The 72,089-nt window shown below is 33.3% G+C and overlaps 4 protein-coding genes and 1 long non-coding RNA gene across 20 annotated transcripts in view; 4 read left to right on the top strand and 1 right to left on the bottom strand.

Annotated features, from left to right (window-relative positions):
* The window catches only part of LOC115717146 (uncharacterized), a 6,730-nt gene extending 1,172 nt beyond the window's left edge, over positions 1 to 5,558 (top strand). For 2 of the 13 annotated variants that reach the window (XM_061115414.1, XM_061115417.1), the window contains 7 exons: positions 1,004 to 1,073; positions 2,641 to 2,804; positions 3,509 to 4,050; positions 4,152 to 4,344; positions 4,504 to 4,568; positions 4,745 to 4,958; positions 5,040 to 5,558. In XM_061115414.1, the coding sequence (XP_060971397.1) occupies positions 2,652 to 2,804; positions 3,509 to 4,050; positions 4,152 to 4,344; positions 4,504 to 4,568; positions 4,745 to 4,958; positions 5,040 to 5,405 (1,533 nt within the window). In that variant the 5' untranslated portion in view covers positions 1,004 to 1,073; positions 2,641 to 2,651 and the 3' untranslated portion in view covers positions 5,406 to 5,558. Of the gene's footprint in view, positions 1 to 614; positions 1,079 to 2,640; positions 2,805 to 3,508; positions 4,051 to 4,151; positions 4,345 to 4,503; positions 4,569 to 4,744; positions 4,959 to 5,039 lie in introns of those variants that run through there. The other 11 variants (XM_061115416.1, XM_061115412.1, XM_061115411.1 and 8 more) reach the window with 9 other exon arrangements.
* A 10,722-nt stretch (positions 5,559 to 16,280) lies between these two features.
* On the top strand, positions 16,281 to 20,997 carry LOC115716636 (uncharacterized). Of its 2 annotated transcripts, none has more exons than XM_030645480.2 (7): positions 16,281 to 16,759; positions 17,337 to 17,486; positions 18,890 to 19,443; positions 19,559 to 19,751; positions 19,869 to 19,933; positions 20,233 to 20,443; positions 20,562 to 20,997. In XM_030645480.2, the coding sequence occupies exons 1-7, from the start codon at positions 16,751 to 16,753 to the stop codon at positions 20,922 to 20,924; spliced, it is 1,545 nt and encodes a 514-aa protein (XP_030501340.1). In that variant the 5' UTR covers positions 16,281 to 16,750; the 3' UTR covers positions 20,925 to 20,997. The 2 variants fall into 2 exon arrangements, with proteins under 2 accessions (XP_030501340.1, XP_060971391.1); XM_061115408.1 differs by having other exon boundaries at positions 16,409 to 16,722.
* A 19,311-nt stretch (positions 20,998 to 40,308) lies between these two features.
* LOC115715850 (uncharacterized) lies at positions 40,309 to 41,997 on the top strand. The gene is made up of 2 exons (XR_004011465.2): positions 40,309 to 40,632; positions 41,940 to 41,997. It is a non-coding gene; the product is annotated as an uncharacterized LOC115715850 (long non-coding RNA).
* A 3,560-nt stretch (positions 41,998 to 45,557) lies between these two features.
* LOC133037808 (uncharacterized) lies at positions 45,558 to 49,361 on the bottom strand. 3 transcript variants are annotated; one of them, XM_061115405.1, is made up of 6 exons: positions 48,818 to 49,361; positions 48,177 to 48,734; positions 47,649 to 48,063; positions 47,411 to 47,561; positions 46,765 to 47,321; positions 45,558 to 45,990 (listed from the first exon to the last, which is right to left on the bottom strand). In XM_061115405.1, coding segments are annotated over exons 3-6 (774 nt in total). In that variant the 5' UTR covers positions 47,714 to 48,063; positions 48,177 to 48,734; positions 48,818 to 49,361; the 3' UTR covers positions 45,558 to 45,989. The 3 variants fall into 3 exon arrangements, with proteins under 3 accessions (XP_060971388.1, XP_060971389.1, XP_060971390.1); XM_061115406.1 differs by having other exon boundaries at positions 47,649 to 48,734; XM_061115407.1 differs by lacking the exon at positions 48,818 to 49,361 and having other exon boundaries at positions 48,177 to 48,787.
* Positions 49,362 to 68,712: 19,351 nt separating this feature from the next.
* LOC115717102 (uncharacterized) lies at positions 68,713 to 72,057 on the top strand. The gene is made up of 5 exons (XM_061115404.1): positions 68,713 to 69,340; positions 69,435 to 69,627; positions 70,401 to 70,465; positions 70,561 to 70,771; positions 71,598 to 72,057. The coding sequence occupies exons 1-5, from the start codon at positions 68,991 to 68,993 to the stop codon at positions 71,937 to 71,939; spliced, it is 1,161 nt and encodes a 386-aa protein (XP_060971387.1). The 5' UTR covers positions 68,713 to 68,990; the 3' UTR covers positions 71,940 to 72,057.
* Positions 72,058 to 72,089: the final 32 nt, after the last annotated feature.

The following is a 72,089-nucleotide window of genomic DNA, read 5'->3' as shown; positions in this document are numbered from 1 at the left end:
ATTTTGATTCAATAAATTATATTCAAAATCTCTAAAAATCATCAAATAGGAGATTAGTATATTGTTGGGTGCCAAATTATAATGGTAGCTATATAATTGTTGTTTGAAATAATTATATGTGTGGAACATGGAAAAAATTGCACTCACTTTGTAGGTTTCATTATTTATTTATTTATTTTCTTTTCAGTCACATTCCGCGCTGTTAACACGCAACTACTAGTCTTGGTCTTCTCTTATATCTTTTCTTTGACGACATTTAAGACACTCACATTGACTCTTCATATTTACATTATTTTATTTTCTATTGCATTTATTGTTATTTAGCTTCCTATTTTCCAAGCTCATTCTTTATAACCAAATAAATAATTTAGTATAATTATCAAAAAAAAAAAATAATTTAGTACTATAAACACTACATCAAAGTCAATATAATATATTGATTTAGAGTATTATTATTGGCCACGGTAGTATATAATACTTTCAAACAGCGAGATTTTTTAAAAATTATTACATTAAATTATATAACATCTGATATTTAATTAGATATATAATAATATTAACATATAAGAGAGTACTTAACACCGCTACCGCTGTGCTTTTATAGCATTTATAGAAACATAAATAATATATAATAAAATGTCCTCCTCAGCCCAAAAAAAAAGTAATAATTAAGAAATATTAATAAAACCAGACGTCCCTAGGTTTCTCATCCTTGTGGTGTTGTTCTACTTTCTAGTTTCTCCCTTATCACCCCCTCTTGTCTGTAGAAGCGTACATAGTTTCGTATCTCAAACGTTATTGGGGTTTTCATAATTTTTCTATATTCTAAAAGATTTTCATCCATATTAAATTGTTTGATAAGGTTTATTAGGTTGACTAGCTGCTTTTTCTCTACAGCTGATCGTAACCATATATATTTTAATTTATACATGCACATGACCAGCCTATATATAGATATTTGAACAGAAATCTAAGCTTTTTTCTGGTTTGGGAGCTGCTACAGCTATTAGCCGGAGGAGAAAGAACCGGTTGTCCAAGCTTAATAAGCAAGAGCGTACCGGCTGAAGAAAAAAGTAAGGTAGCTATCTATATAATTACTTCTATGATAAATCAGAATAAAATTCAGTTCTTTCGCTTTCTGTTCTAGATTTTACTAACGGATCAAATATTAATTATGATAGAAGTAATCCAAATAGATTGGTAATTAATCTTGATTTAATTTTTTTAGGTCATTCTTTCTAATGGTATTTTTAAGGATTAGGTTTGGTATCCGGGTGATGTTGAAATGCAAAGTTACACAAGTATAATATATAACACACATTTACACAATAAAAGTCAACAAATGTATTCCACGCTTATATTGGCTTAATTATCGTAGATTTGTATCGTTGTGGCTGTATGTTAAAAAGTTAGTACACTCAGTTTGTTAAAATTTTTTTTTTTTTTTTTTTGGTTAGAAGTATAAAATAAATATAAAATTTGACTTATTTTTATTATTTAAATAAATATTATATAAAATTTTTTTAATGACAATTACTTTTTGAATATCAGTAAAAAATGATCTTTTTAAGTAATCTAAGAATTATATAAATTATTTTAAGGTTTAAAATAAAGGCTTAAAGTCTTTTTGAAAAAAACTACAAGCTTCTTCCAAAAACAATTTTTAAAATAATAATAAAAAACTTTAATTTTTTTATCTAAACACATTTAGAAGAATATTTTAATTCTAAAAGGTAAAAACAAACATATAAAATTAAGCCACACCAGGGCATATATAGTTTTAAAAACTTTCTAAGGTGGATGGTGCAATCTATAAATATATATATACACAAGACGGGATTTATTTATTTATTTTCATAAATGTAAATTCTTTCGAATATATTATTACTTAACGGTCTTATATTTTTTTTTTAAAAAAAAAATATAACTTGTTTTTTATTTCTAAGATACTTTTTTTTTATTATTTTGAAAAAATCTAGTTATTTTTTCTTTCTGAATGTACATTTTACTGTGAAATTGATGTATAGAACAAAGAATGGTTGATGTTCAACTTTTAAAAGTTGGTATGCATAATTATTATTATTAGTTATATATGTATATATTTAGAAAAAGTAACTTAAAGTAATAAAAATTTGCCTGAATTCACACATTATATATTTCAGGCAAAACAAAACAGAAAGAAAAATGCAAAGACAAGCGTTAAAATAAAATGCTTTCCAAACAAACGAGCATATTAATTTGAATACGTGTCACATAACTGGTACACATACGCAAGCTGGATATATTGGAATATATTTTGTTATTAAAAGTAAAGATATTTTTAATGAATAAATTGTTCATATATAAAAATATCATTTGTTAATTTTTTTTATTAATTGCTCATAAGATAGTATACGACATGTTTACTAAGTTAATAATTAACAATTACAATATATATTTTTTCATTAAGATCATCATGATGCCACTTATATATACTTGTGTGTGATCACAAATAAATACTTAAATATGAACAATATTGCTGACACAATCTCTTTGAATATTTTCGTTATGAATATTAAATCACTCTGAATATTTTCGTTATTAAATTATATATAATATAATATAATATCTGAAACACCGAACGCATAATTTACTGAACAGAACAGAAAAAAATGAGAGAATACACAGAGGGACTTTGGGCTAAATTCAAAGAAACTGTTTGGCAGCCAATTACAAAATATACAACTAAAACCTCTGCTCTTTTCATTTCTATGTTCACCCTTTTCATTGGGGCCATTCTCTCCATGCACTTCTTCAACACCAATGTAAGTTTTTACATATATAAAATATGTACACATCATTTTATTAATTTTTACTGCACTAATTTTATTGTCGTGTGAGGTTAATAATTTTCTGATGTCATATGTGTATGTTGAAAATAAAGAAAGAAAGAAAGAAATGTACAAATATTATTTTTTATTTTAATTTTTTCTAACTACTCGTCATATTTAATAATTTTCTTGAATTTTGTAAGCCTATTTTTTCTAGAAAATGAAAGGAAAAGAAAATAAAATTATATATCTATATATTGATATTCAAAGGCCTATGATGACACCGTTTAAGAAAAAAAAAAAATAAGGCCTAATGATGACAAAGAGGAAGCTATTATTGTAATTTCCTTTTTATTTATTTATTTTTGTGTTTGGTTGAAATTATCCGATTATTTTTTCCCTTATCTTATTATTGAGAACACTATTATTGGTCTTCCTTATTGGGTTATTTTCAAAAGAAAATATACTATAAAAAATTATTAAAAAAAAATGTGTATTTTGAATTTTTTTTGTTCACAAATTGTCTTTTCAGTTTCTATATCTTTCTATTAACTTATTCAATTGGTGTGCCAAACTGCAATGCTAATAATGTTGACTTTGTAGTTTGTACTACCTATTTCTAGGAGAGTGTAGTTGTATTAATCACTTTGATTGACTTTTCTTTCTTCTTTGATATTATTGTACGTATTTCGTATCAGAATATTCTAAGCAGCATATCATTCCACAACTCTCAAAAGTACCCCAAACATCTTATGAACTGCACTGCTTACGGACCCACAAGAGCTTGCCCATCAAATTACTCGTATACTCCCTTCAATCCCAAATTAGATCGGGACCATTCATTATCTCCCACGTGTCCTGAATACTTTCGTTGGATCTACGAAGACTTGAAGCCATGGGCATATACAGGTATCTCTAGAGAAATGGTTGAACGGGCTGAAACAATGGGCCTGGCAAACTTTAGACTTGTTATACTGAACGGTAAGGCATACGTGGAGACCTATAGACATTCATTCCAATCTAGAGATATTTTTACTCTGTGGGGAATCCTACAGTTGTTACGGAGATACCCAGGTAGAGTCCCTGATTTGGACTTGATGTTCAATTGTGGTGATCCACCTGTTGTTCTGTCAAAAAAATTTAGTGGGCCCAACGCCACGTCACCCCCTCCAGTGTTTAATTATTGTAAAGATGAGACTACACTTGATATTGTGTTTCCAGATTGGTCGTTTTGGGGTTGGTATGATATCCACACTTATTTATTTATTTATTACATATTTTATAATGTTATGTATGTTTCATTTTCAAAATTAAAGCTCACTGTTAAGTATGTTCTCATAGGCCTGAGATCAACATAAAACCATGGGTGGGTTTATTAAAGGACCTAAAAGAAGGTAACAAGAGAAAAAGATGGATTAAAAGAGAACCATATGCTTATTGGAAAGGGAACCCATCGGTTTCTCCTAATAGACAAGACCTTTTCAAATGTAGGGCTTCAAAAACACAAGATTGGAATGCTCGTCTTTATGCTCAGGTAATAATCATTCATATTATATATAAATATATGATCTCTCTTTTTCTATATAATTCTTTACATTCAATTAATTTTTGTGCTATATAGTGATTGGACTTTCATTTTCTATTATTAACTACTTAAAAAAAAATTAAATGTATTATTATTGTCATTATATAGGACTGGGATCATGAGGTAAAGAATGGGTATAAGCAATCAAATTTGGCCCATCAATGCACTAATAGGTAAATATTTCTATTATTTCAAATCAACCAATGTAGCTCATTTTTTCATCAATGTGGTGTAATTATCTGGCAAATTAATAGATATTTTATTAGTGGCCCAATAATCACTTTTAAATGTAGATTCTTGTATACATTATTATTGTTTTTTAATAACAAATTATTGTATCTTAAATCAGCAGGTTTAAAATTTATATCGAAGGAGCTGCTTGGTCTGTTAGTCATAAGTATATTCTTTCATGTGATTCAATGACTTTGCTAGTAAAGCCACGATACTATGATTTCTTTGCTCGAGGTTTGATACCAAGGCATCATTATTGGCCCATAAGAAATGATGATAAGTGTCGATCCATAAAATCTGCTGTTGATTGGGGGAACTCTCACGAGAAAGATGTAATAATACCTTCTTTTACAATCTCAAATTCATTGTTTTATCCTTACTCTAGTTTGTTTATTGGTGTTTGATGTGTGTAGGCACAAGAAATTGGAAAAAGAGGGAGTAAATTCATTCAAGAGGAGTTGAAAATGGAGTATGTGTATGATTTCATGCTTCACATTCTAAATGAGTATGCCAAGCTCTTACAATATAAGCCCACTATACCTCCAAAAGCTACTGAACTATGTTTAGAGGCTATGAGTTGCCCAGCAAATGGGTTAGCAAAGAAATTTATGTTGCAATCAATGGTGGTGAGTCCTGCAACCACTAGCCCATGTACCATATCTCCTCCTTATAGTCCTTCGTCTTTATATTCACTCTTTCAAAGAAAGGCTAACATAACTAATGAAGTAGAGTTACTAGAGAAGATGTACTGGCAGAGTCAAGATAAACAAAAGCCATAATATGTTAATAATATTATTGTAACTAGATTGGGCTATTTAGGGTATTAATATTTAGTTGATGTTATAAATTTTATTTATTTGGAATCGAGATGTTGGATGAAAGGGAGTTCACATGCTCCAAATCGGAAAATGCAAAAGAAATATTTATCTTAATTACTATTCCTGTTTTTCCATTTCATTTGAAATACATGGAAAATCTAAATAGAGGTTCTTGTAGTAGTAAGCGAAAACAATACAATTAAAAGATGCTAGCTCACTTGAATAACGAAAACTGCTTATATAAGATAATAAATTAGAGTAAAACTAAGGTGGCGTTTGGTAACACTTTTTTAATTAGTTTTCTGTTTTTAAAAGTAGAAAAGTGAAAATATTTTTCAAAAACATGTTCTATAAAACTGTTTTTACTTTTCAATTTTATAATTAGAAATCAAAATTTTAAAAACAAAAAAAAAATCACTTTCAATATTTTTTTAAACAGTTTTTTTTCTTAATCAATCTTTTAGATTACGACCAGACCCAGACCCAAATCCCCTCTCCACGGCCCTGGCGCTGAACCCGACTTCTAACTTGAACCCGAATCCGACCCCGGACTTAGACCCGACTTAAATAAAATTAAAAAATAAAAATAAAAATGAACTTTACAGAACACACTTTCATTTTCTGTTTTTAAAATTTAAAAACAAAAGTAGTTATAGAACGCATTTTTGTTTTTCAAAAATAAATTTTTTAAAAACAAAAATTTTACTTTCATTTTGTGATTAAAAAATTAAAAAACAAAAATATTACCAAACGGCACCTAAGTTGCTAAAATTAGTATAGGAGAACAGAGGTCCAGGGCTAGTGCACTGCATTAGCCTTCCCCCGCTGTCACGAAACTTGACTCCAAGCTTATCATATGTAGTTGAGGGGTTTTAATTAGGAGAGTGATAAGTGAACAAATCAGCAACATTTAATGTGTTGGAAATTTGCAATTTAGAGGGCATCTCAAGTACATAAAGCATTATCACTGACTTTATACAATATGGCACAAAGGACAATATTTTAAGGCATACTCACTTGTTATGTTTGGCAACAAGCCTTCCAGATACAAGACTTCAGTTCGGAATGAACCTTTAAGACTGATAGTAAATTATCTAGGAGTGTACTTCCCGATTAAAACAAGTTATTTGGAAGATATATTCCATACACAGACTGTTAAACTGAAATTTAAAAACAATGAAATTGGAACGAATTATCGATAGAATAATCTGGCTGAGTCGCGGACAATGTCGCTCTCTTTAAGATGTTTCGCGGCTCTGCCCGAAGTGTGCATAGCAGTCTAACAACCACGGCGTCCCCAGGATAAAACAGCCTCTGTATACTTACGATATGTTCTACACCGAACTATATCGCTCTGTTATACCCTAAAATTTGCTAAAAAAATCGTAAGGAAGATGAAAAGATTTTTTTTTTTAATGTTGGAAAAGATGTATTCTTTCGTTATTCTGATACAACTTATATAGAGGTCGATCCAAAAAAAAATGGTAAGAAAACGGTAATGTTATCGTTCGTGGAGGAGTTGGATCATGGGAGTAAAAAGCGGATCATTGACTGATCGCGTTTTATTACTACTTCTGATCACGTGTTAAAATTAATTAATAAATAAATAAAAAAATAAACCTTTATTTAATTAAATAATTTTTCTTTAAAAAATTAAGCGCGGCCAGACCCGGTCGGACGGACGGCGGCGGTGCGCGTGTGTGTGGTGGTCCAGTGTGTGAGTCCTCACCCATGCACACAAAACTGGGAACCCCTTGGTGCATGATTGTCATATGATGGTCTCTTCTTTAAACAATGTCTTAATTTCTTATGTTAAGCGATCTGCAAATAGGGCTGCCCATTGGGTTGCTAGACAATCCTATTTTATGTCAGATTGTACTTTTAATGAGCTTAATGCTCCTTCTGAATTGATTTCTATTGTAATGGATGAAAGTTTAAGTTGAATAAAATAACCTTTCCATTTCAAAAAAAAAAATGAAGTGTTTCTATCCCATGTGGGACTCTTACTCACACACTTCACTTTTCTATTTTTACATAATTTCATAAAAAGTTCCAACAATCCCCCACTTGAAATTTTTTAAAAATATTTTCTCGAGCAACATCAAACAACTATAAGACAATGCTTCAGCAAAGATATCTTTCGATTTGAATCTTGCGTAGTGAATACGATTTAGATTTTACTAGAGTGACTCGAAGTCTTGAACTCTATCTCTAACGTCGTACCACGCACCAATCTTTCAAGGGTGTATTCAAATAAGCTCGTGCATTAATGGTCATGCACGTCTATCCCAGTATAGTGAATACTCTCGAAATTTTGCCCCAAATTCCATAGGAAGCGGCCCCACTCCCACATTCACATAGGTATGTCTATCAAGAGTACTCCTGTAGCTCGGTACTCCACTCCACATAGAGTATAGATCTCATTAAGAGTTTCTATTAACTCACCCTCTTATCGCTTCAGGACTTCATGCTTCTTATATAACAATAGCATGATCAACACATATCACCTCATAACTTGTTATTAGCCGTTGAACCTAATTCTTGGGATCTCCAGTCATTAGGTTGGGTTACCATTATGAGTGACTCATCTTTCTAAGGGCAATAGTCCCATTCCTTTTGAAGTTTTATAGACTTTCTCTCTAGCTAGTCCTTTCGTCAAAGGATGCTAAATTGTCATCAGTACGTACATGATCCACTCTTACAGTTCCTGTTGAGAGGAACTCTCTAACAGTGTTGTGCTTACGACAGATTTGTCGTTTCTTATCGTTGTAATAACGATTCTGGACTTTTGCAATAGCCGCGGTACTATCGCAATGGATCAACACAGCTGGTATCGGATTTTCCCATAAAGGGATCTCAGCTAGCAGGCTTCTAAGCTAACCTGCTTCTTCACTAGCAGAGGCTAGTGCTATCATTTCAGACTCCATGGTGGACTACGCTAAAATAGTCTGTTTCTTTGACTTCCAAGAAACAGCGCCACCAGCTATGCTAAAAGTATAGCCACTTGTAGCTTTGGAGTCATCTAACAAAGTGTTCCAGTCTGCATCACTGTATCCTTCAAAGAGAGCTGGATACCTTTGATAGTGTAATCCAAGGTTCATGGTTCTATCAAGGTATCTCCTTACCCTCTCAATAGCATGTCAATGCTCTATACTAGGCCTACTAGTAAACCTGCATATCCCACGACATAGGCAATGTCGAGTCTCGTACAATCAGTGGCATATCGATGACTGCCAATAATGCTCGCATAGTTAGATTGTCTCACACTATCACTAGTGTTATTGAATAGCTTTACACTTGGATCATATCGTGTGCAAGCAGGTTTACAGTCAAAGTAATTATATTTCTTGAGAATCTTCTCAATGTAATGAGATTGATCCAAAGAAATTCCCTTTTCAGACCTAGTAATCTTAATACCAAGGATTACATCAGCTTCTCCGAGGTCCTTCATATCAAAGTTAGCACATAATAGTGATTTCACAACATTCACAGCATGGATATTTGAACCAAATATAAGCAGATCATCCACATATAAGCATATAATAGTGCAAATGTTGTAACGTCCCCGCTTCAAGCCTCCATTGGGCCCTCACACCCACGAACTAATGGCTCTTATACACGAGTCCGCCACTCTGGCTGCTTCCTGGATTGATGACTGACCCTACAGACCAACACAAGTGTTTTTAGCGTGCTTTGTACTCACTCACACGCATCCTGGGAAAACTTCCCAGGAGGTCACCCATCCTAAAATTGCTCCAGGTCAAGCACGCTTAACTGTGGAGCTCTTTCGTGATGGGCTACCGAAAAACAAGATCCACCTTGTTGATATAGGTAGTACCAATCAATCCATTTAAGCCCTCTTTAATTGTGTAGTCCCATACCTACACAGTCTCAGAATCATCCCACTTGACCTTCCCCAAGCGATGTGTGATTGCACAGCTTACCTGGTGTTTCCCCTTACGGATCACGGGACTACTAACTGTCACAATATGGTATCAGAGCCTTGACCCAGCCGGAAGTGTGGTCGACGAGGACGTCGAACCCCGTAAGGGGGGTGATTGTGACAGTCAGTAGTCCGGTGATCTGTAAGGGGAAATACTTGGTAAGCTGCGCAATCCCACATCGCCTGGGGAAGGTTAAGTGAAATGATTCTAAGACTGTGTAGGTATGGGACTACACAGTTAAAGAGAGCTTAAATGGATTGATTGGTACTACCTATGTCAACAAGGTGCATCTTATTTTTCAGTAGCCCATCACGAAAGAACTTCACAGTTAAGCGTGCTTGACCTGGAGCAATTTTAGGATGGGTGACCTCCTGGAAAGTTTTCCTAGGAATTGTGCGAGTGAGGACAAAGCACGCTGAAAGCACTCGTGTTGGTCTGTAGGGTCAGTCATCAGTCCATGAAGCAGCCAGAGTGGGGTACTCATGTATAAGAGCCATGAGTCCGTGGGTGGAAGGACCCAATGGAGGCTTGAAGCGGCGACGTTACAAATGTCATTATTAGATTTATAGTAAATATATTTGTCACTTTCATTCACTTTGAAGCCATCTGAGATAACTAAATTGTCAAATTTCTCATGCCATTGCTTAGGTGTCTGCTTAAGACCATACAAAGATTTATCTAACTTGCAAACCTTATGTTCCTGGCCTGGGATCACGAACCCTTCAGGTTGATCCATGTATATTTCTTCTTCTAATTCACCATTAAGGAACGTTGTCCTAACATCCATTTGGTGCACAACTAAATTGTGTATAGCAGCTAGTGAGATTCAAACTCTAATGGATGTTATTCTAGTGACAGGTGAAAAAGTGTCAAAGAAATCTACATTCTCTCTTTGTCTAAAACCATTTGCTACTAAACGAGCTTTGTATTTGTCAACAGTTCCATCAGGTTTCAATTTCTTTTTCAAAATCCACTTACAACCTATAGTTTTGCACCCGGGTGGTAAGTTTGTATAATGCCAGGTTTTGTTCTTAATAAGTGAGTCTCATTTCATCATCAACGGCCTCTTTCCACAGGTCAGCATCTATGGAAGACAAGGCTCATAGGAGGTTGGCAAGATCCTCCTTTAAGGTGTGAGCACAAAAATCTGAACCAAGTTTTTTTTCTACTCTAGCTCTCTTGCTTCTTCTAGGTTGTATTTCACTACTTTCAGTGTGCTCATTATCCCTAATAGTAGGAACATTTCTAGTAGATGTACCCCTACTATTTCTTAATTTAAAGGGAAATCTATGTTCATAAAAATCAGCATCATTAGATTCCACTATAACATGTGCATTCAGATCATAGAATCTATATGCTTTGCTATTCACCGCATATCCAATAAATACACATTCATAGGCTCTACTAGCTAGTTTTATTCTCTTAGGATCAGGAATCCTAAAATAAGCTAAACATCCCCAGGTTCTAAAATAAGACACATTTGATTGCCTATTTTTCAAGATCTCATAAGATGAAATTTTACTCTTAGATTTAGGAACTCTATTAAGAACATAACAAACAGTTAATAAAATTTCACCCCACCAATGAGATGCAGCACCAGAATTCAACAAAATAGCCACAACTAATTCAGTAAATGTTCTATTTTTCTTTCAGCTTTACCGTTCATTTCAGGTGAATATGGTGCAGTCCTTTCGTGTATCATACCATGTGAATTATAAAATTCAATAAATGAATTTGATTCATATTCAGTTCCTCTATCACTAGGAAGCATTTTTATTTTCTTATTAAATTGATTCTCAATTTCAGCTACAAATAATTTGAACATGTCAAGTGCATCATTTTTATTTTTCATCAAGTACACATAAGTAAAGTCAGAACAATCATCTATGAAAGTAATAAAATAACGTTTACCATTTTTGGTTAGCGTTCCATCAAGTTCACATGTATCAGAATGTATCAAATCTAAAGGTTCTATTTCTTTAGTAACTGATTTATGTGGTGTCTTAGTTATTTTTGCTTGACTACAAAAAATACATTTTTCAAAATCCTTTTCTGACATTTTCAGGATTAAGTCATTATTACTCATGTTCTTAATGATACGTTTATTAACATGACAAAGTCTAGAATGCCAAACATTAAAATCACACATCATGTAAGCAGAAAACAATTAATTTAAACATTCCATCAGTAGCATAACCCTTCCCCACAAAAGTACCATTCTTAGTGATGGTGTACAAATCAGCCCAATTGTTTGAGTAAACCCAATATTATTAAGCAGAAAATCAGAAACCAAATTCTTTCTCATCTCAGGAGTGTGCATTACATCTTTCAGCAATAAGGTCCTTCCCTATATAAACTTTAGCTCCACATTTCCAGTTCCAGCAACAATAGTGGTGTGGAAATCTCCCAACAACACTTTCTTATCATCAGCAACAGTGTATGTCTTAAACATAGCACTATCATAGCACACATGGCGAGAGGCGCCAGTGTCTACCCACCACTCTTCTGATCCACCAATCATGTTGATCTAAGAGATCATAGCTGTAAAAGCTTCTTCAGTCAAGTTAGCCTGCGGAGCAGTGCTAGGCTTGTTCCGAAACTTTCGTGCCATATGACCCGACTTGTTACAGTTGTAATACAGAAATTGTGCGGGGTCATTTTGTTTATGTGGAGGCGGCTTCCTTCCATGTTGGTTCCCATTATGGTTCCAACTTTGATTATTGTTACGAGGAGGGTTGTTGCGGTTAGAATTGGAATTTAAGTTGCGGTTCTGATTCTTAAAAATTTTTCCATTAGGCTTCAGAACCGCTGGTGTGGACTTCTTAGTTTTGTTGTTAGAAACAACAAGCACTTCATCTTTCTGGTCTTGTTTTCTCGCTTCCTCCTCTATACGAAGGCGGGTGATCAAACTTTCTAAGGAAAGTTCCTTAGTCTTATGCCTGAGAGTACTTTTAAAATCCTTCCAGGAAGGGGGTAACTTATCAATTAGTACAGCAACTTGAAACTGTTCATCTAAAGTCATACTGTAGCGTCCCCGCTTCAAGCCTCCATTGGGTCCTTACACCCACGGACTAATGGCTCTTATACACGAGTTCGTCACTCTGGCTGCTTCATGGACTGATGACTGACCCTACAGACCAACACGAGTGTTTCCAGCGTGCTTTGTCCTCACTCACACGCTTCCTAGGAAAACTTCCCAGGAGGTCACCCATCCTAAAATTGCTCCAGGTCAAGCACGCTTAACTGTGGAGTTCTTTCGTGATGGGCTACCGAAAAACAAGATGCACCTTGTTGATATAGGTAGTACCAATCAATCCATTTAAGCTCTCTTCAACTGTGTAGTCCCATACCTACACAGTCTCAGAATCATCCCACTTGACCTTCCCCAGGCGATGTGGGATTGCACAGCTTACCCGGTATTTCCCCTTACAGATCACGGGATTACTGACTGTCACAATCACCCCACCTTACGGGGTCCGACGTCCTCGTCGACCACACTTTCGGCTGGGTCAAGGCTCTGATACCATTTGTAGCGTCCCCGCTTCAAGCCTCCATTGGGTCCTTACACCCACGGACTAATGGCTCTTATACACGAGTTCGTCACTCTGGCTGCTTCATGGACTGATGACTGACCCTACAGGCCAAGTGGGTTATGGGTCTAGCAGTGTTAACTTTTGTATTCTGTTTTGCCCCTTAGGTCGGCTAGTAAGAAAGAACTTGTAATAATTTTGTAAATATTTTTTTTTTGGATCCCAACGATGTTTGAAAAGTTTAAATATATATTACAAGTTTATTTTCAGTCTGTTTAATATAAAAGTTTAAATTCTGCGCTATTTTTAATTAGTAATCCCGGTTAGGGGATTAGGGTTTCATAATCATTTTTGGGTAGCGTGCCTAATTATTTAGGGCGTTACAATGTCCCCGCTTCAAGCCTCCATTGGGTCCTTACACCCACGGACTAATGGCTCTTATACACGAGTTCGTCACTTTAGCTGCTTCATGGACTGATGACTGACCCTACAGACCAACACGAGTGTTTCCAGCGTGCTTTGTCCTCACTCACAGGCTTCCTAGGAAAACTTCCCAGGAGGTCACCCATCCTAAAATTGCTCCAGTCAAGCACGCTTAACTGTGGAGTTCTTTCGTGATGGGCTACCAAAAAACAAGATGCACCTTGTTGATATAGGTAGTACCAATCAATCCATTTAAGCTCTCTTCAACTGTGTAGTCCCATATCTACACAGTCTCAGAATCATCCCACTTGACCTTCCCCAGGCGATGTGGGATTGCACAGCTTACCCGGTATTTCCCCTTACGGATCACGAGATTACTGACTGTCACACATACCTTCTCAGATGATCTCATGTGCAATTTTTTGAAGCTCGTGAGATTGGGCTTCCACAGGTTTGTCGTCAACCATTTGATACTTGAGGCATGACAACATACTTTTTAGTTCCAACTTCTTCAGTATAGTATTTATTTTTCAGAGCATCCCATATTTCGTTTGCCAATTTATCTGAATTATAATAGTCATACAGATCGTCAGATAAACCGTTAAGAATAAAATTATTACACAGTTAGTAGTTTTTGACCTAGGAGTCCAAATCTTTTTGTTGCTTCTCGCGTTCAGCCTCTTTGTCCTTGTCGGTAGAAGCTTCAGAGACGACCGACTTCAGAGCAGTGAGAACAAAAGCGACTTTCTTCATCGTCAGGTAGAACATCATCTTCTGTTTCCATCGCTTAAAATGAAATCCCTCAAAACGGAAAGGCTTGTTAACATCGTTAGAAGCAGAACCAGAAAATTCATCTGTAGCAGCCATAGCAAAACCATTCGTCTTAAAATTGTTAAACCGAAATTAAAAAATAATGAAACTAAAACGAATTACCGATAGAATAATCTGGCTGAGTCGCGGATAATGTCGCTCTCTTTAAGACGTTTCGTGGCTCTGCCCGAAGTGTGCACGACAGTCTAGCAACCACGGCGTCCCCATGATAAAACAGTCTCTGTATACTTACGATATGTTCTGCACCGAACTATATCGCTCTGTTACACCCTAAACTTTGCTCTGAGAAGGAAGAAAGAAACGATTTTTTTAATGTTGGAAAAGATGTATTCTTACATTGTTTATCGTTCGTGGAGGAGTTGGATTGTGGGAGTAAAAAGCGGATTATTGACTGATCGCGTTTTACTACTTCTGACCCAACCCAATCCTGCTCGGATTGGTCGGTCAGCAGCGGCGGCGGCGGTGCGCGCACGTGTGGTGGTCCAGTGTGTGAGTCCTCACCCATGCGCACAAAACTGGGTACCCCTTGGGGCCCAAACCCATATCTTAAACTTGCGCTAGTTATACACTTCAAATAAATTATTTCTATCCCATGTGGGACTCCTACTCACACACTTCACTTTTCTATTTTTACATAATTTCATAAAAAGTTCCAACACAAACGGTACAAGATTATCTACCTTCTGGATTCTACAAGGCCTTCCTCACAAGGCTTTTAGGATTTACACTAAACTTTTGGTATCTTCTTTCCGCATTAACAATTTCTATCCCGAATGACAAAACTTGTAACCATAAATAACTATAGCAAAAAACTTTTATGAGTATGTTTATTGAAAAGAAAATCTATTTTTCTTTAATATATAAAATTAAAAACTTTTTTTCAGATAGATAAAATTAGTAATTCAATCATTGGTAATCACAATATTTTGCACCCCACATAGGTATGGTCTGGTTTGCGGTTAGAAAATATAAAATTAATTACACGGTTAAAAGTTTTACTTATCAGGTTGAATTATTTATCAATTCACTACATAAACGTTTATATATTATATTATTAAATAATATAGGGGTATTATCTCATATACTATTTTTTAACTTTTTTTTTTTTTTCAAATTTACGGTTTGGGTTTCTAAAGTGGTTGCAGCGCTAGTTGTAATAGGGGTTTCTATACGATTTTTTTGTTGCAATTTAGGTTGCAGTGCTAGTTGTAATAGGGGTTTCTATGTAGAATTTCGTAAAAATGTAAAAAAAAACTGATTTAAAGTGTAAAAATAAAAAAATCCCAATAATATAATTCACTAGTTGTAGCCAAAAAAAAGAATAATATAATAAACTATGAAACCGGTAAGCAAACATTGTGGTGATGGGCATAGGCATAGTCATAGACGATCATGACAATATGAATATAAATGTAGACTAACGAATCACATTCGCAATTGATGTCTTGGAGAAAATTATATGAATTCTACAATCTAAGCAATAATGATACACAAAGTTGAGTTTAATAAATTGAATCAAGTCTACTACGAATCAACTTTACCCTACAATAATTAAATGAGCAAAAATTTAGATATTAAAATACTCCAAGTTGAACAGGCAACTAGCTAGCCTCAACTGCTATAAAAAATTATAAATTTAATTAATTATTTTTCTAAATAGTCACAAGGCTCAAGATCCACATATGTTTAAAGTAAACAATTTCATTTTATCAGTATTTAATCTTTTGATTTTGTTTTTTTTTTTTTTTTTTGATAAATATCATTATTTTATATATTTTTTTTTTGACAAAGTGATTAAAATTACTCATGAATTTACGACGCCCACGTCCGTCACCGGCGCTAGAATCTCCTCGAACCAGGATAGCTCATCGTCTAACCGCGGAGCATGCTTTGCCAACCATAAGCCGCTAAAATCTTAGAGCGAGCCCCATGGGATACTGCCACCAGAAATTTAGACAATAAAGCTACAACATCTTCAAACAACGCTCCTAACTCAATAAAATATTGAAGTTCCAACTGAAAAAAAAAACATCAAAAAATAGCATAAATCTTAAATTAGAAAACTATTCAAGCTGAAGAGAATCAACCAACCACTAAGACTAGGCAACTAGATCTCCCTATAAAATACTAGAACTAGCCAAAGGGATTACCCTTTGGCTAGTAACAACTAAATTATAGCATTCTACTTCATAATCTTCAAAGGATCCCTATTCCTTACTTTTACCCTTTTAAAATCAAACCTCCCAACCCTCCCCTCTCACCAACCATCATCATAAAATCTAGTAAAAAGAGTCAAACCCACACCACGCTCAGATCTGAGCTCAGGACCTCGCCGACGTCGTCCTGCAAGCCCATCGCCGATGAGCCAATCAGCTCTCACCAGCAACACTCCGTCCTTCAAACCCTCCTAGCTCGTTCTCTCTCGATCGATACCATTAATGGAGCATCTCGACCAACCGGTCGCAGGCTAGTCACCAACGGTTAATTAGCCGAACGAGACCATGGAAGGCCATATCCTCTTTCGTCTCTTTTTGTCCGATCTGAGTTTGGGTATGGTTTGATTTTGATATTGATTCCAATGTGCGAGGTAAGATTTGAATTTGGGTTTTATTGTGTATCTTTTTATATGAATTTGTAAATGGTTGATGAGATCTGATTTAATTTTGGGTATGTTAGTGTACGAGAGCATTACCGGATGAAAATGCTCTCGTACATATGTAATTAATTTTAATTTATCTTTATTTTTTTTTAAGAAAAAAATTATGAAAATAGTTTTTTAAAAAAAATTATTAGTTTGACCAATAGAACATTGACATGTGGCATTTAACCGAGTTATTAGATTGGGTATTAATGGATCTGTTAATTTTGAAGATTTAGGTATTTATGCTGTTATTTTTTGAATTTAAAAACTTATTAGCAACAAATACAATGATATTTATGTCAAATTTTTCTCGTAATGCTTAGTAAATTCGTTCTCAATAAATTTATGTCATAAATTTTCAGCTTCAAAAATTCGTTATTTCCTATGACTTAAACTACTTTCACCAATAATTGATGGGACCTACCTGACGATTTTTTTTATCTTTCTAATAAAAAAATGGTACTATTAGTTGAATAAATGGTAAGGTACTAATGTTCTGATTATTTTGGTCAAATTTCGTCAGAAAAAAAGAAAGGACAGCAAAACGGAAATGATTGAGGGGATGAGAAAGTTATGGCAGCCATGTACGACTAGATCATCACCTCTTTTCCTTTTCATCTTCTTCCTTTTCACTGCCGCTTTAATATTCTCCACGCGCTTCTTCGACACCACCGTAAGTAATAATTAACTAATATATATATATATGTTCTTACTGTTTTCCAAATTGCTGCCATATATTGTTTGACAAGCAATGATTATATGAATCTCTTTACTAGCTGTTTCTTAATTACATATGTAGTGATTTTAAATCTCTTTATTCCAGATCGGTTGGATTTTGAAATTGAATATTATCATTTTGAAAAAATAAATTGGACAAAGTCATAATTAATACCTATCAATATTGTTGAGTCTCCTGTTTATTATATTTGTTAATGTTAATTTGAGCCCTTAAAACTCTAACCAGCTATCTAGAACAGTATGATTCTATTTATTTTGAATAACTTAAATACACGTGATAGTTTTAATCCTCTATTTTCAAACTAATTATGATACGTCTTTGTGTTGTGTTTTAATACATATTTTATATGCACGTATTTGTTAATGAGCTTTCCTAAGGCAATATTCTAATTTGTACTTATTATTTCGTTGTTTGTTATTTGCCTGAAATTATGTGTTAAGTGAAAAATAATAAAAATACCATTTTGATATTGAATATTATTTATTTTGTGTGTTTATAACTCTAGAATATTAATGAGATCATGAGAATATAAATATATGTCTCATCAATTATCATTAATTATAAAGATAAAAAGTACTTATTAGTCAAACAATTATCACATACTAATTACATCAAATTCTAATTAATTAAATTACAGTTAACAATTCGTGTCATGATCATTTGACACGCTTATGGTGAAACATGAATAAAATATTATCAGTAATTGTGTCAATTTACTCTAAACACAAATACAATTTCTCAACTGATCACATAAGATAACACAATATCACGGTATATAACCGTTCATAATCATGTGATGATATAAAAATACATGATTAATAAATTAGTTATGACACAATATACAAAATTAATGCGACTAACATAATTCTATACATAGAAACACAAACAATACTTAAATGATTAGTAGTAGTATATATATATTCATATAATTTAGACGTGCTATAATTGTGTCATTTTCGGTAAACAATATATAAGAAATGAAAGGAAATGAAATTTCAGTTTTCTAGATGTGCTCATTTAGCATTTTGACCTTTCTTCATTTTACAATATATATACTTCACATATGCAAGAAATGAAAAAGATTTCTACGTAATTAATCAAAAGAAATAGCTCGACTATCACAACAACATATGAACACAAATATTTTTGATCAGGTGGCCACTTGAGTCCAGCTTAAGTGGTTGGCCAGTTGGGATTGATATGCAGGCGTAAGAGATTGGGATTGTTACACTACACTTTTACTTATTATTTTGTTTGTTATGTGTTATACATCATACAATTGTACGTAGTTGTAACAGAGAATTAATTATTTATTTTATATTGCAATTTCGTAACAGGAAATTTTAAGTAACCTGCCTTTCCACAGCCTTCCACCACCTCAAAATCACACAAAACTCAATATTCCAGTCAATTGTACTGCTTATGGTAACATAGGCACTTGCCCCTCAAATCATTCCACTGCTTACAATCCATATCTAGATCAAGATCGTCCATTGTCACCAACATGTCCAGAATACTTTCGTTGGATTTATGAAGACTTAAAGCCATGGGCTCAAACAGGTGTAACAAGAGACATGGTAGAGCGAGCCGAAAGTATGGGCCTTGCTAACTTTAGACTCGTCATAGTAAAAGGCAAGGCCTATGTGGAGTATTATAGGCATTCTTTTCAAACTAGAGATATTTTTACTCTGTGGGGGATCTTACAGCTGTTAAGGAGATACCCAGGTAGAGTCCCTGATTTGGACCTTATGTTCAATTGTGGTGATCTACCAATCGTTCAGTCAGCAGTATTTAGTGGGCCCAATGCCCCAATACCACCTCCAGTGTTTAATTATTGTAAAGATAATACTACACTTGACATTGTCTTCCCAGATTGGTCTTTTTGGGGTTGGTATGAACTTTGAAACTGTAATTTATTATTTTTACAACATATTGTTACAAAATGATTAAATGTGTATGTTTATATATGACTATAAAGAATGTATTTTCTTCCCCTTGTAATATAGGCCTGAGATAGACATAAAGCCATGGACACCATTGTTGAAAGAAATTAAGGAAGGTAACAAGATGAAAAAATGGGTGGAGAGAGAACCTTATGCTTATTGGAAAGGAAACTCACATGTTACTCGCAATAGACGAGATCTTTTCAAATGTAAGGCTTCTTTATTTTATGACTGGAAAGCTCGTCTTTATGCTCAAGTAAGTGTTTTTTTATCTTATTGCAAGGATTTTGCTATTAGAGATCATTTCTATAAATAAATTTGAAATATTAAAAATAATTAATGCATTGTTTATGTATGTATTGACACTATATAGGATTGGAATCGAGCAGCAAGGCGTGGATACAAGAGATCAAATTTAGCTGACCAATGCACTCATAGGTTAGTATTATATATACACTTTTTAATTTTATTATAATTTTGCCAACACTTTTTGTTATATATAATAGATTGAGAAATGCTAATGGGTGTGTTTAGCATTATCCTACATATCAATATCGCTATTAGTGCAATTAAATATTAGGTCCCATATAGTTTAATATAATAATTTTTTTGAAATATTGCTAACCAATCGCAAAGCCATACATATAGAATGTGCTAGATAATGTCCAGTAGTAATGCTGCAATAGAATATGTGCTATGATTGTTAGAATAATCAATTGTAATTAATGCTATTTCAGGTTTAAGATTTATATTGAAGGGAATGCTTGGTCTGTTAGTCATAAATACATTCTTTCATGCAATTCAGTTACATTAACTGTAAAACCACGTTACTATGATTTTTTCGCTCGAGGCTTGATTCCGAGGCACCATTATTGGCCGATCAAAGTTAATGACAAGTGTAGATCGATTAAATATGCTGTTGACTGGGGCAATTTTCACCAAAAAGAGGTAATTAATATTTTATTTTTTCCAGCCATATCATTTATTAAAGTTAATATATTCAGTTTTTTCATTTTTTAATTGTCTAATTAATTGTTTCTGTATTTGATGTCATATATACATATAGGCACAAGAAATTGGAGAACAAGGGAGTAAATTCATTGAAGAAGAGTTGAAAATGGATTATGTGTATGATTTCATGCTTAATATTCTAATTGAATATGCCAAACTCTTAAAATATAAGCCCACTATACCCCCACGAGCTACTGAACTTTGTTACGAGACAATGGCTTGCCAAGCAGATGGCATAGCACAAGAATTTATGATGGAATCAATGGAGAAGGCTCCCACAGACACTGTCCCTTGCACAATGCCACCTCCTTATAATGTTTCATCTTTAGCGTCTTTTCTTGAGAGAAAAGATATTTTAATTAAAGAAGTAGAGTTATGGGAAAAGAAGTATCAAGATAATCAAAACTGGAATCCATAGATTTTTTTTTTGTTTGTAATACATACATATTTTTTTGACATACAAATAAAACATGATAGATTTTTATTGGGGAGTTCATGTTGAAGTGTATTTTATGTATTAGCACTAAGTCCTTGGCTATCCATTCTCAACACTTCAGCCATCTCAAACATTTTGCCAAAATAGAGCGAAATGCCAAAGTTTGTATGAAATTACATCAACTTCTTAGTTAGCATCAAAATGGAGGATGCCAACCACCAACAATGGCTTTTCGCTGAAGAAATGTTGAAGTTTTACTATGTTAAATGGCAAAATAATTCTTAAGTACTTATGTGTATATTTCTTCTAGGATATCATTAAATATATGTAATAAGAAATATTCAAAATAGTTTAATAATTTTTTTTTTTCGGAAATAGAATGGGAAATTTACCATTATATTCTTAAAATAGATTTACCCATTAAAAATATGCTATCCTATTTTGCATCATGCAAAATATGTTTGCCTAGGATTTTTCATCCAATTTTACCCCTAAACAAATAAAACAGCAAAGTTTCCATCTCTCTCTCTCTCTCTCTCTCTCTCTCTCTCTCTCTCTCTCTCTCTCTCTCTCTCTCTCTCTCTCTCTCTCTCTCTCTCTCTCTCTCTCTCTCTAGGAAACTCACACACCACACACACACTCTACCAGTTGGACCTCCTGTCGTCCGAGCTATTGTTGTCGGCCACCTTCCATTACGGTGGAGTTGGTTGGACAACCTTGAAACCAAAATTTTTAGAAAGAAATTCCTTCAAAATATAATGAGTAAGTAATTTCTTTAGTAATTCATAAACAAGATATTGTCTAATTTTGAATTCTAATTAGTTAATTAAAATTAATTAACTGAGTCTACAAGCCAATATTATCTCAACTAGTGCAAAGACCATGGGCTTATATAATCAAGCTTTCAATAAGTAGTTCTAGAATTTACCGAATAAATTCTCTACTTATTAATTCCTCCTGATTCCACTATAGATTCAGAATTGCATTCTTCATTATATAAAACACTCCATATGTTTCAAATATAGATACACTATTAATTATCTATTGTTATAATCTAAATAATCAAAGATTCTCTATAGATGATTTATGCCGAGTAAAGACAAATTTACCGTTATACCCCTCAATGTATTTTATCTTTAAAACACTTAGCTTCTTATAAATGATATTTCAAAAAACTAATATAATTACTGACACTACAAGAAAAGGTGTTTTTGTCGGCGCATTTAGTGACATGCACCGGTAAAAGTTGTCGAGACTACCAAAATTGTGGAATCCCAAATTTATTTTGGGTTTACTTTTACCGGCGCACAAATGCGCCGGTAAAACATAGCAATGCCGGCGTAGTGAAGTAAAATGCGCCAGTAAAACGTAACACCATTAGGCGCGAGAATTTGCCGCCTTTGATTTCATTTTTGGGGCGCATTTGTTCTTTTACCGGCGCATATATGCGCCGGCAAAAGGCTAAAAAAAGTTGGAGGGAAAATTCCCGCGTGTGTTTTATTTGGTAGGTGAGGACACTTTTACCGGCGCACTTATGCGCCGGCAAAAGTGTTAGTAAAACGCGCGTTTTACTGGTAAGTCAGAGTAAATTTTTTAAAGCACTTTTACCGGCGCAATTGGATGCGCCGGTAAAAGTTATAATATGTATCAGGGGGCACGAAGCCTCCTTTCTTCCCCATTTTCCTTTTCCACAAACAGCCGCCCCTCTCTCTTTCTCTCTGGTTCTCTCTCTCTCGTTCTCTCTCGTTTCCCTCTCAATCTCTATCAAACTCTCTCAATCTCTCTAAATTTTTCTCAAAATCTCTCTTTCCCACTCAATCTCTCTTTGTTCATCTATTTTTCCCCAAAAAAATAGTCCGATCACCATTTGTCTTCACCACCGCCGTCCGCACCACCGCACCCCCCAAACGCCGGCTGAAAGGTATTTTTTAATTTTAATGTATTGTTTAAAAATTTAAATTTATATATATGTGTATGTGTATGGTATATATGTATGTATATGGATGTGTATGTATGTATATATGTGTATGTGAGTGTATATACGTATATGTGTGTATGTGTGTGTAGGTATATATGTGTGTATATGTATGTATGTATATATGTATGTATGTATGTATATATGTATGTAAAATGTATGTGTATATATGTGTATATGTGTGTATGTGTATATATGTGTATATGTGTGTATGTATATATATGTGTATATGTGTATATATGTGTATATGTATGTATATATGAATGTGTGTATGTATGTATATATGTGTGTATGTATGTATATATGTATGTAAATATATATATGTATATATGTGTGTATGTGTGTGTATAAGTGTATGTGAGTGTATGTGAGTGTATGTGGTTGTGGTTGTATGTGTTGATATGTATTTAGGTATTAAATTTTTAATTTGATTTTACTTTTTTATGGAATTAGGTCCGTGTTCAACCGCTCGGGATTACCGCAAGCTGCCACAAGTTGTTATTTTTGCACTCGATTCAGGTATGTTTTTTTGCTTTCGCTTAGTACGTAGTAGTTTTTGATATTAGTTTTATATGTATATGCATGTTAGTGAAGTAGGTTCTGTGATAAAATTGACTCCTGTTGGATGGGTGGATTATTTTTTTTGTTTATATATTGTCGTGAAATATTTGTTTGTGTTGTTTATAGATTTTGGAAATTTTAGGTTTACAATTTTTAAGCCGTTATGCTGCCGAAATTTTAGTAGGTAAAATATGAAATTAATTAATTGTTTAAATAAAAATTAAGAATAACTTAATAAATTAATTGTTGATAAAATAAAATAAATAAAGTAAAGCATAAAATTGAAATTGGAACATGTAATTTAAAAATTTAGTGAAGTAATTTTATTTTTTTAAAAAAAATATTTTCAACTTAAATAATAAATAATTAGAAAAATATTTAATTAAAAAAACATTAAAAAATGTAATATATAAGTTAAAATGTAATAAAGTGGTATTAAATTTTTTTAAAAAGTTAGTAATTTTAATTTAAATAATAAATGATTAAAAAATAATAAAAGTGAAAAATAATGTAATATATAATTTACTATATATTAAAAATTTTAAAAAGTTAGTAATTTTAATTTAAATAATAAATGATAAAAAAAAGAAATTTTTACATGAAAAATCCATTTTACACAATTTATTACAAAATTACTCACACACGCCTATGACTACATTTTTACTTACAAAGTTACTTTTATTACACAAATACCACTTAGTCATCATTCCATCCATCATCAATCAAATCCTACTCTCTTCCCTCTCTTTTTTCATTTTCTATCAATCAATCCATCATTTCACTCTCTTTTTTTTTTTCTTTTCTTTTTCTTTTTAATTTTATTTCAGTTTTTAATTTTTTATTTTTAATTTTATTTCAGTTTTTAATTTTTTATTTTTAATTTTATTTTCAGTTTTTAATTTTTAATTTTTTTTCCATAACAATTCTTCTTTTCTGTTTATTTTTAATTTTTAATTGTAAAGCTAGTTTCTTATATATTGTTGCTTAGGTCTAGGATTGACTTCTATCAATCAATCCATCATTTCACTCTTTTTTTTTCTTCTTTTCTTTTTATTTTTAATTTTATTTCAGTTTTTAATTTTTAATTTTTAATTTTATTTCAGTTTTTAATTTTAAATTTTTTTACATAACAATTCTTCTTTTCTTTTTATTTTAATTTTTAATTGTAAAGCTAGTTTCTTATATATTCTTACGAAGAAACGGACCTTGATAACATATGGAGCGACTGTGTAGAGAATAAAGCCAGAAAGAGTATAGAAATCATTGTGCTTCTTATGTATGTTTGCTCAACAAATAATGCAGAGATTTCATTGTCAACGTTTCTGGGAAAAAAGCTAATGTTGGTGCTGATGTTCGAACCGAGGTTTGTTTTCGGTTTCTTTTTGGTTTTCTCCCATATTTGAAATTTTACACCTTCTATATGTATTTTTTTAATAAGTTTTTTATCTAGTTGTTTCCTGTCCATTTTTATATCATCAATGGGTAACAATGAGATTTATCATGGATGTTGATGTTCAAAGAGTTTTTCCTGTATTTTAGTTTGTATACAGTTGTTTTGTAGTTTTATATAGTTTTGCTACTTGCATATGTTATTTCACTATAAAATTAATATGCAACTATTTGCACAAAACTTACTATGTATAACTACTATTTTTTAGTCCCCATCAAATTAAATTCTTGCATAATATATAAACTATCATAAAACGATAATGCAACTATAAGGCAACTATTTGCACTTGCATACAGTTGTTTTGTAGTTTTATTATAGTTTTGCTACTGGCATATGTTATTTCACTATAAAATTAATATGCAATTATTTGCACAAAACTTACTATGTATAACTACTATTTCTTAGTCCCCATCAAATTAAATTCTTGCATAATATATAAACTATCATAAAACGATAATGCAACTATAAGGCAACCAAAACAAAAAATAAATCAAAATGTAACTGTATATAACGTAGATGTATTATTCATGAGGTTTTTTTAAAAATTTTCACATCATACATTGTTTTGAATTTGGTGGGAGGTCCAGATCTGTTTGTTACAGATCTACATTTCATGAATCTGGATTTCGATATTAGGGGGAGTTGTTTTGATCGAATAAAACAGAAAACAAATGTGTAATTTCAGTTTCTTCACAGTTTTTCTGATTTTTTTTTTCGTCATTTTCAGTTTAGATCATTGCAGGTATTTTTTTTCCAGTTGTTTTTGCCAGAATTAATAGTTGTATTTTTCTCGTTTTGGTTTCATTTTGGTTGTTTTGCGGTTTTGAAACGAGCGCGTATTTTCATCTTCATGGTTCGCTCTGTACAGCTGAAGGCTTAGTGCATGTGGTATTTTTGTAAATATTTGTATGTGGACTGTATAAATGTTTAATGGGCCGACCTAAAGTATTTTTGTAATTTTTTTTCCTTTTTTGTATTTTTTTGTTTTTTTCCCTAAAAAAAATGTAATATATCAATTAGTATATATTATAATATATAATAGGTAGTCAATTTATTTTTTATTTTAAAAAATTTTTAATCTTTAATTTAAATGAATAAATGTGAAAATTATATATTACTACTTATTGTTTAATTTTAAAAAGTAAGTAAGTGATATTATCAACTTTAAAAATGTTGTAATTTTTAAGTTAAATAAATAAAATAGAAAATTATAAATGAATATTTATTGTTAAATTGAAAATGTAAGCAAATGATATTTTGAAGATTAAAAAGTTTGTAATTTGTAATTTAAATAAATATAATAAAAAATTATGAATTAATATATATTATAAAAATTAAAATTTAATCAAGTGATATTTTTAAAATTTTAAATTTTTTATACTTATAATCTAAAAATAAAATAAAATAAAATTTTAAAGTAATTATAGTAAGAATTTAATCTAATTATCATAAAGTAAGTGTAATTATAAAGTAAGTACAAATGAGCATAAGATATTAAAATAGCATAAAATTAAATTTTTATTATCTTTTCTTCATCTCTTTGGTTATACACCAAAGATAGGATAGAACAATTGTATTTGTATTTGTATTATCACATGGTGATAATTTAATTTTTTTTTTCAATTTTACACATGCACGAAATACCTTAGACCCGTTTGGAGAGGCTGAGCCAGTAAGGACTCTTAAATACGCTTCTCCAAATTATCTAGGACTGTTTGTCTGCATGGATAGTTTGGGCTTGTTTTATACTTATAGTATGATCTATTGCTTATTTGGTTATTTCATTAGTAGATATTTTGGTACAACGTCTTCTTACACATTCTTGTAAGTCGGCAAACTTAATTACTACAAGTTTGCTAACTTATAAGAACTGTGGGGAGGTGCTGCCGAAATTTTTACAAAAATGAAATAATCTTAAGAGCGTAGATTGCACTATATGTATATTACAAACCTGAATGGGATAGGTTCTTTACCCTTTTAGTAATGGAGTGAGAAGGTGGATTAGGACACTTGCACATTTTCTTGTTTGTTTTAAATTGTTTTTGTTAATTACTTCATAGTGGAAGATGCCTACCAACCGAAGTTGGATGAAGGCGCACCGGCGCTCTGTAGAGTTTCGAAGTGGCGTTGACGAGTTCGTTGCGGTAGCAACGAACCACGTGAACGCTGACGGATTAGCTCGATGTCCATGCATGCGGTGTTTGAATGTGAATTTCCACACACCTACAACTATAAGGGTTCATTTATTTCTCAGCGGGATCCAACCTTCGTACAACCCCTGGTATTTCCACAGGGAGACTTTCTCTCAGCCCGCAGTTGAACTTCCTGAAAATGACGAAGAGGAAATGGCAGATGTGTTGGCGGACATGTTAAGAGGGGACCCTGGGTTTGACGAATCTGCTAACACTACTGATTCTTTCAATGAACCCCCTATCAACGACAACAACAAGTTTGATGACTTGTTTAAGGAGATGGAGGCTGAGTTATATCCAGGTTGCAAAAAATCAGCCCTCAATGCACTGGTAAAGCTTATGCACTGCAAGGTTTTGAATAGGTGGAGTAACCACTCTTTCGATATGTTGCTGTCCATCTTGATTGATCTATTTCCAGAGGGGACAAAATTACCGAAGTCGCACTATGAGTCGAAGATGCGATTGCGCAATCTAGGTTTGGGTTACGACTCAATAGATGTGTGCAAGTATAATTGTGCTATTTTCTGGAAGGAGAATGAGAAGAAGGAGTTTTGCCCTGTATGTGGCGAATCACGATGGGTGAAAAGAAAGGGTTAGGGGAAAAAAGTTCCTCACAAAGTTAGGCGTTACTTCCCACTGACACCTAGACTAAAACGATTATATTGCTCAAGACACACTGCGGAGGATATGCGGTGGCATTACTCGCAGAGACCAAAAGAAGACGGTGTGCTTAGGCATCCTGCAGATGCTGAAGAATGGAAGCAGTTTGACCGCCTTCATCCGTATTTTGCTGTTGAACCTAGAAATGTCAGACAGGGATTGGCGACTGACGGTTTTAATCCATTTGGCAACATGAGCAACTCTTACAGCCTGTGGCCAGTTATTTGTGTCCCATATAATTTGCCACCGTGGAAGTGTATGAGTTCTGAATCGTTGTTGTTGACCTTATTAATTCCAGGTCCATCATCTACTGGGAAAGACATAGATGTATTCATGAGACCGTTAATTGATGAACTGAAACAGTTGTGGGAGACGGGTGTTGAAACCCGAGATGCCTACAACGGAACTGTGTTTTCAATGCGTGCGGCAGTGTTGTGGACAATAAATGTTTTTTCTGCTTATGCTCTAATGTCTGGTTGGAGCACAAAAGGGTATATGGCGTGTCCCACTTGCAATGAACATACTCCTTCCATTGGCCTAAATAGTAAGATTGGATATGCTGGCCACAGACGCTTTCTCGAAATGAGTGATCCAAGAAGGAGAAGCAAAAAGTACAATGGTAAGCCTGAGAAGAGAGCACCACCTCCTGTATTGACGGGGGATGATATTTTATCTCATTTAGACCGAATTCCATTGACTTTGCCTGGAAAACACAAACAGTTCGGGGGTGTGAAACGGAAGCGTTCTAGTGAAGAGCTCAATTGGTCTAAAAAAAGTATTTTTTTTGAGCTTGAGTATTGGTAGTCAAAGTCCTTACGACATAATCTTGATGTAATGCACATTGAGAAAAATGTGTGTGACAGCTTAGTAGGTACTCTTCTAAGTATCGACGGGAAGTCACAGGATACCGACAAGGCGAGAATGGATTTGCAAGACTTGCAAATACGACGAGAGTTGTGGTTGTATGAAGACCGGAATGGGAAGTGGAAGAAGCCTCCAGCTAGTTACACACTTAGTGTTCAAGAACGGATTGAATTTGCAGACTTCATAAAGTCTGTACGATTTCCGGACGGTTTTGCAGCAAACTTAGATAAAAATGTAAATTTGGATATGGGCAAGATTTCCGGGCTCAAATCACATGATTGTCATGTGTTGCTACAACGTTTACTACCGGCAGGTATCCGTAAGTTCTTGAAAAAAGAAATCCGGGACACAATCATTGAGCTGTGTGTGTATTTCAAACAATTATGCTCAAGAACACTTCATGTTTCGGATTTAGAAAAAATGCAAGCAAATATTCTAACTATTTTGTGCAAGTTAGAAACAATTTTTCCACCGGCTTTCTTCGACATAATGGTTCACGTAGTTATGCATCTCCCTAAAGAAGCTATACTAGGTGGACCAGTGCAGTACAGGTGGATGTATCCCATTGAGCGGTCAATGTCTGTGTACAAACAATATGTCAGGAATCGTGCCCGTCCGGAAGGCTCTATTGCTGAATCTTTTGTGGTTAATGAGGCATTAACCTTTTGCTCAATGTACTTTCGAGAAGTGGAAACTCGATTCAACCGTCCTGACCAGAATAATGACATTGTCCAAAACATGCCAACTCGACAATTTTCTGTATTCAAGCATGTTGGTCGACCCCTCGGTATGAGGACAGTCGACACCTTACCCATGCAAAGCAAGCGTAAGGCGGAGTGGTACATTTTGAACAATTGCACAGAGGTTGAGCCGTATATCAAGTAAGTATAAATTCCATAAACACAAACACACAATAGTCGACTTCATCTAAAAAATTCTTAACGTACTAAGTGCATTATATTATATAGTGAGCACAAGGAGTTGCTTCAAGCAAGGGGTGTAGGCAATATTGAGAAAGTGCAAGAGACTGAGTTCCCTGAATGGTTCAAAACTCGAGTAAGCCTTGTTGCCTCTCAATACTCTTAATCTTGTTCTCAATAACTGTTCAACTTTTCTTAATTTAATATTTTTTCTGATATGTAGATTAATGAACTACGGTTGAGCAACCGAAGTGCAGTGTCAGATGAGTTGTATGCTATCGCTAACCCAGCGAATGCAGCAATTTATTTTATCCAGGGTGCATAGTGAACGGTATAAAATTTTTGGTCAAGGAAAGGGATGATAATTGCAAAACACAAAATAGCGGTGTTATGGTCCCCGGTGAAGATGGACAAAATTTTTACGGCACACTTGAAAAAATTATGGAGTTCACTTATTTAAAAGACTGCAGTGTTCTCTTATTTTTTTGTAAGTGGTTTGACACTAACAGGAGTAGAATGGATAGTGACGGTGTTATCACTAGCATCTGCGTCAACCGACAGTGGTACCAAAATGAACCGTTCATACTTGCATCTCAAGCAAAATTGATCTACTATATTCCTGATTTAAAGAACGCTAAAGACTGGCTGATTGTAAATGAGTACATACCGCGCAATGTTTGGGACTTCCCGGACACGGATGGGGAGACACCCTTTGTACAGGAAAACAATTCAGCTAAAACCGAGTTCGTTGTTCAACTTCCACAGTTGGATGATGTTGACTATGTTCGCCATGATGTCGACCCAACTGAAGTTGCAAACATCCATCGTGTCAATTCACAGCCTCAACAATTAGATGATTTCATTGTCGATGATGACAACGAGGGTCTAAATACCGAAGACGACAACTCCTTACAATTAGAGAGTGACAGTGATGATAATGCTGTATATGTAACTGATGATGAGGATGATGAATTGTAATTGAAATAGTGTTTTAAAAAAAATAAAAATTACAACCCTTCTTCTTTAATATGTTTGCAATATGTTAATTTATTTTAAATAAACAATATGTGTTGTATATGTAGTATGTCTACTCCAGGTGGCAGCAGTTCGAAAAAGAAAGGGGTCAGAGGTAAATACAAGGGCAAGAATGTTGAGGAGGAGCTCTCCAAAACACAATCTGCCAAGTTACAGATTGAGGTGCACGCAGAGACTGGCACCCCTGTAGGCAAAACCAGAAAAAAATTCAACAATATGGCGAAATGGATGACTCGGATGTCTATCCCCATTAATAAATTCAAATGGGAAGATGTCAGTAGAGCTGACATCAATGCACTCTGGGATAGACTTGAGGTATGTCTTAATAATTTTTTTAATTTCGAAATTACTATGCTCTTATTAAATTTTAATTAATGTATTAATGTGTAACTTTTTGCAGACCAAGTTTTTCCTCCCACGAGATAACCCTACATTCGTAGACTACGGTGAGTACGAGATGTCAAAGGGTTTACGTGACTGGAGGGCAGACTACAAGAAAAAGTGGATACAAAACATTGAGGAGCTTGGACAGGAGACGGCCGACATGTCACCTCCTGAGGGAGTAACTCAAGAGGTGTGGAGCGACTGCATCGCTTATTGGAGCACAGACAAACAAAAGGTACATTTTTTAAAATTTCAAATTTCGGTAATGTTTAATTTATATAGTCAATAATAAATAATTAATTGTTAGAAAAATTATTAATTTCAGGCGAGAGCAGCGAAAAATAAAGAAAGTCGGGGTAAGATGAAATTTCTATGAGGCTGGGGCTCCAAGCCTATGGTTTCACATGTTGTCGAGGGAGTAAGTTTATATTTAACTATCATTCATTTAAATTTTTCTAGTAAAATAACAATACTAATATATTTTCTCTTGAAAATAGGCTAACCCCGACACAGGAGAACTGCCAACTACGGTGGAAACGAGTTCGCACAACGAAGCTTACGTAAGTTTACGTTTTAATTCAATTTTTATTTATTTCTTTCAATTTATTTTCTATTAAAATTAACCATTTAACTTATTTGTTTAATTGTTTTAGGAGCAAATGGTTGAAATAGCGGCAACTCAACCAGCGCCCACTGAAGATGAGCTCGAAGAGCCTGCTGTCGATCCTACACAGTACCCGCGAGACTTACCTGTTATGACGCAAGTACTCGGGGAACGATCTCGGCATCTTAGAGGCTTTGGCCATATCCCCAGACTGAAGGGAGTTGGGGCAAAAAGAGCACCTGCCACGCATCCTTCAGCCCAACCGACTGTCACAATGGAACAGTACGAGGCTTTACAGAAAAAAGTGGAGGAAGCGGAGCAGACAACTCAACATACGAGGCAGCAGTATGAGACACAACAACTCTACCTCAGACGATTCCAAGATCAGTTTGAGTATCTTTCTCGAGCTGTGTCGGGTTTCAACTTGCCTCCCATGGATCTTCCACCATTGCCCACTCCTGGTGCTGGATCGTCGGCTGCTGCTGGTGCTAGATCGTCATCGCAGCCTCCCGAGACTCAGAGAAACAACGATGACGACATTACCCGCCTATAGAAATGTACTTTTTTTATTATCCGATTCGAACATTTAACATTTTGTTTATATACTGATTTTAGTAGAACATAATATAATTAATGTTTGTTTATCTTTTAATGTAAATTATGTTGGTTTTTTTTATTGATATAATATTATAATTATTTTAAAAAAATTAATTAATTATATTTAATTAATTAATATTATAATTAATTAAATTTTTTTAAAAATAAAATTTAATACTTTTACCGGCGCAATAGTGCGCCGGTAAAAAGTGGCAAAAACTATTGGCGCCAATCTGACTATTGGCGCCAATAGGTTTGCCGGCGCACTATTGCGCCGGCAAAAGCTTATCAAATCAGGTTCATAGCGGCAAAGGGTATTTTTTAACACCGGCGCTTACTTTTCACCGGCGTGATTTCTCGCCAGTAAAAGCAAGTTTCACCGGCACAGTTACTCTACGCGCCGGTAAAAACTCCTTTACCGACCAAGCTTCCGAAATAAGCTTTGCCGGCGCAGTTGTGCACCGGCAAAGCTTTACCGACGCAGTTAGGGTACTTTTGCCGGCGCAACAATGCGCCGGCAAAAGTGGCTTTTCTTGTAGTGTGAAATAAGAGCTTTTCCATTTATCTCTATTAAGCCAACCTCAAAGGAAATCATCATTTCACTTATATGTCAGTATAGAAGCTAGAAATTCCAAATCTATGATTAGCGCTCCCAGTCAATTGTACTACCATGTTCCCAAGATGTTAGTATTGGGCCGATCAATTGGTCAACTTTAACAAACAACTCAAAGAACATAAATAATGCAATTAAGCTAGAACCTAACCATCTCAGGATTAAGATCTTTTGATCTAAGATCAACTAAGTAATATTAACATAGAAAGATATAACAGTAAGTTTATGATATCTTATCCAATTTTGATATCAGTCCAATCCGATGTACATTCCATACATTAGATACTAACATAGTTTACCAATGCCACAGAAAAGGACATATCACTTATCCAAGGTGTAAGTAAACTTTATCGCTAATTATCACGTCAGTATAAATCTAGTACACTGATAAATTATTAGACTATACTTTGAAGTATATAGTCACAATTACTTTCCACTGTGGTGACATCACTGTAATTGTGAATTACTATATGTTCTGTATTTATTAAAAATTGTATATTAAACTATAAACATGAAAATAACATGTTAACTTAAATGACTTCTAATCTTCTATTGATAGCAAATATGATTACATTAAAATGAGTTTTATTTAGGGCATAAAATCCCAACAGTAGATTTTTAGAAACACAAGAGATCTACCAGGGATGACCCTTAGACAAGTTAATACACAACCACCAATAGTAGGCCATGGAGTGACTTTCTCTTTGGCTAGGTTCAGTACTCCAGGTATACAAGAAACTGGGAATACTAGTACGTCGGCAGAGCAAATCACTCCTGGCACTGAAATCCCATCCACCATAAACACTTAAAGGCTAGCTAGAGATGATATTGAGCTTTAAAACTTGCGAGGGTTAATGCAAGGCCACAATAACATCCTGTACCATGAGCAACAAGATATCCGAGCAGCTATCAATCTTGCCTTTGATGAACAAAGATGCCAGTTCATAGAGTGGAGATATCAAGAGATGGAAGTCATGAGAGCCCAACATGCAGCCATTGACAGTCGTTCGAGGCAGGCTGCCATACTAATTAGAAGGGCCTATCAAGTCACCGGTCAACAAACCAATGACTGATTCTAGCATCCCCTTGGATCTCAAAATGGGTCTGAAGAGTATGTAGCTGATCATACTGCACAAACTTATATCGATCAACAATCCAATCCAAGGCCACGGATTCAAACTCTGAGCCAATTGGTAGACGGGTAGATCTTAGAATGCCCCTCGAGAAGAGGTAGTCGGCTAAATAACCATACTCAGACGGAGGTATCAAGCCAACCTTTCAACCAGGATGGTTAAACATAAAGACCTATTGGCACATTGGTGTTTGACTGATTAGGTACCGTACACGACCTCAGAAACAATTTGAACCGTAGAAGAGGATTGGATGGGTGAAATGTTTCTCCTACCGTGTAGTTGATTAATGCAAATAACTATGTCACAGCTCCAGTCCTAAGAGATCCTAATGTGACATAGGTCGGTCAACAGGCTGGCCAAGTTCATCTACTTATGCAAGCATAAATAGATCAGCTTAAAAGCATCGTATAAGGCCTGACGAATCAAAACTCATAGATCTTGAACTGAATCATGCAAGATGATCACCCTTTTCACCAAAAATCAATGCTATTGACCTACCACCCAAGTTCAAAATGCCAATATGGAAGATGTATTCAAGAAAAAAAGATCCTTTATCTCACTAGATGCAAATGGACTTGCAAGGGGTGAAAGGTAATGTACATTGCAAAATCTTCTCAGCTACACTAGCATAGGTCGCCTAATAATGGTACTTCAAACTAGCTCCACAGAAGTTTAGCTCATGGATTTCTTTCTCATCTGAATTCTATGTACAATTTTCCTCCGCTCGTCAGCTTCCCTCTCATTTAGAAGACATGGTAAAAGTGAAGCAAATACCAGGAAAACCTTTAAGAACTTACATTAGCAGGTTCATGACTGAAGCAACAAAGATTAAGGGGCAGACTGAAGAAGGAAGGTTGGATATGCAATACTGGGAGGTATCAAACCTCTAGGAGAGCTATGGAAGGATATAAAAAGACTAATTATGGATCAATGAGAGAATTCCTAGATCGAGTAGATGGATTTACCAAGCTCGAAGAAGAAGTACGACGCGTAGATATAGTTGGAAAAAAGAAATCTCAACAACACACACAACATTATACACTTTATCCTAATAGCACACACCATTCCTTACATTTGGTGGATCGATTTGAAAGACATTGGTGTGAGTCTAAATTGCAAATTCCTCATCAACGGATTATGGGTTACAACATATGAGAAGTTTCAAGGATACACTGATAGGCCTCGAGAGGTATACTCTAAACTTATTAATTTTATTATTTTGATTTAGTGTAAATACAATCCAGAGATCTCTTGGAATATGTTACGATGATAATCTAATAATATGGTACCTAATTTACTACCATAAAACCAACAAAGGAAACTTCCAAATGATGTGGATGCTTTTCGAAAGTTCCACCATAAAAAAAAGTATGGTGCAACAAATAATTGCTACGAACTTATGTAAATTTACATTGATATTATTAATTTATGAATATTTCTTTCAACTTTTTTTTTACTCAAATTGACTATTTAATTTAATTATTTTTTAAGACCAAATGGACGAATTAGCTACAAATCAACCTGCACCCAATGAGAATTTACCTACTGAGGATGCTATAAACCCCACCCAGTACCCATGACACCTGCTTGTAATGACACAAGTACCGGGTGAGCGATCTCAACATCTGAGAGGCTTTGGATTGAAGGTAGTTGGGGCAAAAAAGCACATGCCACGACTTCTTCTGCCTCACAAACTATTATTATGGAACAGTATGAGGCCTTGTAGAAAAAGTGGAGGAGGCACAACATAAATCTGAGTATTTGAAGCAGCAATATGAAACACAACAACTCTACATCAAGCGATTCAAAGATCAGTTTGAGTATCTCTCTCAGGTTGTGCCTATTTTCAACATGTCTCCAATGGATTTTTTCGCCATTCCCCACTCCTCCTGGTGTTAGATCATTATCGCATCATCCCAAGACTCAGAACAACAACGACGATGACATTACCCGACTTTAGAACAATATATGTTTTATAATTAACTTTCGAATTTGATTTTTTTTTTTCGAAATATTTTAATATTTTGTTTAGTTACTAATAACTGTATAAATTTTGTTTAGTTACTAACTTTAGTACAAATCGATCATAGTTATATATTTTAGCTTGATCAGGATACTATTTTAATTATAAATGTGAATACAACTATTTTTTAATTATAATTATTTCAAATCTAATTTAATATTTAAAATTAATTAAAATACTATTATGAATTATTAAAATAAAATAAATTATCAATTTTTTTAAAAAAAAATAAAACAAAGGCTTTTATGCGCTAGTAAAACTTAAGCCTAAATCCTAAACCCTAAACACCAAACCTTTCTCGACGCACAAGTACGCTGGTAAAGGTCATTTCTGCAAAAATTCATTTGGCGGGTAAAGGTTTTTCTAACACATTGTTGCGTTGGAAAAACCTTTACCAACCAAATGAAAAATGCACAAAACTTTTGCGCTGGCAAAAGTTATTTTATCCCTAGATGGGAGGATTTAGGTTCTTACTTTCCACCATGTGTTTGGTTTTTCCCGGCACATAATGTATGGCACTATTAAAGCCTGTTTTATCGACGTATTATGCCTAACCGACGCAAAAATACGCTGAAAAAAGTAACATTTATTGTAGTCCAAAAAGGCACAAAAAGAGATTAAAAAATTAAAACATGAAAGCCACCACAAAATTCAATTGGGTGGACGATGTACCAAAAACAGGTACCAGAGAAAGAGATAGATGAACACTCTTGAAGGTTCTTGAGCCTTAAGGAAAGTGTCTAAATAAAGTTACTAGAATTATTTTGGGCTTTTTTTTTTCAGTTTTAACCAAAAATATAATAATATTACAAAAAATACTTCTAGCTGGCCAAATAAATAAATATAAAACCCAAAAAAAAAAAATTACACAAATATCACTTACACACACCTTCAATACAGGATCCGTGCTTCCTGGGAAACCATCGCGTAACCTCGCAGTAACCCAATGCAACCGAAATTAAATTCAACTAGAAAGATAACCACATTTAATTCCAACGACTTCATCTGAGAAGATGACTAGAAGCTATAAAAATAAGGGTGGTTTCGAATTTATGAAAAAAAATGTAGCAAAACTACTACGAAACTAAAATTAAACCAGAAATTCAGTTTAATTTGCATAAAACTAATGTCCTGACTTCAATTTTTCAGATCCATGAAATACAAATCTCAAAACGTTAAACTGGAGTTCCCCAAACAATCCAACTCAAGTATAATCCAAAAAAAAAAAATTACATCAATACTATAGTAAAATATTTATCCTGGTATATTTATGCTGTTTTCTAAATTTCTAATGGTGAATTTGTTCATATTAAACCATGAAGAGACATGTAGATAGAGTTACGTACGTGGAAATACTGTTCTGATTTTTAATGTTTCATAATAGTTGCACAAATATTTTGCTAACGATTATTTTATCTGATTGTAACATTCGCCTGATGGAACCTTCGATCAACCACCCAGCAACTTTCGTCTGATGCAACCTTTGGCCAACTACCTAGAAACCTTCGTCTAATGCAACCTTCGACCAACACTATAAGAAATATCACTTTTACCAACACAGTTCACTACTGCGCTGGTAAAAGTAACTTTTACTGGCGCATTTCGCAAACTGCGCTGGCAAAAGGTTATAGTTTTACTAGCGCACATTTGCAGTGGCTAAAATCTAACTTTTACCAGTACATTTACGCACTGAGAAAAGTTATTTTTGCCAGCGCTTTTCATTTTGTGCTGGAAAAAGTTTTAATACCAACGTTGATTTATCAACCCCTTTTGCCAACACATCAGAAGTAAATTTTATTTTACCAACGCAATACCAAACTTTTGCCAGCACAAAAAAGTGTTGGCAAAAGTGACATTTCTTGTAGTGCAACCACCCTGTAACCATTGTCTGATTGTGTAAGTGATAGTGTAAGAGGTATTTTCGCAATTAAAAGTACATAAAAGGTATAAATATTGTCCACACCTTATGGAGATTTTTTTGTAAATAAAATATCAATTTATATTTTTCATGTAATAATTCCTATTTTTTTTTGTCATTTTAAAGTTAATAATTGAATGTTTAAAATTTTTAATTTATGTTAGTTTAATTAGGTCGTCATATTGTAATTATATGTATGTTTGTGTCCATATTAATAAATTGTTTCCAAAAAATAAGAAGTGAATTAGATTTTTTTTTTTTTAAATCAAACAAGCAAATTACAAAGGATTATGCATGTCACACTCAATAGTGCGACTTACGCAAGGGTGATTAACTCCAATTCACATAGTACTAGCTTTGTTCAACAAAGCATAATTGGCTAAACCATGAGCGACACTATTCGCTTCCCTATATACAAAGAAAATACCCACAACAACATCATTCAACATTAAAGCTCTAATACAATCTAATATCCCATCAACATCCCTGCACCCATCCTCCTTTTTTTGGATTAATTGGATGGCATGAAGACAATCTAATTCAACACTAAATTGCCAGTATTTCCGTTGTATTCCCAGCCGAAGACCTTCCTTAATTGCAACCAATTCAGCACGTAATGGAGGAACCTACTGCTGCAGAGAAGTAGCAGTAGCAAGGTGCACAGCCCCAGCAGAGTCACACAACCCGAGCTTGACCCACCCCCATTCGGCCTAGCCCCCCCGTCAACATTTATCTTCATCAACCCCTCAACAGGAGGACACCATCTGGCACTGATTCTCTGCCGCTTCCTACTCTCCTGTTGATGTTGGCCTTGAAACTCAGACAAGAACCTAGCACACCAGTCCACCACCTCTGCTGGCATAGGTATTCAACCACCATGTTTCATATTGTTTCTAGTATACCATTGCTGCCAACACATAATAAGAAACAATTCATACTCAACCTTAGTCCATACCTTAGGAAGCCGCATAAGAAAAGCCATCACATCTTCATCCCAAACTCTCTGTAGCTTGTTCTTAAACCCGCTGAGTTGCCACACCCCTTTGTTTGCTTTGCAACCCCATGTAGCATGATAGACAGTTTCTTTAACCCCAGAATGACACCACTGACATCCATAGTCAATATTCATTTCTCTCGAAGCAAGCGTTGCATTTGTAGGCAGCCATGAGTGAGCCAAATTCCATACAAAATGCTTAACTTTTTGAGGGATATTCAGCTTCCAAATCAACTTCCACCATTCTTTTATGTGATTGTCATCTGCTTGTCCTACCTCTTTCTTCAATTAAAGTGCCATTTGATACCCACTCTTGACCGAATACTCGCCATTGTTACTATAGTGCCACAAAACCTTGTCTTCCATATTGGAGCTATCTGCTGGTAGTTGTAGGATTAGATTCGCATCATCCGGATTAAAGATAGTACGAATGAAATCCTCATCCCAATCACCATTCAACAATTTCAAATGTATCACCCGTAGTTGCGAAGGAATACTGGGCCTGTCATAAACCTTGAAACTCCGAGGTCGGGGTAGCCATGGATCTTCTACTATTCGAACCGAACTCCCATTACTATTCAAGTGAATTAGAATTGAAGGAACAAATTTACATATTTTTAAAGTTGGAGGGGTATTATTTATTAAAAAACTAATGGCAATAAGTGTTAAAGTTCCGAGAAGAAAGCATGTGTACTACAGTTGTAGCCAGGAATCATTTTTATAGGGTGGTTTAGGTTCAAACGTCTCGGTTGGATTTTACTGATGCGTTATGCAGAGAGGCAGCGACCTGCTGCTTGGCTTTATCGGTTGCAAATGATATTAGGTCTAAGTTTGTAATCGTGGAGAGCAACTTTAGAGTAGTTATTAATTAATGCTCTTAATGGGAAGGAGCCCCATTACGCAATCGAAAACTATGTCTCATTTTGTAATGGGAGAAGTTGATAAGTGCCCCTTTTATAATTGAATTAACTAAAAATACCTGCAGAATAAATTTAGTTAAAATATACCTTCTTTTATAATTGAATTACCCAATATACCCTCAAATATCTATCAAATTCTTTTCAGTCTTCAATGCAGCCACTTCGAATTCCACCATAGCAACTAAACGCACGCGCTCTGCAGTCTGCCATAGCCATCGTCGATCAGCCTCCTCTAGCATCTTCAGCGTCCCTCAGCCTCCACCACCACCGAAAAAAACATTACACCTTTGAAACCGCAACCGCAAAAGCCAATGTCCTTAGCTATTTGAAGGTATGTAACTTTCTCTTTTCATTCTGAATTAGTATTAGTTTCTTTTTCTAGATCTTGTTTCTCCCTCTTTCAATCTTCTATTATATTCTGGTTTGTAAGACCTATGTTCATATGAATAAGTTTGTGTGTATTCAGTTTGATCATTGCATTTTTTATTGTTTGAATAAAGATCGATGAAAAAAAAAAGATGCGAGAACTAAGTACATATAATTTGGTTTAATTTGGTCTCTTGGTCAATTGATGCACTACCAGCTAAAGTGAAAAATGTAACTAAATATGTTCACTAATGTAAATTGAGTTAAATACTATTTCAAGATCTACAGATTTGAAAAGAAAGAGAACTAAGGTTGATGATCAATTAGAAAAAGGAAAAGGAAAAGGAAGAAAAAGAAAAAGGGATGATAATAATAATAATAATGAAGATGGTGATTATGGTGATCTTCTTGTTTTGTCCTTAGGAACAGGAGCTAAAAAGGAAGAAGGGAAATACAATACTGAGATTACCCAACTCATCTGGTAAAGGACCTGATATTTCATTTCCACTTAAGAGTATGTATTTAAGAAAACAACATTTAGCCACACTCCTCAAAATTAATATATAATTTTTCATTGAACCTCTGATTATTTTTCATGATAAATACTAGAAACATTTAATGCCCCTATTTACCCTGTTTAATCTCAGCATCTCATTTGAAAATTAATGCTTAATTAAAACATGCAATATATGATCGTGTTTTTAAATTACCAGTTTGATCTGGTTTAGGTTTATATTGCTTGAAATGGCTCCATATTTCTATACTGTAGGAGTGTTGTTGTCCATGCCACTCCCAATGGTCTGAATGTTGTTGGTTCAACCTTTTTGGTTAGGAAATTTGATCTACTTCATGGTTGTTGTTAGTTGAGTTGTTTTTAAACTTTTCTATTATTTTTTTTTTTGGTTAAAATTAGGTGGGTATAAGTTTTGATTTAATAATTGTCATGTTCTATGTTTCTTATGACTTAATTAGTTTAGTTTTTGGATTTATTAATTTGGCATATAATTTTTCAAGCTGGGATGCTTGAAATCTCATTCTTACAAGCTCAATAAGCACTATAGACCTCTTCATACCAAATTGTTGGTGCTCATTCATATTTATTACAGCTATATGTAGTTATTGAAGTGTAAATCAAGTACACATTTTAACGATTTGATACTGAAAAAAGTGTACTTTTGGGTACCTGTGTTTAGATTTTCATTAGAGAATAGTAAAATAATAGTTAGTAGGTCTGTGAAGCATGAGCGCTCTCTCTCTCTCTCTCTCTCTCTCTCTCTCTCTCTCTCTCTCTCTCTCTCTCTCTCTCCTCATTTCTCTAGTGGGATGAAAGATTAGTTGACTTGAATTGGGTCTCTGTTGCTTAGTACACTAACTTTCTTTCTTGCAACTTAGATTCTACCTTATATGTCTCTACAAATAAAAGCTTGCTTCCTTATATACAAGGATATGTATCTATTAATCAACATATTTTTTTATATGCAGCATAGTGAAATTTGTGCATTACAATAATACTATACAAAAGTTGGTACTAGTTACTATGTTTAAAGACAAGAATAGCTTTCAATTTAAATTTCCCATTTAGTATGTATCACAAAGCAGAAAAAATTTACAATCATCTTCATTATTTTTGGTTTACTAACCAGTAACCATATGCTGTAAATCATACTCTATCTTGTTAATTTTCCCTTTCTATTTGTCTTCATGGTTGTCATGATGAAACTTCTCTGTGCAACTTGAAATCTTTTAATTGCCTTAATTCTAAAGTCACACGTGCTCTTTATGTTGTAGGTGGCTTTGCGGAATATACAAAGGAATGCTTTAAAGGCTTATGAAAAACTAGAAAAGGTTTGAAGCGTTAGATTCTACCTTTGTTTCAGTTCTCCTTCCAGTATCTTGTTATTGCTTTGTCTACCTTCTTGTTTTTTTTTTTACCTTTGACTAGGATCCTCTATTGTCTTGATTTCACAAATTTATGCAAGAGAAAAAACTCTTTGAAGACTATGTGAAGGACTTGTCGAGTGATTTGCAGGTAACATGACATTTTTGTTGTTCATTATTTTTGGTTGGAATTGATGGAGCCTTCTCCAATTATTTTTGATGTAAAGGAAAAGACTAATTGAATTTATAATTCTAATATTGCAGAAATAGAATCAAGGATGTTGTACATAGTATTTAACGGAAGATGGAATGCACACAACAAATATGTTGATCATGAAATCAAACTCCTAATGGTGCATAAAGATATAAAATTTTTGGATTTGGTAGATAAGGTACACAACTTGCTCAATTTGAATCGAAATTTGGTTTCGATCAACATTCTATTTGATGTGAATATGGGTACAAGCAAAGGAATGAAGATAGAAAGCGATATGGATTTAGAGGCTTACTTGATCGAGAACAACACAAAGGAAGATCTGAGAAATTGTCCTCTTATTGTTGAAGTAATTGAGAAGAACCAAACAATGGCCTTGTCAAGAACATCTAGCATTGCTGCAACTACTTCAGGAAGTAACGCAACAAGCAGAAAAAAGACAGCAGCAAGCAGTAGCGCTTACAGCGACACAAACAGCACATCATCACGAGCTTCTTGTATGGCTACTGAAGGAGGACAAGAAGTTCAATCACCTCTAACTGTCTTGCCAAGTATGGGCATTGAAGACCTAAGAGTGAATCATATGTTCAAGAACAAAGAAGAGTTGAAATCTGCTCTTTCGAGGATTGCTATCAAGAAGCACTTCCAATACAAGGTTAAGAGATCATGTTCGCTGACATTTTGGGCAAAATGCATAGATGAAAATTGTGAGTGGTACCTCCGCGCTAGAAGCTCTAAAACATCAAGCTACTTCAGAGTTATCAAGTACAAAAATTTTCACTCATGCTCCTTAAATCACAAAAGTACTGATAATAGACAGGCTAGTGCAAAAGTAATCAGTGATTGCATCAAAGAAAAGATTCGTGACCCGAAAACAAACTACAAAACAAGACAAATAATAAATGACATGCGAGATGAGTATGGAGTGCAGGTAAAATATAACAAAGCATGGAGGGCAAAGGAACTAGCAAAGAATAATGTCAGAGGATCATATGAAGAGAGTTATGCTGAGTTACCTGCGTGCTTACATATGCTGAAATTGTCCAACCCAGGAACCATCACAAGAATTGAGAAAGATGATGACAATAGGTACAAAATTATGTTCCAACTCATGTCTTTTCCTTTGAGTCTATGTTGTTTATTTTCTACAATAAGTGTTGTATATTTTGCTCATTTTTTTTTCCTTTTATGATTATTTATCTGGAAGATTGATTACAAGATTCTTGAAATAATTTTTGTTTTTTGGCATTGATATACAATGCATCTTTCATAAATTACATAATTCATATAAACTACAACAAAGCCATAAGAAGTAGGATTATTTCATAAATAATATTTGGAAAGTTATTTGTATTTTTTCTTATCCATTTATTTCTAATGGATTTATTATGCTTTTTTTTTTTTAACATTGTGCATATATTTTGACTTTATCTTCTGCAATATTCACTAATTGTCCAAAATTTTTATAAAAAATCATGACTTTTTTTAGTGACAACTCATATACATATATTTATTTTAATCTTTATATATTAATGGATTTTATCATAAAAATTTAGCTAATTATAATTAACTAATAAAAAATTTAAAGTTTTATTGTCTTGCACTCTCCTCGGTATCACACAAGAAATTTTTTTAAAAAATATTGCTAACCAATCGTGGGACGCCACCTATAAAAATTACTGGGCAAAAGTGGTGCCCAATAGCAATGTTGTTTCTACAATATGCATATAGCCGTTCTCTTTCCTTCACTTCTCACACGAAATTCTTAATTTAGGTAAATAGTTTAAATTTTAATATTTTTGTGCGATATTCAAATAATAAAAAGGTAAACATCATGCCTTAATTTAGGTAAACTGCGTGTCTAAATAAGGCATGTTGTTTACCTTTTTTAAGGCACGTTGTTTACCTTATTTTAAGACACGTTGTTTACCTTATTTTAAAGCACGTTGTCTACCTTATTATTGTGCAATATTCAAATAATAAAAAAGGTAAACAACATGCCTTAATTTAGGTAAACAGCGTGTCTAAATAAGGCATGTTGTTTACCGTACTTTAGGCACGTTGTTGTTTACCTTATTTTAAGGCACGCTATTTACCTTATTTTAAGACACGTTGTTTACCTTATTTTGAAGCATTTTGTTTACCTAAATTAACACATGTTGTTTATCTAATGAAATATTGTTTACCTTATTTTAAGGCATGTTGTTTAAAATTTTGAATAACTTATTATTTGTTATTTTAAATGAGATTGCAAATTGTTAATAATGTAATGATTATGAACATCAAAGTGCCAAGAAACAAAGATTTTTTTTTAAAAAAAAAAAAAATAGTGTTTAAAACTTATTATTATACTTTTCTTTCTCAAACAAAATAAATGATATTTGGAAAGTTTTTTTGTATTTTTTCTTATCCATTTCTTTCTAAAGGGTTTATTAGGCTTTTTCTTTTAACAATATGCATATATTTTAGCTTTATCTTCTGTAATATTCACTAATCATCCTAACACTTTATAAAATATCATGATTTTTTTACTAACAACTCATATACATATATTTATTTTAATCTTTATGTATTTATTGATTTTTTCATAAACTTTAAGCTATTTAAAATTAAGATTTTAAAAAACCTATTTATTATAGGTAAATAGAAGAAATTTTAATATTTTTATGCAATATTCAAATAATAAAAAGGTAAACATCATGCCTTAATTTAGGTAAACAGCGTGTCTAAATAAGGCATGTTGTTTACCTAAATTAACACATGTTGCTTACCTTATTTTAAGGCACGTTGTTTATCTTATTTTAAGGCACGTTGTTTACCTTATTTTAAAGCACGTTGTTTGCCAAAATTAACATATGATGTTTATCTAATGAAATATTGTTTACCTTATTTTAACGCACGTTGTTTACCTAAATTAACACACGTTGTTTATCTAATGAAATATTGTTTACCTTATTTTAAGGCACGTTGCTTAAAATTTTGAATAAATTATTATTTGTGAAATATTCATATAATGAAAAGGTGAGCAACATGCCTTAATTTAGGTAAAACAGCGTGTCTATATAAGGCATGTTGTTTACTATACTTTAGGCACGTTGTGTATCTAATAAAGCATGTTGTTTACTGTACTTTAGGCACGTTGTGTATCTAATAAAGCATGTTGTTGACCTTTGATTTAGAATTCAAATGAGAGTTTTAGCATTAATTTATAATGTAATGAAGTTATGTTTGGCTGTGTTGTGAGTTCTGTCATAATCATGTGATACGAATTGTTCTGTTTTATCTTTGATGTCAGCATATCATTGGAGTGTAGATTATTTTAAGGCATGTTACTTATCTAATATTAGAAATCTTTCTAGACAAACATTATTCCTTAAAAAAGGTAAACAAAACTAACAGACAAAACTAACCATGGTTGTTTAAAACTAGAAATAGAAAATTTACATCTGTCCAACAACTCAAACAACTAATCGGTTTGAAACTAGAAATTGAAATCTGTTCTGTTAGATAATTTTCACTAAACCAACACGAAAATGAACCATCTGGAAACACTCTCACTGATCATATTTGCATATTTGAACTGATGGAGTTTTACAATCATCAATCAATTTGATGCATGCATGGTCCCAAAATTCTATGGCCATTTTTCTTCTCATGTCTTCAACATTGTTTTGGCTAATACGGAAGTGAGACTCCCCCATCATCAATAATTCAACAAATTTGATGAGGTAAACGCCACAATCAGTTCTGAAAAAATACGAACAACATAGTCAGTAATTTTAATAGTGGATTAATAAATGCAACATAAACGTCATGAGATATGAAAAGCTCATCTTATCACTATGAATCTAATTTTATTTTCTGTTGTATTCAAATAAATATCTCATTTACTTTTATTATTTAACTAATTAGTCATTATTCGAGATCTTAATATTGTAGGAAACTTAGTTGTTCTCTATGTTTAATATCATATAATACAAACTTAAATAACAGTAAAAAAATTATCCAAGGCAAAACAAAAGTAAACAAATTATACACATACACATATATTTCATCTACAACATGAATTGTAATGCATTTAATATGTCAATGAATCAAATTTGATTAGATCAAATTAAATTTAAAAGTCCTTAATATAGCCTAAAAAATTTGAAAAATGTGAGTTAGAGATGTTGTTAGATACAACAAACTAACAAACAAATATAACTCTTATGAAAAAGACAACGCATCCAAGTCTCAAGTAAAGTCTTTTATCAAATTTGAGTCAATGAACAAGAGAATGCAAAGAACTTTAAATTTTAAAACATAGCATACTTATACATTTTAACAACATGTCAATTGTTTAATAAAAATTTCAACGGCAGATTGTCAAGTAATTACAAGATCATATCAAAATAGAGCAAATGATGAGAGAATCAGCACAACAACAAGAAGCTTTGTTATCAAAAAAAATAAGCAGCGACATAAAGCTTATTTTCTAATATATAAAGAAAGCAACAAGCTTTTAATATCACAACTTACTAGTTTCCTTGGTGAGGAGCATCAATCCAAACTAACTTGAATTCTTCATGACCAACAGCGTATTGTTTACGTTTTTGATGAAATCCCAAATGCTCAAGAATGAATGGAAGAACTTTGCAGTAGTTTCTCACATAATTTTTTATAGCTTCATCATTGGCCTTATAAAATGAGTCATAGATATAGATAATTCTTTCATCTATTCCTAAAACACCTAGGAACCAATGAGCTAAAGAAATACCTCCTTGAAGACACAATGGCATAAAAACATGATTAAGATCCACCCATGGCATCGAAAACTCTATACAATCTCCTTTAATCATATTAATCAAGATTTTTATTGAATGGCACAGATGCTTCATAATCTCACCTTGGTCAAACTTTTTTATATCTGAAAATATCTTCCTTAAATGAATTTCATCCAATGAACTAACATCCCTACAAACTTGACCCATGTAGAAATCAAAAAGACAACTTGTTGTAGTGCATTTCAAAAATGAAGGGCAACATCTATGGTATAATGCTTTCTTTCGCAAATAATACAGAGATGTATCAACATGCTGAAAAAGGAAAAAAAAAATAGTAACCAACAAGATTCAAACATAACCCATCGATTTAGAAAGATAAAACAATTATAAATAACACTTACTGCATCTGATAAAAGACCTTTAGCATCATATATATCGAAGAACCACCTCTTCCTTGTAACACGTGTTGTACCCAATTTGAACTTCTTTCCACTTTGAAAAGTGATAATGTCATTTTTTCCAACAAATGGAGGAGAAGATGGAGAATTCTTGCTAAAAAGAAAACAATTGCAATTAGTTTTTTTTTTAAAAAAAATGAACTAAAAATATATACATATAATAAATACGCAAACAATTTACCGTTTCATGTTCATGCCTTTTGAATACCACTCTAAGAAAGCATCAGCTACTTCCTTTGAAGGCATAGCTTCAAATCACTATCAAATGGAAAGTTGCCTGAGAAACAATTTATCTTCTTTTCTGGTGTCAAAAATGTTGGAGAAATATCAACATAATTTGGATGGGAGTCGACTGGAGGATCACGATTGGGATGTATATCATTTCCTTTGATTATAGTTGTTTCAACAAGTGTTGAAAACGAAGGTGGTGAAGCAATAATTGTTGGTGGAATTTCTGCACTTGAAGAATAATAGACGGAAGTCATGTCCTCCTTGCTCGTTACCGAAAAATACGACTTTTGTACTTTTTTATCTTCATTAGATCTTTTTCTCTTGGGAATTTTCGGTCGCTTTTGATAAAAGAATTTATTGTCATCCTACATAGGTAAAATTTATGTTAGTCATATATCATTAAAAAAAGAAAATAGAAAAAAAAAATTGAAAACACATAAAAGATGCATAAAGGTAAATGAAAATTAATAGTTTATACTTGTATGACAGCTTTTAAAATTGATGGACTCCGGATTTTAAATCATTGATGCACTCCTCCAAGTCCTTTTGTGCAGCCAATTTTTTCTCTTCCACTTTAGTTCTTTCTATGTCCTTCTCTCGTTGATTACACAATGCTCGGAGAAGATCTTCGACACGTTTGGCATCATCTTTCATTCCAACGAGATCATTAATATTTTCACGAATCTCATCTAATTTTTTTCCAAGAATAGAAATTTCTTTCCTACGCTCAGAATACTCTATCTTGTTCTCAGAAAGCTCCTTCCTATTCTCAGAAAGCTCCTTTCTATTCTCAGAAAGCTCTTTTCTATTATCAGTGACTTCCTTTATATTCTCAGTAATTTCTTGTTAAAGATATAAGAGGGAAGATAAATATATAAAAATGTTAAAATATTTATGAAGAAAACAATAAATAAACAAGAAAAACAAAATTAAAGATCAAATTTAATGTTCAGACAAATTAAAACACACCTTATAAAAAAACACCTTCTTCATTGGTACTAAATGTTGTATTTTTAGCAGCACCCTTTGGCATAACCTATACTAAATTTTTATTAGAGACAAAGAAAATCCTATAAAATTTAGTTGCACAATTTTTGATAAGGTGTCCAATTTTATTACCTTGGAAAAAGTCTGTCCCTTTTGATAAGGTGTTGATGATTTTCTTTTTTTGTACTTCCTGTTATATTTTCTCGCCATACCCTGCACTTGAACGACAAAATACAACCATGTCACAAAAAATTATATTTCATGTAAGTTTCGTAAGTAGTGAAGTGTACTACAACTTCATATGGCAAATAATCCATCTAATAACCACAAAAACTCAACAAAAATAATATTACTTCTACACACGCAAAAGTCTTAAAATTCAAAATTAATGTTTCAATTTTGGCTGACTGGCCTAAAGGTCAGAAAGCTTCAATTTTTTCAATTGTTGTTGAAATAGTTCATATTGTTTGTTCCTATGTCATTGTTTGTATCTAGCTAGTTTTTCAATTGTTGTTTACCTAAAGAAACATGTTTTTTTACCTTATTTTAAGGCACTTTGCTTACCTAATTGGATGACTTTTTAGGTAAACATCATTCCTTAAAGAAAGGTAAACAACATGCCTTAATTTAGGCTTTAACTAATACACAGATGTTGCCATAGTCTGTTTAATGATATTTGAATAAAGCAAAATACTAAATATGCATCCATTATTGCCAGTGTAAGACAAGAGAAATATGTACTTGTAATAAGAGATGTAAGAGATAATCATAACAATAAATTGCCACTTGGAAGAAAAATTTCAAGGACATTGAAAATTCTTTAAAAGTCAATCAAAACATTCAGGGTTTAAACACCACCATTATAACCAACACCAAAAGCAAACAGACATTCAAAATAGCACCAATGCTGTCTAGCACCACCACAAAGTGTGATAATGCTGTTGGTACATGTATCATCCTACATATTTTAAACCTGCTACATCACATACAGTTATAATAAAATTTACTGTAGATGGTTAAAGCAGAAAATATGTAACAAAGCTAAAACAAAAACACAACAACCAATTTTTCGTTGTTCAATACTTTTTTGAGGCCCAACGTAAAAACTCACAAGGATGGCTACTACATCCTCCTATGATGTTAGCAACAAGAGGAAGTAGCCAAGTGTTTGTTGCAACTGTCGTAACAGTCAATGACACCTAATTGGCTAACCTGAGATGACAAGAAGCTGACTAGGATATCAAATACAAAACCAACACGGAATAACTATATTCTGTCTACTTATATTAAACAAAGCTTCACAAAAAATACAGTGTTGTCATTGCCCATGCTTGATTTGAATGAAGCAAAATGCATCCAACAATTTTATTATAAGAGAGGAGAATAACATGCAATTAATTAGAAACAAATTAAATGAAGCAAAATTCATCTAACAAAAAATCAAACAGTGACTCAATGCGTAATATTGTCACCATCATGCAGAAAAAATAATATTTGGTAATTTACAAAGCAAAATGAATGAAGAAAATTTCAACAATAGAGCATTATAAGATATTGAATTAAGAGGAGATGAATAGTCAAAGAAAGCCCTCAGATCTCATACCAAAAATGGTCATAACAGCATAACATTAGACTTTTTCATTCAAATAGATATGTCATATAATTTTTGTTTACCTAAAGAAACATATTTTTTTACTTTATTTTAAGGCACGTTGCTTACCTAATTGGATGACTTTTTAGGTAAACAACATGCCTTAATTTAGGTAAACAACGTGCCTAAATAACGCATGTCGTTTACCGTACTTTAAGCACGTTGTTTATCTAATAAGCCATGTCGTTGAACTTATTTTAAGGTAGTAATCATTGTTTACCTTATTTAAGGCATGTTGTTTACCTTATCCAGTAATTGTAAATTAGTGTTGAACTCCAAAGCCAAAGATGAACAATTGGTATATTTATTTATACTACTTATGCTATGTATTCATATGACTCCAACTTAATTTAATAATTAATATATATTTATTTATGCAGTAATTTGAAACCCGAACATTGTTGTCAAACTTTGGTACTGTAAGTTTTTTTTTTTTATTTTTTTATGTTTGCTAAACGTATGTTTTAGTTTTTTCATGTGGTGCTATTTTAGTTTTTTTTTTTCTTTACTACTGAAAGAGAGTCATGATGCTATCTTCATCTTGGTCTCAGTATGGTCTTGATCTTGGTCTCTGTTTTATTATGATTTATTTTTGTGGAGCAACAAATAATATTAATATGATTGAATTATATAAATTCATATTTAACTGAAAGTGAGCTCCCCAACTAGTCTTCTAGTTATGCTTACTGAGAAAATTGTTTTGGTTGCAGGAAAAATATTTTGACGGGTTGGAGACTGGAGACTTGAGCTTATTCCTCATTGTGGAAATTTTGGTAAACCCAGAATTTGCAGTGTATAAAGTTTACAACCAAATAATTGAGATCATTGATTCTTCATCACTTGAAGTCTTATTTCTCAGCACAAGATTATTCAAGTTATTTTTCAGCACAAATAATTTAAGAGGTGTTTTTGGGTAGAGTAATGGATAAGATGAAGATGATGGTTTTTAGTGGAAATGTAGGACAAAAGAGTTTAGTTTTCCAAACAAGAAGTAGTTTGGGACATGGCCTTTCTTGATGCAGTACAAGACAAACCATACTGTGCTAGTTTAGTGCTAGTTCCAGAACTTCAAGCAATACTAGAAGAATTATAGCTAGTGAAGACATATGAATTAAAATGTAGCAATTTTTTTACTCTTTTTAACTGTGCAAGCTGTAATTGGTCTGAAAGAAATTCTCACACCTACAAGGATTATTGTAGCTGCCATTAAATTCTCACACCTAACTAACTAGCTTATTGTAATTACAGCTTGATGTTTGTATTTTGTGTAAGCTATACTATAATGGAGTTCTTTAAATAGAAGAAAATCAACACATTGCAAAGAGACTAAAGATTACAACTAAGAGATCACAATCACAAACTAAACCCATCATTATATAGACAAACCTTGTTCTTTCTTTAAAGGCATAGCTGAAAAAGTTGCAGAAAAATATTTATAATATTTATGTGAGTATATAAGCTTAGTTAGTAGTTTATGTGATAGAATTTCATTTGACATGGCTAATAGTGTAAATTTTTTTCCCTTTTGTTTTTGAGATCTAAAGTGTTGTCAAGTAGTTGGGGAACTCATGGCGCAAAATCATTTAATCAAACATAGATAGTATTTTAAATGTGCATTAGGTATTTTATTGAGGCATTTAATCAAACACATAAAAGGCATGAGTGCATCCATTAATGACTAGATGCTTTTACCAACATTAAAATTCCTATAAGAGATGAAACTTGAATAGAAACTAAACAAAAAGGTGAATATAAAAGATAAAAAACTTCTCACACACCTGAAATGATGAGATTAGAGAGTGAAGAGTTGTAGTCTAAAAATTGGCATCAAAAAGGAAGAGCAAGGTGTTGCACATCAAATTTTATATCTAGAAGAAAAACAACATTTGCATATATAAGAATTTGTATAGCTCACCTAATCATTAATGTGGCAATGATACCCAAAATCTTCGGACCAAAAAAATTGAAAAATATTGAAAGTTGCATATTGCCTAAGTCTTCTTCTACCACAACTTTCAGTTGCATAAGTTGCATATTGGGACCAAAAGAGACTAAAGATTACAACTAAGAGATCACAATCACAAACTAAACCCATCATTATATAGACACAACAACACCCAACGAATAATGTTGCATATTGCCTAAGTCTTCTTCTACCACAACTTTCAGTTGAAATTTTTGACCAATATAAATGTGTAATAAGGGAAGATAGGCATAATAATGAGGGGATGGTTGATAAAGAAAATCAAATGTTTGAGCAATAATTACTGAACTACATTATAACCAATCATCAAACAATGGAAGGGGTAAGAGGAAAGGAGGCACAAACTTAAAAGATAATTCAGAGGATATAAAATGGAAATGAAATTTACCTAACTTTGATATTGCAGAAAGGATGATGCAGAGGTACGAAATCGCCGGTGGTGGAAGGGGCTGGCGACGAAGAAGGAGGGCTGAAATCGTAGGGTGGAAGGGGCTGGCGATGTTGAATGGAGGAATGAAAGTGGTGAGGAATGGCTACTGTTCTGGTGAGGAAGGTTATTAGAGAGGGTATATTGGGAATGTGACAAATAAATGAAGGTATAAATAAAATAGATAGATAAGGAAGGTAAAAATGAAAGTAGTTAACCCAAAATGGGTATAGGATGTAATTTCCTCTTTTGTAATAGTCATTTTTCTTTATTTATTAGTTGTATTTACTCTAATATTAATAGGGAAATTTGATTTTCTATACTTACATATACCTAATATTTTATTTCTAAACTAATACATATCATCATTGAAAATATATGACCACTTTATCTAAAACCCAAAAATACCCCTCTCAAATTTTTCATACTTTTTTTTAGTGCAAAAACATAAAAAAAAAAAATTAGTAGTCCGATGGGGTCCGATGGTAGTCCGATGGTCACCTGATGCTACTTTTGTATGTACAAAAACATAAAAAAAATTTGGTAGCAGATTTGGTCCGATGGTAGTCCGATGGGTCCGATGGGTGGCCCGATGGGTGGTCCGATGGTGGCCCGATGGGGTGGCCCGATGGATGGTCCGATGGGTAGCCCGATGGGTGGTCCGATGGTGTAAATAGGGTGATGTAAATGGGGGTATTTTAGGGATATCATAAAAATTGTCATATTTTACAAATATTAGTTATTATTTGTTTAGAAATTTTTTTTTAACTAAATGTAAGCATAAAAAATCAAATTTCCCTATTAATAAAACTTGTAATTTTAATGTCCATAACGTGTCTAAGTCTGTGTTAAAAAAAAAATATTAGTGTTATTCTGATTTCAACCATGAGATCTAACTTTTAAGAAAAATGTTATTTATTCTTTTGACATGACAATATTTCTTTATCATCTGTTTTCACTCCGCTAATAAACAAACTATTTAATTAATTTTAGCAAAAATATATCCAAATAAGCAGGCACTTCTTCAACGGTCAACACACGTATTAAATTTTCATAAAGAAGAAAATAAAATAAAATAAAATGCTTCATAGTTGTAGTGATGGTAATATTGGCCGGCGGTAATAGAAAGAACATTGTAAATAAGTTTGGCTATTATATTCCAAAAAAAGAAAAAGAAGTTGGGCTAATAATAATAATAATAATAATAATAATAATAATAATAATAAGGATTGTGATTTAGAAAGTTTTTAGAAGATTAGTCTTTGAAAAAAATAAAAGTAAGAAAGATTGGTGGTATTCTCAATGATTTTTTTGAGAAGGAAAAGGTATTTGTTTTGTTGCATATTGGAAGTTATATTAAACCTCCTTTAAAAAATTACTAAACTTGAATATATAATAAACGTTATTTCTTATGAGTTGAGGAATATATCCCCAATCCAACTTAATGGTGTGGGTCCTACTCCTACGATTAACTGAATTGTATTGTCATAGTAGTTGGTGAAATTGTGTGAGGAAACAAAAGAAGAGAAAAAAGGAAAGGAAATGGTTATTGAGAGAACGAGAAGGTTTTGGTTAAGATCATCATCGCCCAAATCTTATAATGCTCTCTTCCTTTTCATCTTCTTTCTTATCACTGGCGCCTTAATTGTCTCCACGCGCTTCTTCCACACCACAGTAAGAAATTAATAATAATAAATTATAATATTCTTATTAATTGCTCTTTCATTTTCAAAATGATATATACGTAGTTTAAATTCCAAAATTTGATCCGTGCATCCCTTAAAATGGATCATATTCATTTGTTTTATATCACACTAAATATTGTAGTACTATTTAATATATCTTGAAATTTTTTAAGAAATTTAAAATAATTTAAAATGTCCAAAACAAAATTAAAATGCTATTTTTAGTGTTGTCTTAAATAAATACGTACGTACAATAAGCATCATTATGTATATAAATAATTATAACTATTCCTGTATTGGTGTATTGGTTTACCCATTTTTGTGGAGCTACACTGTGTAGTTTCATAAATATAAATTAATGGCATACATTTGATATATCATGTTATGTATTTCGCATGTGATTATTACTTTTCATTTTTATTGTTACTTCGTATATGTATTATTATTATTTATTTTTTTTTGTTATATTTCAATTTTTTTTTTTTCATTTTTTATGCATTACAAAGAAACACAGGATAGTCAATGTTTAGCATCATTAGAAGTGTTAAATTTCGTACATTTTAGTTTAATAATTGTTATAATTATTTGTAATATGCTACTTCATCATGCTATTGGGCACAACTTGATTACTTCCAATACTTATTTGGAGAAAAATAATTTTGATCATATAAAGTTTAACATATTTTATGTTATATGTCTTAGAAGTATATAAGTTACTATTAAGGTCCGTTTGATACGTATTGGATTAGATTAGATTAATTGAATTGTGTATAGGAGTATATACTTAATTCAGTAATGTGTGTTCTGTTATGAGATGGAATGGATTTTTTTTTTTTTGTATTAAAAAAATAATTTTAAAAAACTTAGTTATATGAAATTTATATTTATTGGTAAAAATATAAAATTAAAATGATTTTTTTTAAAAAAAATAACAAATTAAAAATTTTGAATTATAAATTTTTCTTTAACTAATTGAATTGTACAATGGACATTATAACATATACATATATTTTTTTTTAAAATCTTTTTTTTTTGTATTATCTATACATTAAAATATTTGTTTTGAAAAGAAATAAAAAAAAATTAAAATATTTTTATATCCAGGACAAAATAGTTATTATCAATTAATAGATTTTACATAATTTACTTGTATATATTAATAAGAACATCATACATATTAGAACCCATCCCTTACAAGAAAAAAAATACAAAAAGAAGAACTATCCAAATATGACGTTGATGTTGGAGTTTTTGGGAGAAAAAGAGTGGTCAGTGAGTTTTATCCCACTTAATCTCATATATTTTGTTGGGACTATTTATCCCACAAGAGTTGGATTAGTTTTTAGTCAAAAAATTATTTGTCCAGTCAACTATTATCACCAAACATAAGATTAAGATAATTTATGCTAATATTAGTCCCTATCCCATTGGCCAAACGGGCACTTTAAGTATAACAAGTGATTTTTTATTGGTTAAAAAATATTAATTTAAGAGAGATATTCGATTATGATTGGTAAATTAATAACTTCTACATGTTTAGTAAAATGTAAAAATAAACCACTATTAGGTATAGGGTCGGCCCGGAAATAAAGTGGGCCATAGGGAAATTTTTTTTTTTGGGCCCTTATGTTAGAAAAAATATAGTATTTTTCAAAATAGGTAAAAAAAATGTATAATTTTAAAAGAGAAAAAAAAAATTTGGACCCCTGGGCTGGGTGGACCCTAGGCACAGGCCTAGCCCGCCTATGCCCAGGGCCGGGTCTGATTACGTACTCACATATAAATTACAGGAGTGCCCAAAACTATATTGAATCTTTTTATTCAAAAGTTACTAGGTAGCTTTATCCAAAAGAAAAATATTGGTCAACAAGTTGCCTAATGCGTGTGCCGAAGCCAAGGGCAATATTACTGCAAACTGAAAAACTTATGAACGGTTAATTCACTTAGCCATGACTAAGGTTGTTAAAGCGAACTGCTAACAAGATTCTAAGCAAACTACACCATGTATGAATTTTAAGTGACTTTGATGAGTCTAGTCTCTTAGTGGACTGTTTTTTAATTTTCTTGGGTGTATTGTTGTTTCGTTTTCTCGTCTTGGCTTTTCACTTTTTTCACAGTTCAGTTTTCCCTTTGTGCTTATTTCTGACCCTAGTTTTTCTAGAGTTTCTGCTCTTGTTTTCCCGTTTCCTCTCCTATTTGGTGGTCTTGAAAAGCTTTGCTATTTTAGACATGGTCATAGTCAAGGATCTCAGTTGTGAGGAGGTGAGGAGGTCACGATGGAGGTTGACACAGTTGATTCAAGTGCTGCGAAGTTATTGAGCGAGATAGCGAACTTGAAATTGAAATGATGAATTTGTTGAGGATCTCTCCCTAGTGGTCAACAGAGTCTGCGTTGGTAAGGTTATGGGATGCAAGAACATGGTTGCTTCGGTGGTTAAGAAAATCCTTCTTGGTGTTTGGAACCTAAATCAGAGCTGGTGCATGAAAAAATTTGAAGAAGGTGTGCTTGGCTTCTTTTTTGACTTTGAAGAGGATTGCACTCTTGTTATGAATAAACGGCCTTGGTTGGTGAATGGTGTGCTATTGAATCTGAAACCATGTCCATTGGAAGGGGAAGTTTGAATGTTAGAGTTTGATGTTGCTTGTTTTTGGGTTGAGTTCCACAAATTACCCCACCCGATGCCTCTCGGAAGCAAACGTACCCATTCTCGTCATGAAGGTGTGACAATTGGTTAAATTTGATGGCAAACGAAAGGAGGGTATTGTTCGTAGCGGTTATCTCAGATGTTGGATTGATGTTTGGATAAGCCATCAAATTCTAGCAAGTATGTTTCTCAAGTTTGAAGCTAAAACAGACTCTTGGATTAAATTGAAATATGGAAAGCTACCTTACTTGTGTTTCAACTGCGGTAAGCTTGCCCATATAAATAAAGACTGTGTGGTTTCGACGCCTGGCTAAACCCTGCTTAGGGACCGATAGTTCAAATGTATGGAACTTGGTTAAAAGTGGATGGAGCACCTGGGAATTATTTATCTGCTGCATCTTTTCATCGTGAAATGATCACCTATGATGACGATATTAAGTTGAAAGGTGTTAAGCAGAGACACATAGGTGTGTGGAAGAGGGGACTCGATCTCCAGTGAAACCAGGGTACCGACTCCTCCATGTATAGCTTCAAGGGGAAAGGACATGTGGCATCTCCTCAAAAGCTTGCTAAGGACGTAGAGGAGAGTACTATGCATGGTGTGTCCACTACCATGCAAGGTAGTTGGAGTCTCGATGAGTACGACTGTCAATGGAGTGGCAAGGACTGATGATTTGGAGGACCTGGTAACGACTCAAATACTGAAATGGATTTGAATATTCCTTCAAAAAGTGTCATATTTCATAAACCAAATTTGGACTTCGCCCAGTTTAATGGGCCTTTGGATGATGTGAAGCATATCCCTAATTTGGGCCTTCTCTTATCCAATGCTTGGATATTCCACATAAATGGCCTTGTCGATCACAAAGGCCACACCATTTTCATGAGCCCACCAATTTTAAATGGTCTAGTAATAACCCGAACCTACAGATGCTATACTGTGATCTTTTTGGCCCAGATTATACTAATCTCTATAAGGCCCAACCATCCTTAATCTCAAATCCTCCAAATCTATCCGAAATGATATTACATCTTCTGGCCACTAAAATACAAAAAGATCATACCTGGTACAATCCTACACCCAATATTTTTAAAGCTTCTCCATTTAAAGGTTTAGGAAATTCGACTAAGGCGCCAAGATCGGAGATAAATGTTAACCCGATTCTGCCTGCGAACTGGGTTTTGATTCTTTCTAGGTGGGCTCAAGCAAGCAAGGGGAAACCTCTGGAGTGAAAAATGGAAGGAAGAGATGCACAAAGTTTAATGTTGGTCGACAGACAGTTCAGAGAAGCTCGGGAGTTAAGACTAGAAGAACCAAGAAAGAGATCGATGATGACAAGCTGGTTACTCAAGGTAACAATAACCAGATTCTTGCTCAGTGTATTGACGTGCCAATTTCTTTTGTGCAAAATTTTGGAGACGACGAGGAGGTGGCCAGAAGCATGCCCCCACCTGCGCCATGAGGTGTCTTTCTTGGAATTGTCGCAGACTTTGTAAAACAGCGGCAGAGAGAACTGACTGTCTTGGAATTGTCGTGGACTCTGTAGAACAGCGGCAGAAACATGTAGAGCATTTCACATATAAATGGAGATAGATTGTCATCTGTTTCGTGATTGTCACTTTACTCGAAGCTTGTGCTTTCTTAACCCTTGGGGGATTAGAAGTGACTGTCTTTCAGCTATGTCTTTTGAAGATTTTTTTCTCTAGCTGTGTAGTGGCAACGATGACAAACTCTTGATCTTTGCTACTTGTTTGGTTGAGGTTGTTTGGAAGTGCAAAAATGAGTACCTTTTCCAAGACTCTATGCCGGATGTGAAGCGAGTCTTATTGGCAATCCTGAAGGGAGTTGAGGAGTATGGTAATGCTCTTCTTGATGAGACCTCCACTTTAGAGCAGTCTATTGTGGATGTAATTGCGGTTTGTGCTTCCTCGACTTTTTGGGACATGAGGTTACAAGTTGATGCCTCAGTGTTGGATGGTTTGGTGGGTACGAGGTTGATTTAGTGTGATGTTGATGATGGAGTAGCCATCACTTTGATGTAGTTTGTTGAGGTTTTTGGTGTCTTGGAGGCTGAATTGGTGGCGATTCTCTCAGCCCTGCAACTTGCGGTCGAGGAAAATTGTAGCACCGTGCTCATTGAGTCGGACTCCACCAAGGCAGTTAAGGTTTTATCTACAGGAGAGTTACCTTTTGCTTGGGGCCCGTACCCTATTTTTAGAGAATGTTTGTATTTAATTGCTAAGTTTTCACGCTATTCAGTTGTGTTTATGCCTTGTGTGGAAAACTCGGTGGCAGACAGGTTAGCCTGCCTCGCTAAAGTTAAGCGCTTTTGTGCGAGGTCAGTTTGAAGGGAGATTGTCCCCTTTGTGACAACTTTTTAGGCTCTATTTCTGGTTTCTTGCTTTGTTAAAGTTTTTGTCCATCAATATATTTATATATAGATATGTATATATATGCTACTAAGAAAAGATAGCTAACAAGTGCATACAATATGTGTAAATTAATTACAATCAAGCTATCCAATATATACATTGTGATTCAAAAAAACAATATAGTTTTTTTCTTGAATAGGTGAACTGTTTTATTTTAGATTATTATTTTTCATTGACTAGACAAGCTATTTTTGTAAATAAGAAGTTGGAGATGATTTTTGAAATTAAAATGCAAAAAATCTCATAAAATGTAAAGTTTTCAAATTAAATAAATACAGTAAACTCAATCTGCAAATATCTTTTTTTTTTTTTTAGAAAAAAGAATGATATTTTTCTAAAAGTGTTTTCGAAAATATTACAAAGAAATTTAAAATATACTATTAAAGTCAATTATTTTTTTTTTTTGACAAATTATAAACTTGAGTATTTGATTGTGCAAAAAAAAAAAAATCACTCAATTGCTAAAAATACATTTACACTACAACATTTATCATTATTAGAGGCGGAGGAGTCCGCTGGTAATAATCCATTAATCCGCTGGTAAAGGGTAATAGCGGCGGGACCCGCCGCTATTACTCCGCCGGTACTACTTGGTCGTTAATAATCAGTATTAGCGGCGGACTGACACTCCCACCGCTAATAATAGTGTCAGATTTATAATGTGATAGTATTATTAGCGGCAGATGAGTCCGCCTCTAATACTTTTTATTTTTTATTTTTTTAAATAAATTAATATTTGCTTCTTTTAAATAACAATATAAATTAATTAATATTGAATATATTTAAAATTAAAATATTATTCATTAAGTAATATTAACAACATAAATGCTATATAAAAATATTTATCATTCAATATTTACTTGTATTAATATTTAAACATTACATACTTATACAAATTAAATAAGTAATATATACATTTTAACATTCACATAACTAAATAAATAATCATGAGATCTTCCATACAAAAAATCATGAAATCTTAATTTCTTACAACCGGGTTATCTCTCAAATTCTTTATAAATATATAAATATATACTCTTACAAAAATTACATAAAAGTGTACAAATAAAAAATATTTTCTCTTCAAATCTAATGAAATTTCTTCTATATCACCTGCACACAAAATAAACTTTATCATCATGAAAGTTTTATTATATTATTAAAAAGACATTATAAACCAATAATAAAAATTTAACACTACAAAAAGAAAAGTACACTAATAATTTACAATTATTTTTCACTAAACAAAGTTTCTCCTAAAGAAACTCTAATTTCTTAAGTCAACCACTTTCTAAGCAAACCAACCGACAAATAAAAAGAAGAAAAACAAAGATTCAAGAATTATTACACAAAACAAACTCTATATAAAACATACTGGAACAATAAACTCACAAAGTACTTTTATCAAACAGTTGGTGTTCATCCATAAAATTTAGAAAAAATACAAAAACTCACATGCACACATACCTATTCGAAACACACATATATATATACATACATAAATACACAATCATTCATATACTTTCGAAATCTACAGATATGACATTAGGGAAATTTGCTTCTTATAAGTGGAAAAAGATTAAAAGAAAAAAAGATATCAAAAGGCCAAATGAAAGAGGAAAAATTAACTTTTCCTAGTACTGTAATTAAAAAAAAACTACATTTAGAAATATATATATATAAACATATATATACACTTATAGATATACCTTAATATTTGAGAAATGGAGACTAGCTTGACTATGATTTTGGTAATGGATCTGAGCTGACGAAGGAATATGGTAGGTTTGGGTGAAATTATCTAAGATTAGAGATGAGGGTTTTTGTGGGTTTGGATTTTTGAGATGAATATTATATATATACACACATGAATAAAGAAGAAAATAAGTCCGGCGGCGGAGGCAATGGGCACACATGAAAACAGTTTTTGTGGGTTTGTTGTTGCACTGATCCGGATGGTGGCTTGTCGAGGATCTGGTGGAGCAGAGGGACAAACAGTCCCAATAGAGAAGAGACGAAGAGGAAGAAGAATGGGAGAGATGATATATTTGGGTTTTCGTATTGTTTTATGTTGTTACAGATTCACTTATTTACCCTTAAGTTGAATAACACCACTCATAGGGTTTGACAAATATACCCTTACATCAGATACAACAAATATCAAGACAGTTACAAAGACAGTTACAACTAAAAACAGTTACAAATATCACTAGGGCTCTGCCCTAGATCAGATCACAGAACAGTATATAAAAGGAGGTGCTTTTCTCAGATACAACAAGCAATAAAATACAGAGCAAAAATAAGAGATACAACAAAAAGTAAATAGTCACAGCCAGAGAGAACAACATCAGAAATAACAACAAAGTAAAAGAGAGCCTTTTGGCTGTGAGTTGTCATCTCCATGTGAGCTCCTCCTAGAGTGTTCATGTAAAAGAAAAGAGAGTTTTGTTAGTATCAAAAGTGAGAAAAACAGAGAGAAATATAAAGTTGTAAATCAAAGATTGTAACCTATTTTGAGATGAATGGATTCAAGCTTTGAGGGCTTGACGGAGAAGTAGCCGGTTGTTTTGGGCGAACTCCGAGATCAAAGTTTTGGTGTCATCTACTTTAATCACTGTTTGCATTCTCTCATCTCACTCTTATTATTTTCTGGTATTTGTATTTGTGTATGTGTTCATGTTCTTGAGTTTTCGGGTTTGATATGTTTTGGCCGAAAGTTAAAGGGGATTTTTGGGGGTTCGGTTTTGAGTGAGTAAAGCATTGAGTGAGTGAGTTTTTTGGGTTGTTGTTGTCTCGGTTTGTAGCTGCAAAGAAAGGAAAGAAAATATTAGAATAACCCATAAAACTCTTGCTGCCATTAAAATAGAAAAGAAGAAGCTTTAAGAAATCAAAACCCTAGAAACCATAGAACAACCCTTGCTGTAAGAAGAAGAAGAAAGGATAGAAAACCTTACCATTTTATTTCTGCCATTTGAAGAGAAAAGGAGAAGCTTGAAGAAACCCTAGGTTCGGTTGAAAAGAAGGAGAAGATAAGAGAACACATTAGAACCCCATAACCCTAGCTTCCATTTGTGTTGAAGAGAAGAAGAAGAGAAGGGAAAAATATACAAACCCTAACCCTAGGAATTTTTCCTTGCTGCTGCCGTAGAGAGAAAGAGAGAAAAGATATTTGAAAGAGTTTGATTTTTGAAATAAAGTGATGGCTGCCGAAGCTTTAGTTTAGGGTTAGAGAAGATATCATATATATATATATTAGGGTTTGTATTGTCTTCTATTGGGCTGGGTTTCTATTTGGGCCGAACCATTATTGTGGAAAAGTGAGTCTCATTTGACTCTTTCTTTATTGCTTTGACTGAATATATATCAAAGAAAGGGTGTTGATTGGAGAGAGAAACTTTGTTTCTCTTTGGATTGATCAGTGAGAACCGAACCATTGATTGGTTCTTTTGATATTGTACATAAAAGCTTGATATTGATTTCTTGTTGGGCTGTTATCTTTGGGCTGAAACAAAGTTTGCAAAATGTGTTAGATATAAAATTACCAATTTTATTTTGTGGACACATAATATAAAAGTAAAATTAGAAAAATACCAATTTGCATATAACATTAATTTTGCTTCTTAAAGTGTGTTGGTTAGAACTATAATTTCCAACAGTGGTATCAGAGCCAAGTTATTTCCGCAAAGAGATTCAAAATAATACAATCAAGAAGCAAATTTGAAAGACATTGAAAATCAAGAACACAAGGATGGACATGAAGAGGAGGAATTAGATATTGGAGATTTGGAGGACATTCTAAACCTTTATCTAATTTGATTTTTTAACAAATACAATATGAGTAATTTTAAAGTTGATGTTGATAAGTTTGATGGATCAGGTGACTATAGAATATGGAGGAGGAAAATAAGATCTCTACTGGCACAACAGAAGTTGTTGAGGGTCCTTGAAGAACCCATTGAATGGCCTGAAGGAACAACAAAGATACAGCAAGAAGAGTATCTTGAAACAGCTACTGGGATTATCATATTCAACCTAAGTGATGCAATCATTAGGTTGGTTGATAAGGAAGAAACTCCAGCAAAGATATGGAGGAAGTTGGAAGTGCAATTCCAACAAAAGTCACTAACAAACAAGATCTTTCTAAAAGAAAGGATCTTTGGCTACAAGATGAATAGATCTAAAAGTCTTGAAGACAACTTAGATGAATTTCTGAAGATGCATATAGAGTTGGCTAACTCGGGAGAAGGAGAAGCATTGAGTGATGAAAACCAAGCAATCATCATTCTCAACTCATTACCGGAATCCTATAAGGATGTAAAGATAGCAATAAAGTATGGAAGAACTTCGATTACCCTAGATGAAGTCATCTCTGCACTAAAGTCTATGGACTTAGAGATGAAGAATGACAAGTTGGGGAGCTCTAATGGTGAGCTGAACTTGAGTAGAGGAAGGCCTCATGAGAAGAAGCCTTGGAACAATAGGGGAAGGAGTAATAGCAAAGATTCTTCCAAGGGTGGAAGATATGGAAATGGGAAGTCTCCATCAAGAGGACAGAAAGATCCTAAAGGCTGCTATCACTGTGGTAAACCGGGGCATATCAGAAGAGACTGTTATTTTTGGAAGAGAAGTAACAGAGGAAGAACAGATGGTAGCAATGGTGACTCAAATAATGGAGAAAATCATTTCTCAAAGGAAAAGGGAAAAAAGCATGAAGCCAATCTAAGTGATGGCTATGAGAGTGGAGAAGTTTACATTACTGCAACTAAATTCAAAGAAGAATGGATTTTAGATTCAGGATGCACTTTTCACATGACTAATAATAGATCGTTACTTTCTGATTTCAGGGAATCTAAAGGAGGGAAGGTCATCTTAGGCAACAACCAAACATGCCATATTGAAGGCTTAGGTAATGTGAGCTTTAAAATGTATGATGGTATTGTAAGAACTCTTACAGGTGTAAGATTTGTGCCTAACTTAGCTAGAAATTTAATTTCTATAAGTATGCTAGATGACCTTGGTGTTGTGAGTAAGATTGAGACAGGTACAATGAAACTAAGCAAAGGTTCAATGACCATAATGAAAGGCTACAAGGAAGAAGGATTATACTACCTAAAGGGAGAACCAATTTCACATTGTCACAACACAACAGAAACTCTTGAAGATTCTAAGGCAATCTTATGGCATAGAAGACTTGGGCACATGAGTGAGAAAGGTTTGCAAATTATGAGTGAACAAAATCTTTTATGCAAGGATAAAGTAAGTAAAGTTGATTTTTGTGAGCATTGCACATTGGGTAAGCATCATAGGCTTAAATTTAAAATTGGGACACATAATTCTAAAGAAATTTTAGAATATATACATGCTGATTTATGGGGTCCAGAAAATACAGCTACTCATGGGGGGAGTAGTTATTTTCTATCCATTGTGGATGACTACTCTAGGAAAGTATGGGTTTTTCTTTTGAAAAATAAAAATGATGCCTTTGCAAAATTTCAAGAGTGGAAAATTTCAATAGAAAATTTAACTAACAAAAGAGTTAAGACTCTTAGGACCGATAACGGTCTAGAGTTCTGCAGCGATTTGTTTAACATGTATTGCAGGAATAATGGCATTCAAAGGCATAAGACTGTAAGATTAAACCCGCCACAAAACGGAGTAGCTGAGAGGATGAACAAGACTATTTTAAATAAAGCCAAGTGCATGCTATTCCAAGCAGGGTTAGCTACGGGATTTTGGGGAGAAGCAGTACTCACAGCAGCTTATTTGATAAACCGAAGTCCATCAAGTGCTGTGGAATTAAAGACCCCTGAAGAGAGATGGTCCGGCAAACCACCAGATTTATCCCACTTAAAAGTTTTTGGGTGTGCAGCATATGCACACCAAGGAGATGGAAAGTTAGAGCCTAGAGTTCTAAAGTGTGTATTTTTGGGATATTCAGAAGGAACAAAAGGGTATAGACTTTGGGTAAGAGAAAAAGGTTTTAAAACTATTAATAGTAGAGATGCAATATTTGATGAAAATATTTTTCCATGCATTGCTACTAACCCAAATGTTTTAGGTTCTTGCCCTAGTACTAACCATGCAGGTAACTCAATCAACGTTGATCTAAGACCTCCAAGTGATGAACAAGGAGAGAACACTGTTCAGGTAGAACAGGGAGAAGACACCGTTCAGGTGGAACGGGGAGAAAACACTGTTCAGGTGGAACGGGGAGAAAACACTGTTCACGTGGAACAGGGAGAAGATACTGTTCAGGTGGAACAGGGAGAAGACATTGTTCATATGGAACAAGGAAACCTAAGGGAAAGTCAAGCAGAGGAGTTGGAAGACTACCAGTTGACTAGAGACAAAGTTAAAAGAGCACATAGACAGAATCCTAAGTATAGCTTCAACATTTGGAATGAAGACATTGCCTATGCACTGTTAAGTGCTTTGCAAGGACAGAAGAATAAACCAGAAAGTTGTGGAGAAGCTATGAAGAGCAAAAATGCTAAGAAGTGGAACTGTGCTATGGATGAAGAGATATACTCTTTGAGTAAAGAGAAGACTTGGGTTTGTGTTCCAAAACCCAAGGGAAGGAGTGTTGTGAAACATATGTGGCCTTTTAGACATAAAGAAAAATGCAGTAAGATAAATAAAGAGTTGGAAGATATGAGTAAGATCCTCAACTCTAATGGGATTGATTCAAAGATGTATTTCATGTTGAGTACCATACCAGATACAACATATACTATAGTTGCTGTTAGCAAGTATATGGTATTGACTGGGAAGATACATTGGTTGAATATCATATGGATTTTAAGGTACTTAAAGAAGACAACATGCTTTATACTTGCGTTTAGAAAGTCACAAAACCAAATGGAAGGGTTTTATGACTTGATCTATGCAAGAGAGAAGAACAAGGTGACACAAGGAGGTGTCACAAGCATGAAGACCAAGGTGTTTATCCTAGCTAAGTTCAAACTGAACTTGCTAGGGATAAACAAATGGTACTGACCATTGGGGTCATTCAAGCCCTCATAGCATTATCAACTATCCTTGGGTAAATAAGAGAATCTGGGTGGAATTTGTTGTTACAGATTCACTTATTTACCCTTAAGTTGAATAACACCACTCATAGGGTTTGACAAATATACCCTTACATCAGATACAACAAATATCAAGACAGTTACAAAGACAGTTACAACTAAAAACAGTTACAAATATCACTAGGGCTCGCCAGATCGAATCACAGAACAGTATATAAAAGGAGGTGCTTTTCTCAGATACAACAAGCAATAAAATACAGAGCAAAAATAAGAGATACAACAAAAAGTAAATAGTCACAGCCAGAGAGAACAACATCAGAAATAACAACAAAGTAAAAGAGAGCCTTTTGGCTGTGAGTTGTCATCTCCATGTGAGCTCCTCCTAGAGTGTTCATGTAAAAGAAAAGAGAGTTTTGTTAGTATCAAAAGTGAGAAAAACAGAGAGAAATATAAAGTTGTAAATCAAAGATTGTAACCTATTTTGAGATGAATGGATTCAAGCTTTGAGGGCTTGACGGAGAAGTAGCCGGTTGTTTTGGGCGAACTCCGAGATCAAAGTTTTGGTGTCATCTACTTTAATCACTGTTTGCATTCTCTCATCTCACTCTTATTATTTTCTGGTATTTGTATTTGTGTATGTGTTCATGTTCTTGAGTTTTCGAGTTTGATATGTTTTGGCCGAAAGTTAAAGGGGATTTTTGGGGGTTCGGTTTTGAGTGAGTAAAGCATTGAGTGAGTGAGTTTTTTGGGTTGTTGTTGTCTCGGTTTGTAGCTGCAAAGAAAGGAAAGAAAATATTAGAATAACCCATAAAACTCTTGCTGCCATTAAAATAGAAAAGAAGAAGCTTTAAGAAATCAAAACCCTAGAAACCATAGAACAACCCTTGCTGTAAGAAGAAGAAGAAAGGATAGAAAACCTTACCATTTTATTTCTGCCATTTGAAGAGAAAAGGAGAAGCTTGAAGAAACCCTAGGTTCGGTTGAAAAGAAGGAGAAGATAAGAGAACACATTAGAACCCCATAACCCTAGCTTCCATTTGTGTTGAAGAGAAGAAGAAGAGAAGGGAAAAATATACAAACCCTAACCCTAGGAATTTTTCCTTGCTGCTGCCGTAGAGAGAAAGAGAGAAAAGATATTTGAAAGAGTTTGATTTTTGAAATAAAGTGATGGCTGCCGAAGCTTTAGTTTAGGGTTAGAGAAGATATCATATATATATATTAGGGTTTGTATTGTCTTCTATTGGGCTGGGTTTCTATTTGGGCCGAACCATTATTGTGGAAAAGTGAGTCTCATTTGACTCTTTCTTTATTGCTTTGACTGAATATATATCAAAGAAAGGGTGTTGATTGGAGAGAGAAACTTTGTTTCTCTTTGGATTGATCAGTGAGAACCGAACCATTGATTGGTTCTTTTGATATTGTACATAAAAGCTTGATATTGATTTCTTGTTGGGCTGAAACAAAGTTTGCAAAATGTGTTAGATATAAAATTACCAATTTTATTTTGTGGACACATAATATAAAAGTAAAATTAGAAAAATACCAATTTGCATATAACATTAATTTTGCTTCTTAAAGTGTGTTGGTTAGAACTATAATTTCCAACATTTTATATATACAAAATGGATTAGCGGCGGATTCCGCTGCTATTAGTCTTTCCCGCCGCTAATTCTAAAACAACAATAAATAAATAAAAAATTGACTGTAATAGCGGCGGAAGGTCCGCTGCTAATATGTTTTATGTCCGCCGCTAATAATTTTTGAAATTAAAGCCCGCGAATTTTCCCGGTTAATTTTTGAAATAAAATCCCCTACACTATTAGCGGCGGGCTATCCGCCGGTATTAATAAATGCCCGCCGCTAATGAATTTTATATTTATTTTTTAGAAAAAATAATAAATACATACACGATAATACCGGCGGACCCCTACATCCGCCGCTATTAATCCCATTATTAGGGGCGGATGTGGCCCGCCGGTATTGTGTTCGCCGGTATTAATGCAAATTGTTGTAGTGTTACTAATTGTTAATAGTTTTATTTAAACTAAACTAAGATAAAAAAAAAAAAATAATCCAAACTCATGAAAAGCTATCAAGTTACATGAAGGCTCTTGTATCACATAATAGATATGTAATGTAGATCATTAAAAAAAAATTATGTAATGTAGTTGTAAACTTTTATTTATTTGCTTATCTTTTGAACAAATTTTTTTATTAATTTTCTTTCTACACAATATTTTGTTGGCAGGAAAGTTTAAGTAGTCTTCCATTTCGAAACCCCCATCCCCCACAAAATCAAACCAAAATTAATATTCGAATCAATTGTACAACATACGGTATCATAGCCAGTTGCCCATCAAATTATTCTACGGCTTACAATCCAAATTTAGATCAAGATTATCCATTGTCTCCCACGTGTCCAGACTACTTTCGTTGGATTTATGAAGACTTAATGCCATGGGCCCAGACTGGTGTCACAAAAGACATGGTGGAGAAAGCTGAAACTATGAGCCTAGCAAACTTTAGACTTGTAATAGTAAAAGGAAAAGCATATGTTGAATTTTATAGGCATTCCTTTCAATCTAGAGATATTTTCACTCTTTGGGGAATTCTACAGTTGTTGAGAAGATACCCAGGTAGAGTCCCTGATTTAGACCTTATGTTCAATTGTGGCGATTTACCAATTGTTCAGTCAGCAGTATTTAGTGGGTTCAATACCTCAGTACCACCACCAGTATTTAATTACTGCAAGGATAATACCACACTTGATATTGTCTTCCCAGATTGGTCGTTTTGGGGTTGGTATGAAATTGTAAACTTCTTTCTTTTTGTTTTTCCTTTTTTGGAAGATGAATTTACATTAAAACTATTTTGTTGATTTTTACTCTTGTAATAGGCCTGAGATAGACATAAAGCCATGGGTACCATTGTTGAAAGAAATAAAAGAAGGCAACAAGAAGAAAAACTGGATGAAAAGGAAACCTTATGCTTATTGGAAAGGGAACCCAGGTGTTAGTCTCAATAGACAAGACCTTTTCAAATGTAAGGCTTCTCCCTTACATGATTGGAAGGCTCGTCTTTATGCTCAAGTAAGTAATTCTATTTATTTATTTATTATTATTATTATATTTAAATTTTATATTTTTAAAATTTTGGTGTTTTATTATTAAATTATTTAAGTAAATAAATTTGGAAAAATATGTATTTAGAAGGTTATTTTGATAATCTTTATTTGTTTTAACATGTAAGAAAAATATTTGAGTGAAATGTGTTTTCAAATGATCACATAATTGTAGTTTTTGTGACCATTAATAAATTTTAATAAAATTTTTGAATAGTTTATAATATTGAAAATAATGTTCAACACCAGTTATTTATCACACGCGGATAAAAAAATAGTCATATATAATAAAATAATTTAACCATTCAAATATATTTGAAAATTTACTTGTGTTTTGTCAGAAATTGACACATTGATAATGCATGTTAATATAATGTCATATATAAGAGGGATGCGTTACTTCTTTTATTGAGATGAAATTTCATGTATCTTATAATTTTAATATGGTATAAAAGAATAACGAGTATCCGATTCAAATCCAAATAACCAAACCAAAAAGACGAGCCAAAACCTTACCATACACTCACCTTATTTTATCTTTGCCACCACATTTGTTTTAAATAAGTATAACATATACGACGGTGAAAAGAACAATAGACCAAAATGCTCTGTCGAAACAAATAGCTAGGAATTCTAAAACATTATTTTTAAGAAATGTATAATAGAATTACCAAAAAAAGTTTATATATCAGTTGGAGATAATTAATGTAGGTTATGTTATATATGTGTTGGATATTATAGGACTGGGATCGAGCAGCAAGACGTGGGTACAAGAAATCAAATTTGGCTAAGCAATGCACACATAGGTTTAATATTATACATGATCACTTTATTATTTTTGTGATAATACAACAAAATGTGTTGAGATTTCAAAAATCAATTAGTTGTGTTCTTATTTCAGGTTTAAGATTTATATTGAAGGGAATGCTTGGTCTGTTAGTCATAAATATATTCTTTCATGCAATTCAGTTACATTAACAGTAAAACCACGGTACTATGATTTTTTTGCTCGAGCTTTGATTCCAAGGCACCATTATTGGCCCATCAAAGTTAATGACAAGTGTAGATCTATCAAGTATGCTGTTGACTGGGGGAACTTTCACCAGAAAGAGGTAATCACTGAAAAGCTATTTTTTTTTTAGGCTATTAGAATTTTCTCTAAAAATTTTGATATGGACTAAATTATATACTTTTTAAATTTTAAAAACAGTTAAAAATCTTGTTTGAATTATTGAGATTAATAGATTTAAGAATTTTTTTGTCTAATTTTAGTAAAAAAAAAAGTTTAACATGATGAAAATTTAGTGAACATGATTTGACACATGTCAAAATTTAAAAGACATGATTTGGTAGATATAAAAAATCAAATGACATACATGGACAATCATCGAATTAGTAAAATTTGATAACGGTCCTTATATCTAACAATTTCAATAATTTAAGGAGAATTTTTAACTGACGGAAAAGTTAAGGCACATTATTTGGTACATGTCAAAGTTCACGGACCAAAAATTCTAATTAATTTTTTTTAGGGTATTTTTTATTTTTATACTTTAAAACCGTTTTTATTTTTGTATTTTTACGGAATTCTACATAGAAATTCATATTGCAATTAGTGCTGCAACCTAAATTGAAACTAAAAAATTGTATAGAAACTCATAACCAAAACCCAAATCATAAATTTAAAAAAAAAAATTAAAAAAACAATATGGGATAATTCCCTTTTTATTATTATTATTATTTAAATATTGTTATGAATGTCAACTAACTGAATTTGTTTAGTTAATTACTATTTTTATTGCTAAATACTATCCAACATTAAGTTCAAATGATATAGTTTTTGAAAAAATGATGGGTTATCATGTTTCTCTCGTTCTATAAATTGTTTTCACACATTTTCTTATAGAGCTTCATGTATATATAAATATCCATATATAGGCACAAAAAATTGGAGAACGAGGGAGTAAATTCATTGAAGAAGAGTTGAAAATGGAGTATGTGTATGATTTTATGCTTAATATTCTAACTGAATATGCTAAGCTCTTAACATATAAGCCCACTATACCTCCACGAGCTACTGAACTTTGTAGCGAGGCAATGGCTTGCGAAGCAAATGGATTAGCACAAGAATTTATGATGGAATCAATGGAGAGGAGTCCTACACATACTATCCCCTGTACCATGCCACCTCCTTATAATGTTTCATCTTTAGCTTCTTTTCTTGAGAAAAAGAATACTTTAATTAAAGAGGTAGAGTTATGGGAAACTTACTCTAGGTAGAATTAATAATAATCAGAATTGAACACTATAGAGATTTTCTTTTTATGAATCAGGTAAGTTGTATTGTCTCAATCAAATATTTACAACTTCATAACAGCACCTCTTTGGTTTTGAAAAAGCTATTTCATACAATATCTCCTTTCACATGAC

Source organism: Cannabis sativa, chromosome 5 (genome assembly GCF_029168945.1).
Source record: "Cannabis sativa cultivar Pink pepper isolate KNU-18-1 chromosome 5, ASM2916894v1, whole genome shotgun sequence".
Taxonomy (NCBI): domain Eukaryota; kingdom Viridiplantae; phylum Streptophyta; class Magnoliopsida; order Rosales; family Cannabaceae; genus Cannabis; species Cannabis sativa.
This window is presented reverse-complemented; position numbering and strand designations above follow the sequence as displayed.

Bases quoted from the DNA above. Each gene is read 5' to 3' on its own strand.
- LOC115716636 (XM_030645480.2), top strand. The intron at 19,444-19,558 runs GTATGAACTTTG...CTTGTAATATAG, and splicing joins GATTGGTCTTTTTGGGGTTG to GCCTGAGATAGACATAAAGC. The intron at 20,444-20,561 runs GTAATTAATATT...ATATACATATAG, and splicing joins GCAATTTTCACCAAAAAGAG to GCACAAGAAATTGGAGAACA.
- LOC133037808 (XM_061115406.1), bottom strand. From the start codon at position 47,713: ATGCCTTCAAAGGAAGTAGCTGATGCTTTCTTAGAGTGGTATTCAAAA. The intron at 47,562-47,648 runs GTAAATTGTTTG...TTTTCTTTTTAG, and splicing joins AAAGGCATGAACATGAAACG to CAAGAATTCTCCATCTTCTC. The intron at 47,322-47,410 runs GTAAGTGTTATT...TTCCTTTTTCAG, and splicing joins AAGGTCTTTTATCAGATGCA to CATGTTGATACATCTCTGTA.
- LOC115717102 (XM_061115404.1), top strand. From the start codon at position 68,991: ATGCCATGGGCCCAGACTGGTGTCACAAAAGACATGGTGGAGAAAGCT. The intron at 69,628-70,400 runs GTAAGTAATTCT...TGGATATTATAG, and splicing joins AGGCTCGTCTTTATGCTCAA to GACTGGGATCGAGCAGCAAG. The intron at 70,772-71,597 runs GTAATCACTGAA...ATCCATATATAG, and splicing joins GGAACTTTCACCAGAAAGAG to GCACAAAAAATTGGAGAACG.